Genomic DNA, 72,089 nt, shown 5'->3' on the forward strand with positions numbered 1-72,089 from the left:
CAAGATAAATTTATGGAGAAGAAATCTGGTCATGGTCAGGAAAAAAAGGTCTGAAATATAAACTCTGGCTTGAGAAGTTTGCATTCTGAAGATTGTGCCAATGTTCATATATAGTACTCTCCATGTCCGTGGACAGCTCCTGATGGAAACAGAACTACCTCAACTGGACCTAGGCTCTCTCTCTATATTACAGTGTCATTAACTCTTGATCCACAATAACAGAAGTGTTCCTACCTATCAGTCTACAGAATGCCTGGTGGAAGTTTTGTGAAAGTAGAAACCATAACAGAAGAAATAAAGTATGATTCCATGAGCAAATGTGAGTGCCTTACCAAGTTGCCATTGATTAGCTCAGTTACCCTAAATCTTACTGCATACACTTTTTGACTGAGCTGATTGCATAGCTAGGTTATTTAGCTTAAACCAAAATGATCAATCATATTTTGCTTTACAAAGGTGTCAGGGTAAGAATACACACCACAACATTTTGATCACTCAGCTGATGGGCCATAACTACTATAGCTGTCTGAAGCTGAGCTTGAATGACTAGGTACCTGCACTACAGCATGCAAGGTGTTCATTGGTTAGTTGGTGTGGTAGTCCTCTATCAAAACCTAATCTATTCAGTGTTTTCACTTTAAAACACAAGTAAGGCAGGACTCAGAGAAGTACTTAAGTGATCAACTACACTTGCCCTCTGGGGTTTGCTCTGTAACCCCGGAACATAATAATGCTTCTATCTGGGCAGTCACCTAAACACCAGGACCTGCCAGGGGGCTGTCAAATGAGGATCTCAAAAACTCTGGTGTTTTCCAGAGGCCAGACTTGATTTACTGTTTCTGTGGGCTTATTTTGGGATTCAAATACATTCTTCTTTAATGTGATATGTTTCTCACATATGTGTCTTCCTAATTTTGAAATAAGTTTTTCTGATAAATTAAGAAACTTTTCTAACTCTTCTATGTGTACTTTCTTCTGTTAATATTTACTCAGGCTGTAGTTAGAAAAGAATGAGATTTCAAATTTTCGCAGAGATTGTAGCTAAATCAAGCTAATGTTGTGTTCTTATTTAATACTTTGAATATTTATGCAAGTTTGGGACAGATTTTTCTTTTCTACTTTGTATCTAATAAGTGAAAAATTATATATCATCTTGATGTGTCAGATTCCTCAACCCACTTTCCTCCCCATGCCTGAAAATGTTTGGAAATTTGGAAACCTCTGAGTAAAAAAAACCTCATCAAAAAGTGTATTTTCCCATAGAACTTGAACAAAAAAAAAAGTGTTTCTGTTTCCAGGAAAAGTTCTGTGAGCTTAAAGTACCTGAGAAGCTCAATTTTTTCAATAAACATATATATACAACACTCATGTCAAGTAGGAAAATACTATAATCCACATTTCACAGATAATATATGAAGGTAAAAAGGAGGTGGAAAGTCAATGTTTCAAAGAAATGTTGACCTAATGAATTTTCCTGACTTTGGAAAAACTACACAAACCAAATCTTGGAGACATGCTCATTTTCTAATGAAAATGTTTACAAATTAAGGAAAGGGCTGCCTTTGGAAAGCTTCCTAGTATCCCACGTGATATACATTCTCAGAATGGATGTGAAGCCATATATTTTAGACTGGCAAAACTATGATTTTGCTGGCTGAGTTTGTGCCCTCTTCCCCAAATTAAAGACACTATCTGGGCACACGCAAAGTTTTCCTAGAAAACCATGTCTATGCTAGCAGTTTGTGTTGCCATAGTTCTGACAATCACACTTTGTCACAACACCTAAGTAACTATGGCAAGCCAGAATTTATGGTGCAGACCTGGCCTCTACGTCATTGTCTAGACCTGATAAACCACAGTATGGCCAGGGAAATGTCTGACTGAATTCCTGATCCAGAGTAATTTCTGCAGTGGGCTAAGAACATATCAAATTGTGAACACTGCTGTGTACCCCTGTTGGAATATTGGCTTTGTGGATGCATTAATTTAAACACACGGAGGATCCATTAGGCTGTATTCCAGGCAAACATGTTTTTTTTTTTTTTTTTCTGAGAAAAGAGCTTGACAAGTGTATGAAAGACCAAGAGCTACCTAGGCTTTCAGCATGGGTCAAGTAATGTTTGATTCTTAAGCATTCACCCATCCCCATATAACGGACGGATAAGTTTTAATGATGGATATATAATTTCATCATCTAGGTATACTGCATAAAGGTAGAAGTCCCATTTAAAGCTGTTTAGGGTTTTCTTTTATACCTGGATATCTACCTGGCATGGCTGTCCAGAGGATGAATTTGCAGGAAAATTTTGGCCAACACAGAAATGTCTGAATGTAGGGCAGAAACAGGGGATAAGCCTCAGTGATAAGATGTAGTTTTGAAATAATCTGAAGGTCTTCTGCTATTTCCATGACCAGGACTGTTGTATGGCACTATCTCATCACTGGAGGAAATATATCAGAAAAAAGCAAACTAGAATCATACAATAAAATTCTTAGAAAGTCTGGCTAGGCACTATCAGAATCAGTTGTCTCTTGAAATCATGTCAGACTTAACAAGAACTACTGGCATAATTTGTAATAATAGCCTTTACTTTTATAAGGTTTTATTGCTTTAGACTTGAACAATAACCTTTCTGTAGAGGTCATGAACTGTGTTGCATTTTTGAAGTATGCTATCTGTAAGATATTTTTCGCATATCTACTTCAAAAAAACCTTAATTCAGCTACAATCTTAGCAATGTCCATAAACCAGTGACATCTCACACATACTCAGGTATTTGCAACAAAACCTATTTCTTCCTGAAATATGCATATAATTTTTTGAAACATTTGTCTTATGTCTTTGCTTTTTGATGAGTGCCATGCAAAGGTGCAAAGGCACCCATAACAAACTGCTTTGCCTTTAGAAATTCAAATTCTGCTGTTGCTTTTCTCCATGTAATTTTTATCATGAAGAAAGAGCTTTAGCATGGGTCACCAAGATAAATTCTTTGGATCAATTCTCAGACACAGTTGTACTCACAGCTTATGCCTATACAACTAAAAAGTTTGGGTCAGGGACAGACTCCTAGCATTGAGACCCATAGCACTTCTACAGCTAACCTCTGTTACCTGTTGAAAACAAAACAATCCCCTACAATCTTCCCATTGCCTGGCCCCTGCTACCTCCACTGTCAGCAGCACACAATTTGGTTCACCTCAGAGTTGTGCTGTGGGTGATACTAACAATTTAATGGCATGTACAGATCAGTGGGTGAGCCCTAGTTTGGGTAGGTGAAGCCACAAAGCCTCATGTCCTTCAGCTGGTCATGTGCAGTAATGCAGAATTTTTCCCTGTTGAACTCATAAATAGAAGTGGGGACTGCTAGTTCGGTTCTCGGGTTGTTTGCTGGACTGATGGTACCCTGCAGGAGCACCTCACAGCAGGCAGTGCAGACAAGACCACTCTCGTGATGGTCCCTCAGCAGCAGCACTCACTACAGCATTGCCAAGTCTTTCACCTAACAAGAGCGTTTCAGGGGCAGGCTCTGTTTCTGCTGTGGAGGAACCACTCATTTTATATCGCTTTATAAAGAATGATTTGGTTTAGAAAAGAAAACAGATGTTACGATCCATTCCATCACTTCTCTCTAAGGCTCACCAGCCTAAAAAGCTAAAATGGACAAGGATTCTGTCTGGAAATCACAGTGCATGGCACAAAGCAGCACGTAGCACTTAGTCTTTTTTGTCTATGTTTAGTGTAACACTATTCCTTACTCTACTAAGGAAATAATGACAGCTATTTTAAATGTCAGTGTTATTGTTCACTGTCATTTGGTGTGGTTTTTTTTGCCATCATTGATTTAAATATTGGTGGTTTTGTTTCTTATCTTAGCTGACTTGAGGCATAGGAAAATAAGGCAGTTATGTAGGACAACCGACTGCAAAATACTGGGGCTCTACTCCTTGGTTTTCTTGGGAAAGCCAGGTTAGCAACACCTCCAGCAGTTGCACCACTTTATACAACAACCTCTGCCAACCAACCCAGGAATTTCAGAATTAATTCTCCTTCCCAATTCTTTCATACATTTTATCTTTCTTTCTCATAGCAGGATGGGGGTGGCTACATCACCTCTCACCCTTCAGGTAGCAAATTACATTTTGACTACATTTCTAGCTTTCTACCCTAAACCTAAACATAAATGGCATGTATTAGATCTCAGTTCAAATTCAGTTAACTGATTCTGCAAGCCAATGTTCTAAGTTTCCTTATCTATTTTGTTTTCCTGTGCTTTGTTCTGCGGATTGCTACAATAGCACATTGATAAACAGGTCAAAAAAATTTAATGCTCATGTACTGCATAGGAGTATTGAGACCTACCACTCCAGAGAGAAATATCTCAGATATGGATGGAAGTGATATGTGGCCAGCAGTATTTCACACTCTTTGCTCATCTAAACTGCCCAGAGAATCATGTTTTATAGGAGTAATAAAACAAATGGAATGGTGAAAGATGAGGCAAATGATCTGGTTAATGTATATTGTTTAGCTTTTTATAAATGCTGTAAATATCAGGAGACATTGCATCATCCATAAAAGAAGCATCTTATTTAAAATATTTATTTAGTGTACAACAGTGCTTGATTTTAGTGCAGGCAGAAAATAGTCTGTAGATTATTATTATGTTTTCATATTCTTTAAATGTCCATCATTAGCAAGAATCATATATGTAAGGCTTAGGTATAGGCCATGTTTTCCCATTATTTACACTGCAAACTCACTCTTAATACTGATGAAACAGAGATTGAAAGTGCGTAAAACTGGGGATAATGTGTTCCCTACAGCTTCTTTCTTCCTATAATTCTGTATCTGTGTATTGGTTGTTGGTTTCAGTAATCAGAAGCTTAGAGATACTGAGGACATGGTTTTAGTCCATTTTACCAGAAGTGTGGAAAACTGCTCCTGGATGGTCCTGAAAGCTCAGGCAGATGAGCTTTCAAACTCCCTAGGAGCACAGTGCCTAAAGGCAGTGGCTGAGTGAGTTATCACCTTGCCTATCACTCTTCCAATTCATCTTTGATCTGTCATCCCCATACTATGCACCATGCACATTTCTCAGTCACATAGGTGGATTCCTTTTAAGCGGAGGCTCCCTTGGCTCCAAATGCAGTTGTCATCCACCAGGATAAGAGAATTTCATTTTGCAAAAACTGGAGAAGCAACAGCCCGTTGGATCTGAATATTAATTACTTCTGGAGACTGTAACAGCATATACAATGATCATTAAAGAAATCTAGATACCAAATGGGTGCTTATGTTTTTACAATAGATGTTTCACAGGAATTAACAGTTCTATAACTCACATGGCATTGTTTAGCATTCACTAAGGATCTGATGTTTTGTTAATAGATAGAATTGGTCAGAAATTTTCTGCTGAAACAAACTTTGCTGAAAAATGCCAGTTGGTTGAGTGTGAAATATTTCATTCAAAACAGCTTGGGTTTGATAAAGTTTTGCCGAATCCAAGGCAAGATTCCAAGAGAAACTGCATTTCTGGCAGACCTACCTCAGTCCTGGGAACTCTGTAAGCTACAGTATGGCCAGCCTGAAGGCAGGAGTCCCAAATGGGTCTGCATCATGGCTAGGGATGCTGGAAAACTTCAGGGCCCCCCAGTAGAAATGAGCCTGGATATGCTCCAAACAGAGATGAGCCTGGATTTGTCCCAGCTGGGGAACTCCCTAAAGCTACCAGAATTAGTTACAGGATGTGGAGAGACTCTATAAGTTTGAAATTTAGAAAATTTCCACTATGGATTATAACAAAAATAAAGGTAAGATTCCTCTTTTCCAAACAATCTTATTGATAGGTGTGTTATAAATAACTAGAAAGAGCACAGAATTTAAGCTTACTGGTCAAATCTTCATCAGTGTTTAGTGAGTGGAGGACTGGGCTCTAAGCATTGTAAAACTAAATCAGCATAGTTCAAAACATGGCCCATGGGTCAGATCTGGCAGAGAAATTGCTTCCATCTGGCCCAGTCACTGGTCCCTGGAGTGAAGGGGGAGCGGGTGTTCAGGCAGCTGATTCAGCTCAATCAGCCAAACAACTTCTGACCCTGCACATAGCCCTCTGCAGCTGTGGACCCTCTGGGTCCTCATGAGGGGTGGGAGTGAGGCTGGAGGCAGTGGTATCGCTGATGCACAGGGTGATCTCCACGGTTGCCCCTCTTGGACCATTTTGCTCTCAGCTCATGGTAGGCCTTTTCATAGATGTTTTCAGCTCAGAGTGATATGTGCTGTGTCTCACCTTCCTACCTGACATGTCTCCTGTCCAACAGCTGAAAACAAGGTTCACTGTAAAACACTGGGGTTTGCCATATTTTGAACTAAAATTATGAGTGTCAGATTGTTTCCATGTGACATTGTAGGTTACTGAACTCACTGAACACCCAGTGTTGTTTTAAAATGTTCAGATATCTTTCCAACTAGATGACTTAAAAGTTTGTAACTAAAACCTTAGCTGGACAAGTTTCATATGGCTCTTGGATCATAAGTGCTATTACTGTCAGTGTTTGTCCCAGTTATAACAATTGCATTAAATATTCCATGCCATAACACATTGGTTGGATACTACATTGATTTTTGACAGCTACTCCCCTACCTTGGAGGCACCATTCCTTACTTCATTCCTGTATTGTCACTGTTTGTGGAGGATGGAGCAGGTCAGCATGTAGTTATCATTTAAAGAATTCAGTAATTTTTAGAGCAGCTCAGTGAGATTGGTGGGGATAGATGCAGTAGATAAAAATAATTCCTTGTGTAACCTGTCCCCTTCAGACCGAGGTGGTGGGTTAAGAAGCTGCCCAGTGGACCTTCAGGTCTTTATATTGGATGGAGAGCAGGAATAGGTCTGAAGAAATTGCACCACCCTGTAGGATAGAAGTAGCCCTTAACTGATTTATTTCCTAGATAAGAAGTTGAAGATGGTCCAGAATTTATTGAAGTCTTGGGAGAAGGTGAGAAGTGATAGATGATCTAATCAGAAACAAATCCAATGGTCTTTTGAGATGAACCATGTTGGAGTGCATACTGGAACTGAGGCACATGGAGAGGAGACATAGGACAATGCATAGAGCTTGAGGGAGGGAATATTGAGGAGAAATTGCTGAGGTAGAGAGTGGAAGAGCCGAAGACCTGGCCATGGAGTTGTGTGGATTCCTGATCATGGAGTACAAGAAAGAATACTACTCCTAAAATCAGAGCTACCAATAGTCAGCAGGACCTTGCATCTTTGTTACCATTTCTTTTCCATTGATCATAATGGCATCAAGAGTGGAAACATCCACTGAGAGTTCATTGAGTTGCAGGGAGAGTATGTTTCTCTTTTCTTTTTACAGGAACAGGATACCCTTTCAGCCATACCACTTGGTAACGACAAGGACAGAGCAGCTAAGCTTCAACAGACCCTTGAAGAAATTGTTCTTGTATTAAGTTTACAGAATAGGAAATGTCAGCCTTTTTCTTGCTGGCATGTCCATACTTTCTTGTCCACTCACACAGGGACTGTACATAATCTGTCTCCTACATATTCATTTTTATTTCCATGATCCCTTCACGTCTTCTTTCTGGGTTTGTTCTGCAACATTAAGATTTTTTTTTTTTTCCAGAACTGGTCAATGCCAAGCCCAGTGTTTCTTGGAAGGGTTCCTTAGGTGAGAGGGATCTCAAAGCAGCTATTTTCTTCAAGGAACTATTCCTTCAGGAGTAGTGTCCTGTGGTTATTAACTACCTCCCAGAAATGTGATTGCTCAGTCTTTTTTTTCTCTCCACTACTCAGAGGCTGTAAGGCAAAATTTCCAAGATATTGAGAAAAGGATATCCATTTGTACAGAGTTTGTACAATGAAATAGAAAGGATTTTGAAGTCAACACCAAGAATCATTTACATCTCTAAAAGCCCACTAATATATATGAATTTTTCAATGTGTTAATGGATTGGATATTGACCACCTATTTGCCTGTTTAAATAGGGAATATTTTAGGTAAAGGAAGTGCCCAATTCCAGCATGGAATGATTTCTGACAGATCATCATCTCATGAATCCTACTGGCCTGAAATGACATAAATCTACAAATGGCAGTACTGGAATGCATGGGGCCCAGGATCATAGAGTAATTCAGTTTGGAAGGAACCTCAGGAAGTTTGTAAGAAGACGGTTGCTTTCTCTTCAAAACATTGCAGATTTTGATTCTTCTTGGGCAAGTACCTGGACAGATTTGTCCATGTACAAAGTGTCAAGTGCAGCTGAACGTTGAGAATCAACAGACAAGCTGCAATATAATACATGGAAAAGTTTTTAACTCTGAAGGTAGTCAAATACTGGAACAGGAACTCAGAGGAACTGAGGAATCTTCATCCTTGGAGATACTCAAAACCTGACTGGGGAAAGCCCTGAGTTGTTGGAACTGCTTTGAGCATGTGATTAAACTAGAGACCTCCGGAGGTTCCTTCCACCCTGCTTAGTTCTGCAATTCTGAGACTGCTTGGAGACATCTCCTCCTCTCCATCAACATATACTTAAACAGTAACTAATTAAAAGATGAATAAACAAAAATAACATAAGTGAAGAACGATGTTGCCAAATTGCAACACATCAGTGAGCAACACCTCATCAGGAGTAGAAAATAAGTTTAAGTGCTTACCCTGACAAGGTGACAAGGAAAAAAGTAGTCAACATCTTTGGACTGTCATACTCTGTCATTCAAGAATATGACCAATAATCCCTGTTAGCACCTGTCTGTTTGAGGAAGTGTGTGCAACTGTTTCAATAACAATTCAGCAGACAAAATCATGAAGTAGCAAAAAATCACTTTTTCATGAAGTCAGTGGAACCACTAAATCACTTTGGAGACAAAACAGAAATGGAAAAAGAGAAAGTCATAGTTCAGCAGTTAAACTATTTTGTTTTATCATTTCACCACAAAGGGTAATGATGAAATATTTACCACAAGGATACTTCTTCCTGATAACAAAGATGAGATGTTTTCAGAAAACAAGGTGTCAAAGCAGAAGTTAGAACAAGCTGATAGTTTAAATCTCAGTAGGTCATCAAGAGTTCTTCGTGAATTTAAGACTGTAGTTGCAACTGAACTACTAGCATATGTGTAATTTCTCATTACTTTGGATGCTATACTGAAGGGAGCATTTCCCTCTTATACCACAAGGGAAAAAGTGTTTTACTTCTGCTAAAGAGGTGTAAAGGGTGAGCTGCAGATTTATGTAAAATTCAGGTTTTATTCATGGTCAGTAAAACAATCCAGAAAAAAACCTCATCACTATCAAAACATAAGATGTTTGTGATATGACCAGGTTTTAGTAAACAATTTTTGTGAACAATTGTGCTGAAAGAAATGAGAAATCTAGTAACAGTTCTATTAACAGAGCTGATCAGTACACAGACCATTTCTATTTTATCATGGATATTTTCATGATAAGACAATGTCAAAGTTCTACATCAAAACTCATGAAATAAAGACTTTAATATTTGGATTTTGTTTGGAAGGGCTTAGAGCTTGAAGTGCTAAGGCTTGGCCAACAGGCCCAAGCCAGAGTTGACCTATAGATGAATCCTGTATATTTTATAACTGGTAACCATTGTGCTAGTAGGTATTGTACTAAGTTATAACAACCCACTTATACTGATGTAAAAAGTGCTAAAGTGTTGAAATACTGAAGCCTGAACAACAGGCCCCAAGCTGAAGCTGCTAACTCAGTATGTAATCATTAACAAAGTATGTAAACTCACTAGTGAAAGATGCAGCTTAGAATATAATCACTAGTGAGGACGAAATGCTGAGAGAATGTATCCAGCTTCCCTTGTTTAGCCTTGTTCAAGGCTGAGAACCCACGTATTTGGCCTTGTTAGAAACTCCCTTGGTCTCCCCCCGCCGAGCCCTGGCCAGGCTTTGGGTGGAATCCAACAGGAGAATGAAACCAGAAATTTTGCACTCAAAACAAAGGTGCCAGCTATTCTGGTTTGCCAATCTCTAGTATATAAGGCTGGACATGCTCACAGCGACTTTGGATGCCTCACTTACGGATGGATGCATAGTGTAGGACTTCCCACTTGCCAGGACAGGCTCTCCAAATCCTCACTGTAACCGGGGCTCCCCAGCATCTGCAGATCTGGATGATGGTAACGTATGCAAGTGGTGATGTATCTTTCTTAATCACTATTCTCTCTCTCATGTAGTAATGATTTGATGCATTACTCTGTATTTTCCTGTTTGTTGCTTTAGGTGCACTATTCTGCCTTTTCTTACTGCATGTTTTCTGTATTACTCTGTTACATTATTTGGTTATCACTAGTAAAATACGCCTACTCTTTTCACTCTGGTGTCCGAGTTTAATTGGTATCCTTAATCAGCAAAACAGAGCTAAAAATCAACAGAAGGCAAATATTTCATTTTTTAGCAGCAAAGTCACCCTTTGAATAAGGAAGTATAATTACTATTTCATATATGAAATTCATGTGATATTAAACACAAATCTAGCATGCCAAACAAGTTCCTTTCTCTTCTACTGTTTGTTCATAAAATTTCCTTAAATGACCCCAAAAGGGACCTGAGAACAGCCCTTTAATTACTAGTGCATATAATTGTGACAGGTGCACCTGCCCAGTGAAAATAGGGCTTTTTGGCTGCTGAAGTGTAGCAGCTACTGATTACCTTTGCTCTTGGGGCTTCACTGTAGTTGGGGTCTTTGGCCAATGGGAGCCACTATTGACCACAGGTCAGATTTGGCCTGGGTATAAATGGAGTCCCATGGGAGCCATTTGGAGCTTGTCCCCTGGAGCAGCACACTTCAATCGAAGACTCTCCCCTTGGGTCAAGACGCTGCCCAAGGAAACTCCTTGAGGTGACTTGGGATGGGACACTGCCCTGAGAAGGTCCTCGAGGTTGAGAGCCCTCACTTGTCAGGTGAATGATAGAGCATTTTGGGTTGTCATTAAACCCCAGGGAGTTGTTCTGTTCTCCTTTCACAGACATTTGAAACTGTAATTTGCAGAGGGCTAGTTAATTGTGTTGACAATATATTTTTAATTTTTGGTGGTTGGTTTTTTATTTGAGAGCCTCCATAACAGTAATATATTTAGTATATTTAGAACATTTAGACAAAGAATTGCATGATCGAGAGAAGAGGGAGAAGCCCTAACGGTTGCATAAATCTTAGATAAAGCAGCACTCTTGAATGCAGTGTCTCTGCACTCACTCAGACCAGTTTAATAAAAGACTCTAATGCAAGGAGGTATCTTCAGGGTGAACATTTGTATGGCTAAATTGGGAGTGTTAAAAAGCAGTACAGCCATGCAGCACTGCATAACAGAAAAATATGTAACAATGTGCTGGGTGTCATCTGAAATTTAGATTAAAGCTTTATATTTTGAAATCCATGTTATCTATTGGAACTACTTTTCCAAACTAGTTAATTTTCCATTATTATAAGGTTTTAAATCAAAATTGGTTACCTTTCTAATATACATAGTATAGACCAAACAGAAGATATGGGCCCAAGGCAGAAATTATTTCATTAAATTTGGTGAGTTTGTCCAGCTAGCACCTAACAACCCTCTGCCCAGTTTCCAGTTCTAGTCACCTTCCAAAAACCTTGGCTTGTCAGTTCACAACTTCCATTCCATGATTCAGTCTAGCCAGCTTTCATGGTTGACATTTTTCTCTCCCAATACTCGCTTTAGTCCTCTTTGCAGGATCAACAAGAACCGCTGCCCAGGCCTAGCACAAAAGAGTGTTGAAACCATGAAAGAGCATAGCTAGACTATGGGCTCAAGCACTGGCATCCAGTTCTTCATATTCTTTAATGGTTCTCATGCTCACTGGCATAAGTTTAACTTACAGCAAATAATATTTTGTCAGAGAGCCACCATACATGATTTAGGGCACAACATGTTCCCAGGGTGAAAGGCATAGACAAGACCACCCTCTTTTGAAGAGGAAGAACATTAAATCATATGGATGCAAGATATATGAGGGCATTTATTCTCAGACAGAGAGTGTATTCTGGATTATTTTATTTATTATTACAGAAGTAGCTGAAGAGCATGGAAGAGAGGAAACTTCCTGCTCCCTGTTCATTTCTACAGCCCTGGATCTGATCTGTCCCGTCCTGTGGCAGTCCAGAAACATGGCATCAGGGAAAATGTGGGATGGTGTTTACTCTGTTCTGGAAGATGCTTAAAATCCTCCACAGAGAATGAGTGAAATGCAGCTTTGCAGAGGTGGTGCCAGATTGTGGCCCAATGAAACATGTTTTCTCAGATATGTCATGAAAGTTTACTCCTGCAAAAACACTGCTGTCTACAAGATGGGAATTTTGAGCCAATGCATCTTAGAGATGTTCACCAAAACCCAACTAGCTTTTCTTTAATCCCCCTCAAAAATTATTCCTGAAAGAGTACAGAAGATACCCAGTTTAGAAAAATTCACGGCCAAAGGTTAAACAACTTGATATGGGCTTTTGGTATGAGAAAGGTTAAAAAAAGTTGGTAAAAGACAGTGCTATTAACCAATCAAGTAATAAAACAGTCCACTGCGAAAGCTAAAAAAGAAGAGGATATGGGTCCTCCATGACTCCATTCTTTATAATATGAGCTGCATGATGTTTAGTGAATTTGTTTAAAACTATCTGGTTTTGAATTAGTTTACCAAGGTCATCTAAAACTGGCCTCAAAGTGAGGCACGATTATTGCAGACCTGACTAAGTTGTGTTACAGGTATTTGCAAAGTCTGGGCTAGTTATGATAGGCCCTCTCACTTCCAGGAGAAAGAGAAATTTGTTCCTTCAGAAGATGATCTCAGGTTTCCAGCTAGAAACTAACTTTAGGTGCTCTGAATTGCCTCAAGAGGAACACACCACTCCAGCATCTTTTAGACTCACCTGCTTAGGTTTGGGTAGGCCTTTATGAATATCCTGTCCCCAGATCCCTGTTCCACGTTCCTGTCCATCAGTTTGCTATTTCTAGACCTTCACCAGCATGTATATTACCTTATATCTGTAACTGGACACATGAAAGACACAGGTTTCCAGCCTTTAATTTGAATTCTCTTTGCAGATTTGCAGACCTTTCACAATGTCTGTTGCTTTGTTGCTTGTTTTGTATTAAAGGCCTGTTTTGGTTTGCCTTTTTTTTTTTTTTTTTTTTTAAATTAGAGGTATTTTTCTGAGCCTGATGGTGTGTGAAATGACACGCCATCCTGCACCATCGGCACATAAATAATTCACATCTCCACCGTACATACCACAGTAAATGTGCTTAGAAGAATCAGGGCTTTCAAAGCATTATTGACCTACATGATCTTTTTTGTTCTTAGTACATGAAGTTATTTTTCCTTTTATTTATAGGGCATATAGGACGCTCAGATATTACTGTAATGGCTGGGGCATCAACATAAGATAAAGGGCTATTTGTGTAGCATTAATATTGCTCCAAGCATTTCAAAGGATGATCTGAGTTTCATTGCATCTCTTATCAAGCACTGTAAGTTCCTGCCATGTCTTATGTTGCACAAAAAATGTCAGTGAGACACATATCACTATCTATAGTCTCACAACTGGTGTTTACAACTGAACTGTGAGCTCTAAAATGCAACCCCAATAATAATTTGAAAAAAACCCCATTTTAATAAATCCTATTCATATCAGTTGAGAACATTTATTTTATAGATAAAACAAGAAACTAAGAAAATTAAAATAAAATTATTTACTTTGTTTTCTATTAATCACCCTTACAACAATTCCTGTGCTTCCTTTATACCTGGAATACATTAACAAGTCTTGCATGCTCTCGAGTATGCCTATGACAATGTCTATGGCAAACATGTTCAAGCAGGATCTAGAAGACATTACTTACTGTAGCCAATGATAAAAAAGTGTGCACAATTATTTACCTGTAGTTGTTGAGAGTTTCACTGTAGAATTATCATAGTGATCTTATCTTTTCAAGTTTTTGGGTTTTTTAAATACACTAAGACCTCTGGGAAATGCACCAAAATCAAATCATTAATTAACTACCCCATACTACCCTGTTCATCCTTAGAGGGGCAAATATGGTTCCTTTTAAGTTTGGAGAATGGCACATGACTTGCTGGTTATCAGGGGAAATAGCTAGTGTTAGATACCTACTGCAGTTCTGCAAACTGTTTTGCTCTTTGCATGCACCACAAAGTATTGACAGCTCATCTCACAATTTTTCTTCTTTTAAACAGTGCGCTCAGTTTTGCCCAGTCCCTTCATTCATTATTCATGGGTAATGAAGTGTTTGCTCAAGCTGTGTCCTTCTCATCCTCCAGTCTCAGCACAAATCCTCACTGTGGGACTCTTGGGCTTATCTCTACATGCACTGAGCCCTCTTATAGACAGCTTTTCCATAGGATGGTTTCTGTCACTGCTTACCAAACCACTTTTATGTCCCTTGTCCATTTTGTTAAAGAGAGGGTGATTCACACAAAAAATAAATATGTAATTTCAAATATAGGCAGCATAACAGATTAATGTGATAATTCATCTTAATAACAGCCAGATGGATGCACTTTTAATCATGACTATTTGCCAGTGATGGTGAAGATTGTATTATGGTAAATGAAATATTGTAGCTTAGTAATTTGGTAGGCATGGAACTGAAATTTTACCCTGGACCTGACTGTGCCTGAGAAACTTCATGATGAGTCTTGGACATCTGTGGGACTCTGCACTGTGGCTCCCTGTGCCTGTACAATAGCCTATTGATGTCAATAGCCTCTCTTAATAGAAGCAACTGTACTGACATTGTTGTGCAGACTTGAAGGCATAACCAGCTTTTGCTTCAGTTTGGATTTAATCAGTCATAAAATTTATTAAAGCCTATTTTTGTTGACATAAAGAAAAGTTAAATTCTAGTGAAAAAGAGAAAAAGTAGCAGCTTCAGGTGTTCACAGGCCAAATTTTGCTATGATATGTCTTTATACCATGAGAAGTATGTATTTGATATTCATTGTAAGGCTGAAATTGAGAAGTCAGAGGGCTCACAAAAAGGAGCCAGCCCATAAGCTATCCTCTCCTGCAAATTAAAGAGGCTACATGATGTGTAAGTCAAGGTGAGAATTAGGATATGATTTCCAGTGACTCATAGACCTTTATTAGTTGTGTACCTGTGGAGTACATTGGGGTAAACTAAAGGCAAATAACAGGAACAAACAAAATCAGTTCTAAATTATTATAAATGCTGATGTGGTGAAATGTGGCTTTGAATACCTTTGAACTGTGCAGACAAATTTCTAGTTACTGTGAAATTGGTTTTGTGTGTCCTGTGAAGAACACACAAAAAGCAATACACCAAATCTAGTTTGTCTTAAAGTTTTTACTGCACTACCTTTACTAAAGCTTCACTACCCCTTTTTTTTTGGCTGTACCTCTTCAGGCTGTAAATTCATTAAAGGTTCTATGTTACAAGGTGCTGAAAATCTCCTGAGAAGTCTTTGCTTCCTTCAGCTCTATGTTTCAAAGGAAAGTGCAACTTTTCAGCATCAGTCTGTTCCCTTTTGTGTGAAATTAACTCTCTGCTCAGATTTGACAGGTAGCAAATACAGGCAGCAGTAACCATCATTCATGTATTTACAGCAGCAGTGACAAGTTTGCAACAACTACAGATCTTCTTAAGTGGGAAAACACACTACTTTATGGAAGTTTCAGAAGAAAACAGTGCATAGAATTGTGAGAAAGAATCCAATACTAAATTGTCTGATGTTTGTGGAATATAACATACAATTAACTGTTGTCACTGTGGTGTTGATGGTGCATTTGATGAGCAAAGCTTCTGAACTTGAACAATTTAATTTTACACTTAATTTCTTGAGCTAAAGAGATAGTTGTACAAATGAACAGTGCATTACATCTGAACATGCATTATTGCACTGTTTTCATGCTGTTTGTGCATTTTGTAGAGCAATTTTAAGTACTTATACATAAAGTGTTTTCCTGTGTAAATTAGATTTATCTGCTGCTTGCAAAAATTCAGTCCAGTGCTGACTACAATTACACATTTTCAGATATTTTTAAAGAATCTATACTGCTCTGTGAAACTTTAAATTCTGGTTTTGAATTGAGACATAGGTTCAGTAAATAAAGTCTTTGAAAAATGCTTATTTTCACATGAAAAACACATTAAGAGCTCTTACATCATAATAATTCAATAGCTGCTGTAGCAAAGAATTATGTCTCACAGTGAAAACTTGAGTCTCTACACTGAGCTAGGATACCTAATCCATCCCTTACCCTTGCAGGTGCATTTTTCAATCCACTGATTTCAAGTGGAGCTTCTTCAAGGTTACAGCAAAAGAATCTCAAGAATATCTCATCTTGTCAGAACAAAAGGTGGTTAACAAAATGAACATCAACAATTTGTTTCTGTCCTTCGCCAAGGAAAGGTCCTCAGACAAGCCATCTAAACATCTATTGTTTAAAATATGCTCTGCTTTTTTGGGAGTCTGTACATAAGAATGAAATCAGAGAAGGTTACTTTCTCAGTCTACAGTCCCAATCCCAGACACAATATAAAGTAATCCAGAGCTTTAGCTGTAGTGCTGGCTTATTTTTCAAAATTGTGTTTTATCAAAATATTATTATTAAAAGTGTGGAACAAAATATACATATGTATATATGTTTAAAGCTATTTATTTTTTTCAGCTTTTTTGTGTTGTCACTTTAGGAGGTAGAAAAATCCTTTCCCTTTTCTAATTCATTCATAAATAAGAAGCATTGTGCCCAGGAGGGATTCAATCAGTAGGAAAAAATGACACAAGCAGTCAGGACTCCAGCACAATCCAAGGAGCAGCCAGCCTTTGTAATCTGACCATGGAGCTCTGGCAGGTGTATCAGTCTAGAAAAAAATGTCATTCTACTCTGGAAATGGTCATCTCAGACCGCTACAAGTAACCTCTCCCAGATCTCTCCTGAAATGCCACCTTTACCATCCCATTAACTCCTAAGGCAGTTAAAACTTCCGACTCAAATTGAGCCAGTGCTAGAATGAACTAAGAGCAGTGACAAATTTATATCAGCTTTTTGTCCAGGTAACAACCACAACCCTTCTCCCCTGCCTCCTGGCTCAGGAGCTCAGAACCAGCTTTCCTCTATTGAAGCCCCTGTCTCCATTTCTTCAGCCTGTCATTCAGGTGATCTTTATCCACATTTGGAAAAGTCTGCAAAACCTTTTTCACTTTTTTTTATACCTACTGATAAATCACTCCAGCAGTGCACTATGTGCATGCTGTTACAAATTTCTCATTACTTATTGTTTTATAATTCAGCCAGTTTGATTTAACTAATCAAGGAAAAAAGCCAATGTGATTCCAGTAAGCAAAACCAAATATCAATAAACAGAGTTGGGACCAAAGGGAAAAGTAAAGACTGGTAACAGAAAAAAGAAATAATCAAATACCTCAAACTAATATGCTTGTTTATACATTTATATATAATTTATGGGTGATTAAAACATATATACTGAAATGATAATTCAGTCATGAACAACTTGTTAATTAGAAATCCATGTTCAATCTGAAATGAGTGGTAGTTCATTGATCTCTAACTCAGGCCAAGATTAAGCTCAATACTGAGCTTGGTCTCCACTGTTTTCCAGTCCATTGAGAAATCATTGTCATCACTGCCATGGGAATCAATGTTATGACACGTCTAGTTAAAACGCATAATACAGCATATGTCACCTGCCTCACACCAAGGCCACTGTCCCCAGTGGATCAAGGTAGAGAAAACACTCCTTTTCGGGGGTGAGTATTCAGTCCCACCCAAGCTATCTGCCAGAGAATGGAAATTTCACTCAAGCCTATTAACTATACAGGCAGTAACACAGATGTTTGCACATTGAGCAGGCTATTACTTGAGGGAGCGAGGGTGCTGGCACTCCAGTCTTTAAATTCTCCACATAGAAGGAAACACCACCTGGAGCAGGAAATGATCCAGGGACAAGCAACCAAAGAGAAAAGGGTGGGTGGAAAGGAAGCGGGAGGAGATCTATTGAAGGAAGAAATGTCTGTCATGTTCCTGCCAGCTGCTTTTTCTTTCTATTGAAATGCAGGTTTGTCTCTGTTCCTGCTCATGCTTGGGGGGGTGGGTATGTGTGCATGTAGGATCTTCAATCTGCTGCGTTTGCCCCACAGAAGGTGGGAGTCAGCCCATGAAGCTCAGCAGCTCCCAAAACCATATGGGAGGCTCGGGAGAGGACGTGAGAAAAGTATGTGGGGGCTCAACCTGAACAGGAGGTTGAGCAGTGGTATATCTATTGTAACACAGCAGCATGCATATCACAAGTCTTTATCCAATGTGCCAGAAGGCTTTTTCAGTCAGGATTACACCATCAAAGAATCTCAGTATCACTCAGTAGTGTTGATTTTGAAAAAAATTGTGAAAATAAAACATCTGCCAGAACAGCACATATATTATTACAAAAAGAAAGAAAAAAACAACAACTTGCATTGCATGAAAATCTGGCCATGAAGTCAAAGTCTAATCCAAATCACTCAGGAGACCATATTTGGAATAAGGCCATCTCAGAGTTACTAGACAAAATGGATGCCGTTAGTTTCTGCTGTAGCAATGTTTGTGGCTGCAACAGCCATGTTGCCTTTCAGGATTTTTTTCCTTCACCAAAGCCTTTATTTAATTATAAAGCCTAAATATCCATTGTGCCCAGTGACCAAAAGCCATCTATTGTTTTCTGCCTCTTATACAGCTTAATGAGAGTTTCTGGGGTGGATATAGCCATATGTTTAGTGTTTATATGTCAATAAAAGAGTCTGATTTCCATCATAATGCCAAATGTAAATGAAGGCCGTGGAGGACTGCACAAAAGTTAGAGAAATAGCCTCCAGCCCAGGTCACTCTGTTCCCCATTACAGGAGGGTAAGCCTCTGAGCCTGCAGAGAAACCCCCTGCCAGCTGTGGGGAGCCCTTGCAGGGGACTCCAAGCCAGAGCCATGCACTGAAGTAGGGCTGGTCTGAGAGCACAACCCAGCCCACAGCTCCAACAAAAGAACAACAAAGTAACTCTAATGCCATGTATTTCTCACACTGTTCTTGCATAGCTTATGTGGTGTGTAACAAGCACGATGGCATGGTTTAGTGCTAACATTAGTTTTACCACATGTACTGAGAGCAGGCTGCATTTGAAAAGGCAAATGCAAGCCCCCACTGTAGATCACTCAAAAGATGAGTGATAATTACTCTAGAGATATGCTTATTTTTAATTGATATCCCTGTATACTTTCTGCTATTTTAACCTCGTCAGCCAGTAACACACTTTGTCATGTCCCTGACATACTTTTACCTGTCTCTATCATTTCATTCTCAGATGTTAATCCACGTAGCATCTACTCTACTTCCTTTGACACTTGTTGTCTTACCAACGAGCAGGAAAACCAATTGGGATGAAGTTGAATGATTTCTTAGGGCTATCAAGTTAATAAGAAAGGCTCTTACTGAGACACAGTGTGTAAAGTAACTGTAAATATTATTTCTACTGGTCTGAGCCTGGGCTTGGTCACTGTATGTCCATGTCCATGTCCCCAGACATGACTTCTTTTTCTCCCAAAAGTGCTGTCCAGATATTCTTAGATTTTGGATGTTTAGAGATTCATGAACCTGGCAGCCCAAGGAAGCAACAGCTGTAACAACACATCCTCCTGTATGTAAGCAGAGCCAGTCTATTGGATGTGAGGAGTTAGTCAGACACATCTGTGAAGGATGTCACCTAATTCCTTTTCAAAAGTTAAAGCAACCTGTTTTGGAATTTTCTGGAGTTCTGCACATGTGAACATGATCTAACATCATCAAACTAGGTCTGAATTGACTAGTTGAGTGCATTTCAGATCAAGCTGACAAATACACACCAGGATATCACTGGATTTGATAACACATGCATAAATTGAAAGGTTGAACTTTGCCTACGTGCACACTTGAAAGAGCATCACCAAAAGGAATTTGTTCTCAGTGAAGAGACATCCAGTTGACTCACAAGTAGGAATCTGGGGACTTGTTTTGTATGATGAACAAGCACCAGGTATGTAGTCAGGTATTTCTGAGAACTGTGCTGTCTTTCAGGGGTGTTCTAACACCAGGACAGCTTGAGTGCCCTGCACTCTGCTGCACTGCCCAAGCCATCACCAGTGTGGTCTGGTGATAGCCTGTGCTAGGAAATAAAATATGCAGCAATACTGTCTGCTTCAAGACTTGCCAGAAGTATGTTGCTATACCATCTGGGCTGTTTTTATTTATCCAGCTGTGATTTCTTTGGGTTTTGCATTTTTAATTAACACAGTTTTGAAAGAGGGGCAACTTTTGTTTAACCTCTTCAGCACTGCGTCATGTAGGTGAGGCAAGATATAATTCAACCACAAAAGCTCTCAAATTCAAGGTATCATCTCTTGAACTGTGGGTACTTCCAGGGTTTTATCATGGGTTGTTATCCCACAGACTGCAATGAATTCCAAAACCAGATAAGGGCTTTTTTCCAGTGGAAGAAGGCGTATATAGGTGGTGAGAGAAAGGCTGTAGAAATCAAGAATGAGCCATCCTATTGTTAAGTTACTACCTCCAGGTTTTCTGTCTATATCTATCCTTTTTACTGCCCCTCTCTTCTCAGCTTTAGGATCACATTATAAAGAGTTTGACCTCACAGGTAAGCACACAATTGCACATGTGCCTACCAGATTTGCCTGAATGTTCACTGCTGCTTTAAAAACACTACAAACAGGGATTTGGCAATTACACCCATTTAGGCAGGCAACAGTGGGCTACTACAAGCAAGTGACATCCTGCTGTCATCAGTTACAACAATAAGGACAGTGATCTTGGCAATCCCTGTGCATGGCCTTAGCTTGATGAGAAGATGACTCCAAATGGGCTTAAAATTTAAGTGTCTATATGAATAAAACCTAGTGTCTTGATCATTTGCATTGCAGGATTTTGCAGAGATGATGGCCAAATTTTTCCTTTTTATAACTTAAAGGCAGAAAATATAACTTTTTGTAACTATTTTTCATGTTTTTCTGCAGTGCAGTTTTTGTGCTGTTCTCAAGCTTTTCTTTCAATAGACTGAAATGACCAGTGCAATTTGGTTTCCTGTAGTACCTCACACAATCCTGCCTGGTCTTCAACTACCTTGTCCAGAAGTTTTCTATACATCTTGTGTGATATCTGCTAGTCCCATGTGGATGTTTCAGCACCCTGGGCATATCAAATGGGACTGCATTGGTACATTTAGGAACAGAGTTGTTCCTAAATGAGGGAAACGCATAGCTTTGCTTCCCTTTTTAAGCCAGCACACCCTCAGACAAGTGGTGCATGCTAGGAACTAAAATGGCAGTCCATGACTCATTTTTCTACACACATCTATTAAAATATAATAATTAAAACAGAAAAGTATCAACCCGTTACCCATATAAACAGTAAAATTCAACAAGATGAATGTCATCCCAATAAGATTATCACCCCCCTCAATCAAGAAGTTAAAGCAAATAATATAGCAAGAAATACTAAGCTGTGTGACTGTGGTGGGTTGACCCTGGCTGGACACCAGGTGCCCACCAAAGCCACTCTCTCACTCCCCCTCCTCAGATGGACAAGGTAGAGAAAATATAATGAAAGTCTCATGAGTTGAGATAAGGACAAGGAGAGATCACTCGCCAATTACTGTCATGGGCAGAACAGGCTCAGCTTGGGAAAATTAATTTAATTTATGCCAATCAGATCAGAGTAGGGTAATGAGAAAATAAAAACCAAATCTTAAAACCCCTTCCCCCACCCCTCCCTTCTTCCTGGGCTCAACTTCATTCCTGATTTTCTCTACCTCCTCCCTGTGCAGCAGTGCAGGAGTGGAGGTTGCGGCCAGTTCATCACACGTTGTCTCTGCCATTACTTCCTTCTCAGGGGGAGGACTACTCACACTCTTCCCCTGATCCAGCGTGGGGTCCCTCCCACAGGAGACAGTCCTCCACAGACTTCTCCAATTTGAGTCCTTCCCACAGGCTGAAGCTCTTTGCAAACTGCTCCAGCGTGGGTCCCTCCCATGGGGTGCAGTCCTTCAGGAACAGACTGCCCCAGTTTGGGTCCCCCACGGGGTCACAAGTCCTGCCAGTAAACCTGCTCCAGCGTGGGCTCCTCTCTCCACAGGGCCACAGGTCCTGCCAGGAGCCTGATCTAGCTTGGGCTTCCCATGGGGTCACAGCCTCCTTTGGACATCCACCTGCTCCATTGTGGGGTCCTCCCTGGGCTGCAGGTGGAGATCTGCTCCACCGTTAACCTCCATGGGTGCAGGGCACAGCTGCCTCACCATGGGCTGCACCACGGGCTGCAGGGGAATCTCTGCTCCAGCACCTGGAGCACCTCTTCCCCGTCCTTCTTCATTGACCTTGGTGTCTGCACAGTTGTTTTTCTCATATCTTACTCCTCTCTCCACTGCTGCTTCCACAGCAGTTTTTTCTCCTTCTTAAATATTTTCTTACAGAGGTGCTACCACTGTCATTGATGGACTCGGCCTTGGCCCGCAGCAGGTCTGTCTTGGAGATGGCTGGCATTGGCTCTTTCAGACATGGGGGAAGCTTCTAGCAGCTTCTCCTAAAATCCACCCCTGTAGCCCCTCTGCTACCAAAACCTTGCCACACAAACCCAATGCAGTGGCAAACTGGAAAAATAAACATCTTAAGAATAAAACATACATTAATTGGCAATTACTCATTAAAATATAAAACCTTGCTTCTGTTGAACGTACTTTTGCAGCCCCATTCTGGTTGGGTGAACTGTCTACAGAGTCCACCAGTTCCCAGAATCCAACCCTGGTAGAAATTTTTGCCCATGAATGAATATATAATACAGGGAATTGCAAATCATAGTTATACACATGGTATTTGAAGTATTGGCACCCAAACGGTACTCAAAGCTGCATCATTTGGCCTTCAGCTTTCCAAATGGGCACTCCACCATTCTGCAACTGCTGAAAGCATGACTGGATGTTCTTTTCACAGCCCCGTGCTTTTTGCTGTAAGTCATGCCAGGAGAAAGTAGTTGCTCACACTGATGATCATTTCACTTCCATCCTGCCCAGCAATTCTCTTCACAGCACCCTGCTGTCATCAAGAATAATGTTCATGAGCCAGCCCAAGGGAAAACTTTAGCCCAGCAGAAGAAGAAAGTCATATCCATTGCAGTTAACACATCTGCAAACACATGTTTGGAGAAAGGCCTGGGGAATACGGATGCAATCTGCTCATTTAGGTACCTAATCTAAGCTTAAATTCCAGGCACTTGCTGAAATAGCTCTAAAATAGGAACTTGAGTTCCCTATGGAAGGAGATAAGGGTTTTTGAAGGTTTCCAGAAAGAAATCTTACCAGCATAAGTTTTAGGAGGGATCTCACTCTAAATATTCCTTCAAAATTCAGATTAAGACCAGTGCCCAGAATTCCCATAGCAAATGTTTAAGAAGTCAAAAATAGAGTGAAGAAAGGTAGAGAGCTATGAACATTAACGTTTCCAGGTGACTACTAGAACTATGTAAAATAATATTAAAAATCAGCCATAAATTTTAAAGAAGTGTGGCCTCAGATGTCCAACCCAGCCAATGACAGCAGAACACATTGAGGTCCTGGAGCAAGATGACTTTAATTCTGTCTTCACACATCCTTACTAGACATGGAGTTAAATGTCTGGATTCTCAAGAAAGGAAATCTGGTAGAGATCTTGCAATGACTTCTTCACTCTCTCTTTGGGAGCAATGACCTGAATCATCAGGAACTGCTTTTTAATATGCCTGAGGTTTTACAGCCTTGAAAATTCATAGTAGACACCAGTACTTGAAAGAACAGTCCTTTGGCAAGACAGGAAAGAATTTTAGTTAACAGCACTTCTTTCTTTTTGTTCATCTTAACATCATCTTTAATGTAGGTTTAAATCATTTTATTGTTAACTGTGAATAACATAGTTAGTCTGAGAAGCCACAACAAGTTTATTTGGATGTATAACTGTACAATTCAAAATTCAGAAATTAATTTTCTCAGTGTTTTAAATCTTCTGAAACGTTTTGTAGTAAATTTATTCTACCACATCTAATAAGGCTTTTTTTCTGTACTATCATTACATTTCTTCAAAGCATTTCCAATAAGAACACTCCAAATTATGTCCCCTCAGCTAGTTCATCTGTTCAGTCAATAAGCAACATTTTATTGCTTTTATGAATTAAGCCCACTTTACATCCAATCATTTTGCAAACATCTGTAGCCGAATCAGTCTAGGGAGCTTTTGAAAAATCAATCAGTAGGGAACAGCTTTCACTTTTTTTTTTTTTAAATTTAATAAAGTATTTACACATGTTTGCCCCACATGAAATAAGAAAAGCACTAAGCTTGGTTGTCATATTTGAACATTGCTGTGAAGATCACCTCACATATATATGTTTTTCTTATTAAAAAGGAGAGATGTGATGATGGCATTAGAATGATGAACTGCTGATAATTTGTGTCCCAGCTCTGAGCAACTAAACCAGAGGTATTATAGAAGCTCAGCCTAGTAACAGATCACAATGTAATTTCTAAAATGTGTAGTAAGGCCACAGTATTTCAATTACCTTTCTTCTACTACCTTTTGTTGATTAGGAAGCTAGAAGGAAAGAAAGGAAAAGGTTTTGAAATAATGTAAAGGATTTGATATTAGAGAATACTGAGACATTTTTATTTTTCATTTGAAAAATGCTAATTCATAAAATTCAAAATTTTCCATAAGATGTGAGAGCTAGTTTTGACAAGAATAAAATTACCATTTAAAATGAGAAAGAATTCTACCCCAAATTAACCCAAAGATTAGGATATTCATCTTGGATTCTTAAAAAAAAAAAGCACTTTCATTCAACCTAAGGACCTGACTCCATCTCTCACTTCCTAGATGCCAGCTAAAACACTGGAATATTCCCAGGTGAAATGGAGTCTTTTTCAACTTGAAAAGGCTCAGTTTCATTAGATTACAGAATGGAAAAATTATCTAGATTTTGGAAACTCTTTTGATACGGGAAAATACTTTTTCTTGCCCAGCTATCCTCAGAATCAAGAGACTTAGTTCTAACGTCTAGTTTGATGATTCCTGAGTGAAGTTGATTTCAGTGTGTCATTCTGTAAAATAGAGATAATTTCCCTCCCTCATTTTCTCTAACTGAGCTGGAAATAGTTTGGGCTGGTTTGCTATATTTTGTTATGATACAGTACAAATGAATAACAGTAAGTTGCGCCCATATGGTTTCCTCTGGTTGACATGGGAGTGAAGAGGAACATACTTCTGCCTGAATAACCTTGGAAGAAAAGCATATCAGTTATGAAGAACCAGAGCAAACTGTGAAAAACTGAAGAAAAGCTCTGGAGTGGTGACTTTTAAAAGTTTACCAGTTTTAGAAAAGTTAATTATATTCACCTAAGGTAATTATCTCAATGGCCAAGATGCTTCCGGATATCAGCTGTTGCTCAGTTAGTGAATCCAATAGTAAGGATTGTAATGAGGTTGAAGGTGTTGGGAATCAGGTTCTTAGATGTCTAAAGCAACTGACAGATTCTTGCCTTTTTACTATCCATATATGTCTTCCTTGAATATGTGAATGTGAGTCCTTTGATGTAACTGGTGTATGAATTGAGAAAACTTGCATAGAAAATACTTAGGTTTACATTTTTAAACTTAGCAAAGGGCAGGTCAAATGTTTCATATTGTTGTGAATGTTACTTCTGATATCATGTTAGGAGAATCCAGTTAGAAATTTGCCCTTCATACCTTGTAGGGATACACACAGGTGACATAAACCAGAATGTTCATTCTTCTGCTAGGTATTTTTGGCTGCCTTCACTCAGGAGAAGGTGGGAAAGCTGCCACTGCTTCCTAGCAGTGTAACTGCCACAGGACTGCTCTAGCCCAGTCCTTGAAACCACTTCCAGTCATTTGGGAAAAAAAGGCTTGTGGGAACAACAAAGATCCTTTCCTGAAATTCAAGCCCTTCTTCGCACCAGCCAGCCTATGCAGGGATGGTCTGAAGTCACACTGACCTAGAGAAACTGCCAGGAAATGTGTTCTGGCACAATTCCATCAGGATGGAGTGACCATGCAGGCTGCATCTACTAGTGGAGAAAATGTCCCTCTTCTCTGGAACAGAGCCATAGCATCCACCTCTCAAGTCTCCTCACCATCTCAAGACACTGCCACATGGGACCACTACCTGCGGGACTTGACCAGAGCTCCTTGCCTCCTGCACTTTATATGCACTGGCTCCTTGGTTTCACATCACAGGAAGGTCTAGTAAAATAAAACAGCTTGACTCCACTCAGTCTTCATTTTACCAGTGTCTTCCTTACTGTGCTTGGCTGCTTTTGCTAGGTGCTTTTGCTTTTGTTCTTTTAACTTATTCTTTTGCTCTATGATCCATGGGAATAAGCATGCTTTGCAATTAACATGGCTACCCAATCTGTTTGAATGTATTTTGTATGCTAACTATTTTAAAAAAGGTTCTTACAGGTGCTTAGTATACATTGCTGGCATTTTATTTGGGAAGGTCATTTAAATACTTTCTCAGAACTGCTGAATTGTTTATTGATGTCACAATTAATTGTGTTACTTCTGATGTTTGCTTTCCTGGGCACCGTTTCATGTTATTTAAACCCCCCCCCACAAAACCAAACAACAAAATCCTCAAATTAAAATATGGTAAAACAAATGTGTTGATTTGTTTCATGCTTGGTTTTTGTTTCCTTAGCTGCTTTCCCCCCCATTTAATTAAAAAAAAAAAAAAGGAAGAAAATTGAATAAAAGAATTAACTAATATATTTTTCTCTTAAAAGGAAGTTTTAGATTATTGTTTGGTGTTTATCTAGAGCTGGAGATTATGTGTTTGCAACTGGTATATTGACAGCTTCTATAAGCTTCACCTGGGATGTCTAGGACAAAGGATATGAGTTTTTTAAAACAAAATGCTTAGGGCCAAATTCAGTAAACCTACTGTATTTACAGAACTCCAGCAGAGACAAAATCAAATGTCCAAAGTGAGAAATATCCTCAGGTGTCCCATCTGAAGCAGTTTTGGAGTGTGAGATTCCTGCAAACAAAAGACAAATATCTTTGTAGCCTTGGGCCAGGAGTTTTGTCATGTTATTTTTGTTCTTTGCCCAGCAGTTGTGTAACCCTAGTGTAAAACTCATTTATATCCCTCAGAGCTTAAGTCTACTGTTAATATGTACGTGAAAGCCAACATCATGAACATTTAAAGGTGGTGCCTCCTGATGTAGCCTGATGCTTCTTTAAAGGCTGTCTTATAAACAAAGAGGCAATATATATCCACCTGGAATCAAGGTTACCTGAGTAACCACATACACTAGATTGCTGTCACCTGGCACTGCCTTCCAGGGGAGCTATTCCTACGGATGTGGTATATAGAGCTTTGCTATAGGGACTCTCTGCTGTCTAGTTAGGTCTGATCTCTGTGTCTAGTTTAAGTCAGATGAACTGTCTATCTGGGATGATTCCTGCACTTAGTTCAGTGTTAATAGTGGGACATTGCTACCATAACTTAATAACTGCTAGATCTGGCAGTTTACAGGGACACCACCACCCAAGATAAGAGCCCCTGCAAACTTCTAAATTTGTTTTATGCTGCCTTGCAGATCAGCCTGCAGAATTGTAGACAGGCTCATGCTCATAGCTTCCCTGAGCTGGCTTTTCTTGGCAGGTTTCGGTCTTTGCTGATCCAGGTTTAGGTAATACCTAATGAACAAGGTTCAGCCCTTTTTCAGCCACATCTTCTCTCCTAGTGATTAATTTTGTGCTCCCAGTTGTGTTTTAACAGCCTCTAAAACTTATACATCTAGCACAGTCAGCAAAAACAGCGTTGGGGTTCAGAATCTCACGGATAAACTGTCAAAAATGAAACCAACTGTTCATTAACATTTTTAACAACAAAGAAAAGATCTGGGGATCTATACAGTTGGTTTTCCCATTAAACTGATAACATAAGAAGAATAACTATCGTCTATGCATTTCTACCCTTAACTTTGGCCAGTAAGGTACGAAAATGTTTTTTTTTTTTATAACTAATAATCATTACGAGGTGCTAATTGCCAGATTTGAGAACACTTCCAACCTACATAATTTCATTGTTTACAATATTAACTACAAAAGCAAAGAGAATTGTTTGTGACACCCCCTGGACAAAGACCAGAATGTAGATTTGCATTAATGCTCCAGTAAACAAATGATCATCAAGGAAAGATTAAAACGCAGAGGTGGTTTCCATTCTTTCTCTGTATTCCCCTCTGCTTCCAGTTTTGCTTCTCCTGTCATTACAAGTATCTCAGCTGCATTTTCAAATGTTTGATTATCATGTAAGCATACTCTATAAAATGGTACATAACAGCATCATAACCCATATGTTCCCTACCATGACAGAACAAAAGCATTTCTTGTGTTTAGCTGTAGAAACTAAATAGGAACCGTTCATTCAAATCTTCAACTTCCCCAAAATGAAACACAGAAAGTAGGTGTGAGCTACAATGTTCTATGCAATCCAATGCAAATGTATGCAAATTTCTTCATATTAGAATCATTGTCTAGTTGTCATCCTCACATGGGGCACATCAAAGCCATATGACCTGATTTTGCACCTGCTGTTTAATTAAATTTACAAGGCAGACACTCTCTCTACTCCCGGTGATATACAAATCCATTTTTACTACCGCAGCTTCTAATTTACAAGGTAGTCGACTGCTGTGTTTCACCGTCAATAGCTGCCCAACTGCTCTTTGTTAAAGTGAAGATTAAAAACTGAAAACTGGCCACCATTTGGGTGTATGAATTAAAAGAAATATTAAATGTGATTTCCCTCTTCACCTTTTTTAAAAAATGGGGCAAAAGGGAAACTACAGTAGGAACACTTCATACTAATTATAACACTCTTGATTTTTTCATTCCCCTGCTGTGAAGAGGCCGAGACACAACACTTTTGTCAAGTTATCAATAGTTTTTTCTATTTTGCAGGAGCCATATGTTGAAATGTAGCAATGCACCAGTGCTAGTAGCAATGATATTAACAAAGCTGTCTCTTTTCCTGGATGATCATGCAAAGTTTTCAGTATTTATACTATTGAATTCACGTCTTGCTTGGAAATGATTTTGCTGATCGTAATTTGATTTTTTCCCCAAAAAAACAAAACCTGTTACTTTTTACTCCTCCTAGTGTGCAGCCAGTAAGTCTGCAATAAGTCAGTAAGTCAGAATGCTAAGTATTATGAAATTGTTCTCCATCCTTTAGACCAACTCATCAGGTGGTGCATTACTATAGCTAACTTCATTATTGCCTGACTATTATTAGTCATATTACATAGGTGCATGGAGTGCACAAATTATGAGTTACCAAAACCCACTAATTAATCTTTATTTCACATATAGAATCATAGAGTGGTTTGGGTTGGAAGAGGCCTTCAAAAATTACCTAGTCCATCTCCCCTGCCATGGGCAGGGACATCTTTTACTAGATCAGGTTGCTCGAAGCCTCATCCAACCTGACCTTGAACACTTCCAATGATGGGGCATTCACAGTGTCTTTAGGCAACCTGTTCCAGTGTCTGAACACCCTCATAGTAAAGAATTTATTCTTTATATCCAATCTAAATCTACTCACTTTTATTTTAAAACTTTTGCCCCTTTTCCTATCACTACAGCCCCTTTAAGTATTGAAAGGCCACACTAAGGTCTCCCTGTAGCCTTCTCTTCTTCTGGCTGAGCAAGCATACTTGAGTTTAATTGTTAAAAATGATTAAAATTGTATTTAACTGAGAGCAATTTCTAGTAACACATTGGAGAACAGGGGAAAAAAAAATATCACCCTGTGCTCATTTCCTTTTATAGACAGAGTAAAGAAAAACAGTAATAGTAATGCCATATTCACAAGTAATGAGACATTTTCTGTGAGCTATCTTTAACTAAAATAGTGAAATTAGCTCATTCTCACCTTGTTTATAGTTAATTTAATGCCATATTCTGTAGTTAGCTCTGAGGATAGATGCGAGGGAACAGGAGAACAGACTCTCACATGCAAACCAGTGTTGTTTATTATAAACAAGAGCAAAGAGACATTTTTGGGGCTGCCTATGGGTGGCAGCACACGTTCACTCAACGACAGCTACAGTGGGTAGAAAAGTTAGAACTAGTCCATAAAAATAAATTAAAGGCGCTTTTTTTCTTCCCTGTGATTTTTTTTTCATGAGCTACATGGGGAAGATTACTGAGATTCAAGAGTGCTTTCTGATGCTGCAAAAGCTAAGCATTGCCGAGCTGAGAGGACAAAAACTATGAAAATGGTGCCTAACACCCTGTCCATCTCAAAGCCTCCTGACACATTTATAATGTGGAGCAACTCAGCCCAAATTCTAAGACTGCTTCCCTCAGGCTCTCTTGCTGCGGCTGCTGTGCCTCACTGTGAATGAGAGCAGCTAGTCCCAGAGTTATCAGAAGCAATTCAGGTGACCTGAGGTCATCACTGAGCTGGTGCTCTGTCCCACGCTTGGTGGCAGGCATGGGGCAATCGGGAAATGCAGCATGGTAGTGCAGGCGGCTGAACCTCCAGAAGCTGTGAAGCAGATGGGATTTGCCTGTGGTGCCTCTGGAGGCTCCCTGAGAAGGACCAGTTCTCAGAAGATAACTGTCAGCCCCTCAGCCTGTACTTCTGAGGAGTGCCTCATGCTTTTACATCGGCTCTAGCCCCTATAAAATTTTCTTCCTGGATTATTCCATATATAAAATTTCTGAAGTTACTTGCCACAGTTTTCCTTAACCTCCACTGGTACATCAATGCTTTGGGTCCCTTTAGAAAAATGAATTCAGATCAAATGTCACTAACACTTCTTGTTTTTACCAGGATATTGGGGTACAAGATGTGCATTTCCAGCACAGCTTTTGACTCCTTATATTTTCCTTGTTCCCCTCTCAAGGGTATCTCTGCGACTGTGGGAGCTGCTCTTTGGCAGTCACTTCAGGTGTGGCACAGAGGGAGCTGCCACAAATTCAGCAGTGATTGAAAGCATTCAACAAGACAAGCTTTTCAAATGACCCCAAAAGGACAGGAAAAAAACCCCAAACAAAACCAAAACAGAAATTAAAAGACCACATTTGACTCATATTTAGGCAAGTTTGGACACAACTAAAAGACTCAGAGGGATCTAACAGCAGAATTTTGCCTGGCTTTCTCACACCATGTAAATGGACATAAGCAATGGTCCTTTGTCTACGTTGGGTATTTTATAATATATATTTTAGACAAAGACCAATATTTAAGACTTAACTTTTAAATAAAATACGGCCCGGTTGCAACATAGCCCACTTTAGGTTGCCATAATACCTTAATTTTCCTGTTGATTCATATTTTAATGAGGAAACTATTATTGCAGTATCTTCATTGTTTAATTAAAATTATAATTAGATATTAAAATGCTAAAGCACAAAAGTAAGTTCTTGCTGAAGGGTATACTCAGGAAAACAAAGGCTTATAAGGGTTGTTATGGCTTTGAGAAATTAGATGTGGTCACCAAATTGCATCTGATTTTTTCAATAATAATTACCTCACTAAGAACATACTGGGCTCCATAAAGAATTACTGGATTATATTTGGTAGCCTATATAATGAAAAAGGTCATTCTTGAAGATCAGTGTCGAACTTTAGGCCTTAAACTCTATAAATCAAGCAAATCAATGGTAAAAAGCAATTACACTTAGCATTTGCATAGTGTTAAAAAATACAGACCACAGAACTAATAAACCTTCATGTTTCCCATTCTAATTCATTTCCTGCTCCACTACACCATTAACAACATTCAATATTTCATCATTATGTATTATCTAATATTTTAGAGGCAAATAGAGGCTAAGATATGAAGATGTAGTAGCCTCTTTCAGGAAGAATACACAATAAATAAGAAACTGTAGATAGAAAAATGTATATGTAAGTCAAATTATTGATACAGATGAGCAGAAGTTCTCAGTTGTATTTGGGAATCAGCAAGCAGGTTAACAGAACGAGTAACCTGTGGAAGATCTGGTCCAGAGGAGGGAGGACTACATCCTAGCAAGGGAGCTGTGAAGAGAGAGGGTAAAGGAGGTAAGCAAGAGAGGAGGGATGCAGATTTGAGAGCAAGTTGTGTAGTGACCTACAGGTAGCCAAGTTCCATAACAAGTGTTGTGCTTGTAACGGAGTATTTACTGCTGGAGGTAAAAGCATGAACCAGGACTCTTATCACACTCCCCAAGCCTTTGCTGTGTCCTGTGATCAGCCAAACCAGGAGCTTGGTGGCAGGAGGCGGGGGAGAAGGAGCTGCCTACATGGGCCCTGCAGTTAAGATGTAGTCATGACCTGCACATATATGGTGCCATGTTTTGGTGGGATGCCTGTTCCATGTCAGCAACTACATCATGAACAGCTGGGTAGGAAGGCCCACCAGGCAGAGGACAGAGAGAACCTGTGAAGGGAGCAGCAAGCAGAGCAGAGAGTGGAGGTGAGAATTGGTTTGCTGCACTGGAGAGGAGATATATAGTTCTGAGGAGTCCCAGGACAGGATGCAGCTGCCCAAAAGGAAGAATTTATTTCACTTTAGGTCCTGTGGGATATCCAGTCCAGCCTCCAGGTTGTGCTCCAAAGGTTACCCAGAAATACTGTGTCATCTGTGCAGATGTCTCTGAAACCCTGGTAGGCTTCAGGTGACACTATGTGCCTATATTTATCTGACAGATGTACTCCTCTGGTGGTGTTGACTAAACGCTCAACTCAGCTGCCTGATCTCTCTGAGGTGTATGAGGGTATCTGCAGGGTTAGGCGACCCAGGGCCTCCATGAGACCTGTGTTCTTCTGGAGTAGCAGCTGGAGGATGGGCAGGATACTCTGGCACATCTTGGGCAAAAAATGGTATACCAGCTTGTATGCACCTGAACTGAGTCCTAAGCATATATAGGGAATAATGGGAGATACCAGTATGTAGACATCTACATTTCATAGAATCATAGAATCATTCAGGTTGGAAAAGACCCTTGGGATCATTGAGTCCAACCATCAGCCCTACTCTACAAAGTTCTCCCCTACACCATATTCCCCAACATCACAGCCAAACGACCCTTAAACACATCCAGAGATGGTGACTCCAACACCTCCCTGGGCAGCCTATTCCACTGTCTGACCACTCTTTCTGTGAAAAATTTTTTCCTTATGTCCAGTCTAAACCTCCCCTGTTGCAGTTTAAAGCCATTCCCCCTTGTTCTGCCACTAATCACCTGTGAGGAGAGACCAGCACCAACCTCTCTACAATGTCCTTTCAGGTAGCTGTAGAGAGTGATGAGGTCTCTCCTCAGCCTTCTCTTCCTCAAACTGAATAGTCCCAGCTCCTTCAATTGCTCCTTATAGGATTTGTTCTCCAGGCCCTTCACCAGCTTCGTTACTTCCTCTGCACTCGCTCCAGCACCTCGATATCCCTCTTGTATTGAGGTGCCTAAAACTGGACACAATACTCCAGGTGTGGCCTCACCAGTGCAGAGTACAGGGGGACTATCACCTCCCTACTTCTGCTGGTCACACTATTTCTGATACAAGCCAGGATGCTGTTGGCTTTCTTGGCCACCTGGGCACACTGCTGGCTCATGTTCAGCTGCTTGTCAATTAGAACCCCCAGATCCTTCTCTTCCACACAGCTCTCCAGCCACAGCTCCCCAAGCCTGTAGTGATGCATGGGGTTGTTGTGGCCCAAGTGCAGGACCTGGCACTTGTCCTTGTTGAAACTCATCCCATTAACGTTGGCCCATTGATCCAATCTATCCAGGTCTCTCTGTAGTGCCTCCCTATCTTCATGCAGATCGACACTCCCTCTTAACTTGGTGTCATCTGCGAATGTACTGATAATGCACTCTATGTCCTTGTCAAGATCATCAATAAAGATGTTGAACAGAAATGGTCCCAACACCAAGCCCTGAGGAACACCACTTGTGACTGGCCGCCAGCTGGATTTAGCTCCATTGACCACCACTCTCTGGGACCGTCCATCCAACCAGTGCTTGATCCAGCAGACCATGCGCTCATCCAGGTCATGGACAGCCAGTTTTTCTATGAGAATCCTATGGGGAACTGTGTCAATGCTTTTCGAAAATACAGGTAGACAATATCCATAGCTTTTCCCTCGTCCAATAGTTGGGTTATCTTGTCATAGAAGGAGATCAGGTTTGTCAGGCAGGACCTGCCTTTCATAAACCCATGCTGACTAGGCCTGATCCCCTGGTTGTCCATTATATGGCTTCTAATGGCACTCGAGATGACCTGCTCCATGACCTTCCCTGGCACTGAGGTCAGACTGACAGGTCTATAGTTTCCTGGATCCTCCTTTCTGCCTCTCTTGTAGATGGGTGTTACATTTGCCATCCTCCAGGCCAATGGGACCTCCCCAGTTACCCATGATTTCTGGTAAATCATGGAAAGCAGCTTGGCGAGCACATCTGCCAACTCTTTCAGCACCCTTGGGTGTAACCCATCCGGTCCCACAGACTTGTGTGCATCCAAGTGGTGTAGCAGGTCCCTGACCACTTCCTCTTTAATTGTGCTGACCTCAATCTGCTTCCCCTCCCCATCTCCCAGCTCATGAGGCTGGGTGTCCAGGGAACAGCCAGTTCCAGTGCTAAAGACTGAGGCAAAGTAGGCGTTGAGCACATCAGCCTTTTCCTCATCCTTTGTTACCATGTTTCCCTCTGCATCCAATAAAGGAGGGAGATTTTCCCTAATTCTCCTTCTGCTGTTAACGAATTTACAGAAACATTTTTTATTATCCTTAACAGCTGTAGCCAAGACGAGCTCTAGCTGCGCTGTGGCTCTCCTAATGTTCTCCCTGCATAACTTCACTACATCTTTATAGTCTTCATGAGAGACCTGCCCCCTCTTCCAGAGGTCATAGATTCTCCTTTTGTTCTTGAGATCCATCCAAAGGTCCCTGTTTAGCCAGGCTGGTCTCCTTCCCTGCCTGTTTGTTTTTCGGCACACGGGAACAGCCTGCTCCTGTGCCTTTAAGACTTCTCTCCTGAAGTATGTCCAGCCTTCCTGGACTCCCATATCCTTCAGGGCAGCCTCCCAAGGGATTTTGTTAATCAGTCTTTTGAACAGGTCAAAGTTAGCTCTCCGGAAGTCTAAGGTGGCAGTTTTACTAACCCCTTTCTTTGTTTCTCCAAGGATCAAAAACTCAATCATCTCATGATCACTGCACCCTAAACGGCCTCCAACCTTTACTTCCCCCACAGGCTCTTCTCTGTTCACAAGAAGCAGGTCCAGGAGGGCACCTTCCCTGGTCGGCTCACTCACCAGCTGTGTGAGGAAGTTATCCTCCACACATTCCAGGAACCTCCTGGATTGTTCCCTCTCTGCTGTGCTGTGATCCCAGCAGATACCCGGGAGGTTAAAGTCCCTCACAAGAACAACGGCAAGTGACCGTGAGATTTCTCCCAACTGTTTATAGAAGGCTTCATCCACCTCACTGCTTTTTGGGTACATTAGCCTTGAACTCAATCTCAGCAAAAGAACCTACTGAAATGGATGGGCTCCACTTGCCTAAATGTAGACATACAGTGTCATCTGAGAGGCCTTAACATGTCTCGACCTTCAGCTGCTGCTGAGAACAATGATGTCCTACTGGTCCAGTGCCATATAGCCAGGTCTCAGGACACCTGGAATGGCACTAGACTTCCATGCCCATCTGGATCAGTCTCACACAAACATGTGCATATGTTTTCAAGCAACCCAAGAAACAAACTAGGAAGAAATCAAACTTCTGGAGCAGGATGCAAAACCAGATATAGCATGAGCACAGAGGATGCAATTGTGACTGGAGACCTCCTGCTGATGAGTACATGGTCCTGTTCAGAAAACACAAAAACCAAAAGCAGAGGATTGAATTCAATCACCCACAAAAAATCCTTCTGCCCCATGGTTCTAGAATGGGAAATAGCTACACATTTGTTTATTACCAAAGGGAAGAAAGACTGGAAATTTTCTGTCACATGTAGATTCTGGTAAAGGAAGTCACAGGCTCTTTGCCACAGTCCCACCAGTAGGGGAACATGGCTTAGAGGTGAGATTTTGTGCCCATATTCAAGTCACTAGACAGCTCTGCATTGGTGCTTCTTGACAAGCCTCAATTTTGCCCATTATTAGAAATGGAAGATTTTTTTGAATTTACATTTTTAAAAGTTTACCATTTTATTCAAGGTGATTTCTGACTATTGTAATTGGCCTTCTTTTAAAAATTAAAACAATAGGTATTCTGTGCAAAGAATAAAAAATGATAAAGAAAGAAAACTTAGAATCAGAAACAGTATATGGGACCTCTGGCATTTTTCTTTTGTGTATGATATGCAAATTTAGAAATGACAGAGTCAGAAAGGCAGACTTTTTTAATATCCTTCCCAAAAGCTGGTTTCATTTGGTCTCTGGTACATTATCAGTGTTTTGACTGCTAATGTCTATGCTCATTGTGTAATAAAATGTCTTATCCATGCAGCTCCAGAAATGTAAAAGTCCAGTAAATTGAGTCCAGTATTTTTCCAGCTTTTCATCAGCAGGGGGGACACTGCACATGGCTGAATTTAAACTGGGCGACAGGACAAGAGATAAGCTTTACTACACAACAAACCTCAGCAACAGGATTGATATAAAAGACAAGCTTTAATTGCAAAAATATACCAACAGTGTCATATAAAAACATGACTACAGTTCATATGTGGGTGTACTGAATAGTGAATATGTGAATATGATTTCAGGGGAAAGACAAACAAACAAAGAAAAAGATTAGAACTTTTGTACTGATCCTTTCAAAACAATTGGCTGATTTTTCTCTCATTTTTCAGATGTGCTTACATGGAATTCTAAAAAATAGTGTCTGTTCCTTATAAATACTTCTTTTTGTCCTTTTGAAATATGCAAAACACTTCAGGTAGAACAAGCTCTTTCATTTGAAGGAAGAGAACATTGGAGGGAAGAGGCTTGTATTAGTAGAGAGAACAAATATTGATGTTATAACCTGGACCAACACATTTGCATTGTGGCTTAGTTTGATTACCCACATTGTCTTCTCATTAGCATCTGAATAGCTGAACTGCAATCTCTTCATCTATCGGTCATGAAAATCACTGTGACTAGGATGAGCCGCAATCAGCATGCAAGCAGCCACAGTGTGACTGGGGACAGGGGGTGAAAGGGGATATCCACATTGCTTCCTTGCAAGTACATTGGGTTAAAAGCATGCAGGTCGACAGCTAAGGCCACCGCTGATGGTGACTTTGTTCTGATTGCTGCATACTTGGTCAAGTTCGCCCTTGCAGGAAAGATTACTTGTACCTCAAAAGCAATTCAGCATATGAGAGAGGACAGGCTTCATGGTAAGCAGGTAAGCAAGGAGAAGAGTAAAACAGAGTGAGACTCACATCCAGGAGAGAGGCTGAAACAAGAACACGGAGCAAAGACAAAGTTGAACCACAGAAAACTTTGTCCAAAGGGACCATTGAGACACCACCCAGGAAGCTGCTGGACTGACTGTCTGAGAGTACTCTGCAAGTGAGGGAGTTCTTAACAGGCGTCATTCTAGCTCATAGAGAACCCTTTCAAAAAATCTGATTTATTTTCTAATAACAGCTGCAATTTTGAAAAGTGACTTGCTTTTGTTTGCTTTGGTGTGCTCCTTATAAAGCTAAGGAATGGGTAGTAACTGCTTAAAGCTCTGGTCAGTTGTGGTGCCTCACTACAGTCAGAAGGGTCCTGACTTTTCGCTGAATTTTTGGATGAAAGGGAAGAGTACTGGTCGGGGGGGGAGGCTGGGACCCAGAGTTTTTTCAGTTGTAATTAATTCTGAGTGAGGCTGCAAATTACCTTTTTTTTTTTTTTTTAACTTGGAACTATTTCAACATTTTGTACAGTTCTCTCCATTTAAAAATAGCAAGTTAGGGCAGAATGGCTCACCCCTGTTGAAACTCACTTATTTATTCAGCACTGGAAATTGGTGAACCCACGTGTGGAACACAATGGTTATTGAGGTGAGTTTCTTGAGGTACAAATCTTCAACAGATGGAAAAAGACTACCCTCTGACAAGCATGCATGGGAGCTGAAATGAAGCTAGAAAAACTCATAAGGCATCAGTCAAGACCAGAAACATTATTGAAGGATCAAGGTAACATTAAGAGGAGCAGAAACAGGCTCACCTTTACATCTTCCCTAAGCTTGCTAGTAAGAGAAAGGGTGCTTTTTTGAAAGTATCAGTATAGATAACCCTCCATTACCCACCACAAAATGTCCAGAGAGGAAAATAAATTATTTGAGGATGAGATTGTTGCCTAACCACTTATTTCCAGCAGACTGCATGCATGGTACTTTGTGAGGAAGGTAACACAACTTGGAAAATACCTAAGACATCAGGTCTGAATTCTCCATCTTTCTTACACAAACCAAATTACCTAATAAATATAGTTTATTTGCTCTTAAAATTTAATGGACTTTACATTTCACACTACCATTTTTTTGGCTTTTATTAATGAAATTAAAACAACTTGTGCTTTATTTTCCAGTAGAAGAATTTCAGAATTCTGTTGTAGCAAAAATCCAAAAGTTCCCTCTCTCTGTCAAAGCACCTGAATATATTCAAAGCTGGGGTTGAAAACAGACTTTTTATATAGTGTCAAGTATGTTGTGACTCCAACTAGGTTAGAAATTGTCTCATGGCAATTTGAAACATTTCTGCATAGGTCTATCTGGGAAAACATGTGTGAAAATGACAAAACAAAGACATTTTAATGTTTACCTCATGCTGAGGGTTTTCACAGTGGTTTACAAGCTGTCTATCCCAAATGTAAAATGAAGTTTCCAGTCTGTCTCAGTTCAATCTCTTAATTTTTCTCAGTTGAATATATGTGGTCTTTTATGCAAATAGATGTCTATCTTGACTATTTTGTACATTTGCCCTTGCAAATGGGCATATTTGAGTTTCAGTATGGTAATTTCTTTCTAAAGAAAATATGGTGTAGGCAGATAATGGAACTGAATAATGTGCTTTTTCCATTTCTAACTTCTAGGATTCCATACATGTGCAAATTAGAGACCACTTGAGGAGAAACATTTGCAATATTTTAATTAATTTGATGGGTTAAAACACAAAAATCGTAGGGCATGTCTAGAAAAGTTAAATGCTCTCTCCAGCAGTGTAAGTTTCTAACAGATTATTATTCCCAGTGGTCCTATAAATAAATAACAAAATAAATAAAATTCATATTGTTTCTTGGACTCAAAACGTACTTGATATTATACAATGCACGTAAATAAAGACAGTCCTTGCCACACAGAATACTTATCCTCCAATTATGTGTTCTGAATCCAGTCTCTGTGGTGCTGTGCTTGCCTGAAGGAACTAAGAGCCCTTTTGATATAGCCACTAACTTCTTTCTTTTCCCCCCTTTCCCCTGTCTGTCTGGTCTTTTCCACTGTTAAATCCTGCCCTGGTGAAGGTTTCAGCTGCTTCTGCTACAACTGCGTCAGTGTTTTCCTCTGTACTGGTCCCTCCGTAAGAGCTATCTTTCTAGAGCTGCTCTACAAAGCTACCAACCTCTCTTTAGTTAAATTATGAACCTCTGCTGGATAGTCTACAATTAATTTATGAGGCTTTACTAAACAAAAGATTTGTTAAATAATATAAATGTTAAATAAATAAGTAAAATTAAAAAATGTAATTTTGGTATCATGAAAGTAAAGGAAGTCCTCCTGGATGAGCACGTGGTTTTTGGAGTCACCATTAAAGCCAAGGACTTGTATGATATGAAACACAAATGCCACAGAAATGAGATGTAAGTTATTAGCGGAATTTGTTTCAAATACTGTTACTTGCTCTAGCAAAGACAAACAAAACAGGTGGAATGGGGGTCTCTTCCTTGAGCCAGGAAGGTATAAAAGGCTTAAAATCCTCACACACACAGCAGGTGAGATGAAAGGGATAAACTAAAGTTTTATGCCAGAGTGTCTCTATTCCATCTGAAATTAAGTTTCAAGCTGCTCTGAAGTAACAAAAATGAAACAAGTCTTTTTCTATACATATTTCCAAATATTTAATCTAAATCCTCATATATAACTGTCATTTTCTGTTTTCACAGTCCTGCATTTTCTTCTCCTGAATCCACTGTACAGCCCCATGGTTGATTCACTTATTCAGCTGCAGTCGAGTAGTACGTCATGACATTGTACAGTCACTCTACTAAAAGAAAAAGAGTCTCTTTAGCAAGGAAACCTAGTAAGATTTATCCCAAAGACACAAAGAGTTTCTTAACTTCCAAGCAGGTAACAGAGTGTTCCAGGACCCTAAGAGCCCAGGGGCACCCTCTTCTGCCCTTCACCAGGCAGTCTCTAATAACTGTTATTCTGCACAGAGTAAATTGAGTAGGCTTTCTTAAACAACTTAAAAATAAGGGAAAGTAAAAGCATAGCTCAAATTAGCAAACCTGGAATTAAATCACAATTAACTAAGATTAACTTCAAGGGGTTACAAGTTCAGATGTTATTTTATTGCAGATCATACACAGCATATTTACAGCTTCACCTCAATATGAAGTAAATCTGTTGTATTATAGTGTTTCCATGTGGTAAAGACAATAAACATGATTACTAGGTAATTCTGAGACTAAAATCCTCATTTTAGGCTGCTGCAGGTAAGTTCCTTCTCTTTCTTGTATATCAGCTAGCAGGAAAGTAAGGTGAATAAACATATAAGTACAGGAGTTTCACATTGCAATTTCACATACAGCACACAAACATAAAATCCTGTGTGAAATAAGAAAGTTCAGATTCTCAAAATTCAAGTTTCCTGCATAATGTAATTTAGACATCTTGTTGAATCATTACGACGGTCTTCAGTGAAAAAACACTTGTTTAACTTGATGAATCCTACACATTTTCTTTTCTCCCTAACAGACAGTCATTGCACATCACTTCGTTCCACTAGCACAGTTGGAAACTTAAAAAGGGAAAAATTCACCTACAGGTGAATTACAGAAAAGTGAAAATGTAATTTTACCCATATTAGAAGTGGATAAATTCAGTTTATTTGTGGGTACCTCCCAGGCAGGCCTGTGTTTCCCCACTTCTCTTTCTGTCCTGTCTGCCTCTGGTTTCTTTTGGTCCATCTAGGGATTAATTGCTGCTGTTGCAGCAAAACAGCATCACCTGGAACTGGGAACTATCTAACCATCAGCTTGTGTTTTGCTGTGCGTACATCAATTTACTGAGTGTTGTGGTTTAACCCCAGCTGGCAACTAAGCCCCACACAGATGCTCGCTCACTCCCCCCATGGGGTATGGTGGAGAGAATTGGAAGTGTAAAAATGAGAAAACTTGGTTGAAAGATAAAGACAGTTTAATAGGTAAAGCAAAAGCCACATACACAAAGCAAAACAAGCAATGCATTCACTACTTCCCATGTGCAGGCAGGTGTTCAGCCATCTCCAGGAAAGCAGGGCTCCATCATGTGTAATGGTGACTTGGGAAGACAAATGCTGTAATTCCGAACATCCCCCTGCTTCCTTCTGCTTCCTCCAGCTTTATATGCAGAGTATGACGTCATATGGTCTGGGATATCCCTTTAGTCAGTTGGGGTCAGCTGTCCCAGCTGTGTCCCCTCCCAACTTCTTGTGCACACCCAGCTCACTCACTGGTGGGGTGGTGTGAGAAACAGAAAAGGCCTTGATGCTGTGTAAACACTGATCAGCAATAATGAAAACATCTCTGTATTATCAGCACTGTTTTCAGCACAAAATCAAAACCTATCCCTATACTAGCTCCTGTGAAGAGAATTAACTCCATCTCAGCCAAAACCACCACAGCAAGCAAGATAGCAAGAACAACAAAATTTTCTCATGGAAGTTGACTATGTCTTTTTAGGTATATGAGTCTTTGTGGAGAACAAGTGTTACTTCATACTGCTTTTTTGGTGTTTCTACGGGATCTTTACTCAACATAATTAAGATATGTAATAACCCACAGGGGAATAGAATCAAATATAATACTGTATGCATAAACCACAAAAAGTACTGATTAGAGAGAGTAAAAAAAAGTTTGATCAGATTGAAAAATGTACTATGAAACTGCAGAGATCTGAATTTTTTAAAGGCTTATTACCATATTGCTGTGCTCAGGGAAATGACTACACATCAGTATACATTTTAATTAAAGCATAAAGTTTTAAAACTAGATTCTATTGAGTTCTTACTCAGCATACCCAGAGGGCTCCCCTCCTTGTTTGATAGAACATGTGATTTTACTGACCTGGAAACGTGTATTTTTCTAGCGATTGCAAACAGCTTTCCAATAAAAGTAACCTCAAATATGAAATGCCTGTCCAGATTTATACAACGTATATAGATGTCTTGTACATTTACTTTACAGTCCCTATAATGCTACTTGATTATCGATAGGCAAATTTAAAATTCAGCTGTGAAACTATGAAGCTGCTAGATAAAAAAGAAAGAAGTGATGATCAAAAGAGCTCAAATGGAGGACATAGTAGTAATCTTTTTCTTTGATTATTGCAAAACACGTGTTCATCTGGAAACCTGCGTATGTGCACACATGTACAATGAGCATGTTCGTTTCCCTCTTTTCATGCATATATATACATAAACAAGACTGGAAGAGTACTTTCAGCACTTTTATGAATGGGAATGCAAAAAGGTGTGGGCTCATCCTACTTTAAGTGTCTAGTTTATATGCTGAGCTGGAAGTTCAGTCTCTCTACTCTTCCTATGCAGTCAGCAGAGAAAATGAAGTTTATCCCAAGGGAAATCCAGAGTATCCTTTTAAACAGGTTGCTCTGTATCAGCCTCAGAATGAAACCTAGTTGTCTCTTTTGTCTAGATAAGAGATAAGCCTTTTAACTTAAGTCATTTTAGGTAGGCACTTAAGAAAGGTAGTGTGAAATCTTTGTATATAGCAATTAAGGGCAGTAGCTCTCTAGTAAAACTTGAATCTTTTAGATTAGTTTTCTGAAATTCTTGTTGAGGCTGTTTGTACCTTAATTCTACAAGTATCAAAGACTTCTGAGTTTTCCTTGTGTATAATCAGCACTGGTCTTATCAATACTTTTAACTCTTCAAAGACTTCAGGTAATGAATACATTCAAATTAAGCTCAATGCCTTAATCATTGGAGGATTAAGACCTACAGTAAAAGGTGTGTTCTGACATGAACATGGACATTAGAGGGTGTTCATGCCAATGAACATGGAGGCAGAATTCATTAATTTGTTTTCCTATTTGAAACAAAATAACAAAACCTCTCAATAGCATCACTGATGTTTTCCAAAAAGTTCTGAACATAAAACTTCATGCAATCCTCTCAGAGTCATTAATTCTCCCTTCTGCTGAACATCAAAATTTCAGTAATTCCTTCAAGATCAAGAAGATGCTTTACACAATAATTTGTCCAATGGAAATAACAAACTGAGGTATGGAGATATGCATTTGATCATCCATGAACAAATGATGATCTGCCATGTTCCCATATACCTCGCTTCACACACCTCACAAATTGTTTCACACAAGCTTTCCTTCCAAGGGAAGAAAAAAGAGAAATATTACCCAGATGAAGTGGTTTGCCATGACCATTTTACTCAAGTACATGAAATGTGGTTTGACAAGGTTTGGAAGAATCCTGTTCTATGTCCTTTGTTTGGGGGGGGGGGGGGGGGTGTGGCGCTTTTTTTGCTCTTTGAGCTATTAAAAAAAAACAAACACAAAACACAAGTGAAAATCTGGATTGCCTGTTTGCCTGGAACCACCCATTGCTATCTCAGTGGACTCAGGCAGGGTAGGCACAGATGTCTCCATTGCCCTTAGCCAGTTCAGAACTCCCTGCCTCAGACAGGCAGCATAGTCCTCTGAGGACTTTCTCTAACTGTATTCATGACTGGGAGGAGTGGGACTGGACACAGTGCTTTTACTCCTGAAGTTTTTAAAGCTAATTTCTTCATGATTTGTCTTAGTCCTGGCAGGAATTAGGGGAAGAAATATCTAAATTTGTCTTGAAGTCAGTCAAAGTAAAAATACATAATGTTAAAAACCTCTGGTGTGTTAGGATACAAAGTTTGAAGACTAAAATTTTTTTCTAAAGCTTAAAAATTATTATTTTACTATGTGATTTTATCTCAAATACTGTACTCAGTTGTCCTCCTTGGTGTCTGAGGCATGTTTGTACTGTATTCCTCAATGTCCATGTCTAAGATCATGACTTGGCCATGGCCCAAGACATGACTGGAGTGTTCATCCGTCTCTCCATTCCCCAGTGGTGAGTTTTCCATGGAACAAAATGGACCATGGGAGCTGATAAGAAACTATGCCATGATAGAACAGGTCCCCAGTCCCAGGCACCAAGACAATGTGACACTCTTGGCACTGCTTCTCTCCTGCTCACATAGGAAAACAACTCAGCTTTTTTGTTCTCCCACATTACCATATGTGCTTAAATTAATTTAACACTGCCATACTGGTCTATAAAACTCCTTGATGTCCCCAGTTGTCTCTCCTTTTTTTTTTTTCAGATGACTGCCTTGACCATTTTATGATAATTCTGTACATTCACACTCCCTTCTCTTCAGTAAAGCTTGAATCCTTTTGTAATATAATGCCTCAGACCTGCCCTACACATGCAAATACATGGTCTTATGAAGCCAGAGGTAGTCATATGACCCTCACTGTCCCTTTCCAACTGTTAAGCTGGGCTATTCTGGCAGTAGCTTCGTTTCAAAAGAGTGACTGCTGAAATCTTCTGCAGTAGTCAACTAAATGAGTGGTGACAGTAGATAGTCATGAGTAACCTGGAGACTGAAGTCTTTTTCTTTGGATAGTTTTAGAGAAGGAATACATCAGTTCCTACAGCATTTTTCCCAAAGGTGGGGAAAAAGGATAAGATCTCCTAGATCAAATTGTTTTGTTTGAACAGTTTACTCAACCATGCACAGTTATGTTTGGCAACATTTTGGAGAAACTTATCCTCTCTTCTTATTTTAATTGTACTTAAATCTTCATTTTCTGATCTATCATATACCAAAAGGATGAAGAAAGGAGACTGAGATGACATGCTTTCCAAAAATGTTTTCCAAATTAGCATACGGAACAGCAATCTTGAAAATTATTTTATTCCAAAGCAATGTAGTTGCTGGCCTAGAAGGAGAGAAAAAGTCCAAAACCAAGTAAAGGTAGTGTGCCTTCCATCTAGCACCTTACAGACCTTGAGAAAGGACTGTGTGAATGCTAATATAGGTGCCTCAATGTAATGATCTTAAGTTTATTTTTACTGAGAATTTTCTAATGGTGTTGACAGGCATTCTGGTGCAGGTTTGACAGAGAACATGGAGGGCACCCTGGCATCCTCATGAGTGGGCTGACGATAAGGTATAACTTTAGGAAGAAACTGCAAATTTGTCAGCTTCTTCCTCTACTGCAGCCTGCACATGCTCCTGGGACTCCATCCTCTATCTTCTTCAGAATGTGGGGTGCTTACTCTCCTGTCTGCACTGTTTTCTGCCTTTCTGCTTCCACAAGGAGGGTTTTCCCGTCCTTCAGGCCTTCTGGAAAAAAAGGAGGGGGACAGAGAAAGGAGAAGAGAGAGTTTTTTTCCTTTGATACTTACTACCTGCAGCAGAAATAAGAGAAGAGAGACTAAAACACACACTCTGATTCAGGTCCCAATCCTCACTTGGTGGATGCTGACCTAACTATACTGAAATCAACCACATGCCAAATTGTGTGGGCTTACATCCCCATAACCAGTAACTGAATCCTGAAGCCTGGAAAGGGCTGATCTGCAGCTAAGCTGGAGGTTGTCAAAGATTTAAATGATTTATTCATTATTTATTGCTTAGATAATAGCATAACATTTCCACAGCACCATACATATTCAAAGCAGGGTCCAAACAGGAACTGTTTAATTAATTCTTACAATACCCCCTATGAAGTAGTTAAGTAAGTCAATGGGAGTTCACAGGCTCTCAGGATTGATTAGAGCAGGCAAGTAAGGAAGTGTTTTGCTCGGGCTGATGATGTGAATGGATAGATGAATGAAGTGGGAGGGAAGGATTTGGCTTTTACAGCTCTCAAGTTTACAAGACAAAGTCTTTAAGGAACTGAAACAACTATCATCTGTGTTCAAATTAAAGCTGTCCTTTAAGAGTGACTCACATTATATTCAGATTTTTTGATTCCTGGTGAAAGTATAATATTTATTTTTCCTCAGAGTTAGTGCTATTATGTTTTAATGACATTCACATGGCCTATTCCCAAAAAGAGTATTTTGTTTATCACATGAGCAGCAGGCTATGAGTGATGCTGTTAACTATTCTTTCCTTTCTCCTTGGTAGCTTTCAGGCAAAATGGTAGCAAAGTTACTATCGCTCAACAGTGGTGATGGGGTTTTGAATGAGCTATGACATTTTAATTGGTGTCCGTCATTAAAATGAAATAAAAAGGAAAAGTAAAAATAGGAATACAAAAGCAAGGAAGAGAAATTATAGTGGTAATGATATTAAATAAGCTTGAAATGAATGAAGTACAAACAATGATCCAAAGTAAAAGAATAATTTTCCTTCTCACCCTAGATTTTCTTCAGAACATATTAAGGATCCATACAAAAGAGACAAATAATGGGGCTCCTGAAATTATCAAAATATTGGTAAAAGTAAAGTTAGGTTAAATCATAATTTAACCTAATTTTGGCTGCAGTTACCTCCCACTCAGCAGCCAAGAATTATGTGACACTGGCTCCTTCTCTTCAGCTGGACTGAGTGTCATAGTCAGAACTGTAAGAGTTGACTATTATTCATGGATGTAGGGGAAAAAGTGAATGGGTAAGATGTTTTTAAGAAGAAACCTTCCAGGAAATATTGTATTAGACTTTCTTAGAGAGCTCTTCAGCATCTGAAACCCGTGATATGAAAAAAGACAGAAGGGAACCTGCAAGATCAGATTATTTAAAGAATGATCTTTCATGCTTCCAAACCTCACTCCACAGATCAGTGATCTGTCTAAGGAACTGCAAGACCTGGCTCCTGCTTTCCTTCCCTCGTTTCTATTTCAAGGAGAAATGTTTTAGTGTAGAGGTTACTTAGTAACTCAAAGAACCTCTACAAATAAAAATGATGGAAGGTTGTTTTTTTCTATTTGAAGAAATTGCCTGAAGCAAAGCATTTTTTCTTGTTTGAAACTCATATGCACATTAAACTGCTGACACTCCGCTCCATTATTTTTATAATTCAATCCCTGCTATTTTCTATTTCTGTTCCTTTTTTTCTTACCTGAATCATGCCGTTTACAAAAGTCCATTAGCAGACATTTTTTGATAATCTTTAGTTTCTGCTACCTTGGCAAAAAAATCTCTCAAGTTATTTTCACCTCCTGCAGCTTAAAACTGGTGGTTAACATTTTCTGGAGATCTATAGCACAGAAAATAAATACCCTCAAAATAAATATATATTGATGTATTATGCAAATATTTAAATAAGATGTTGGTACATGTGTGCCTAAGTTTCGTAGGATGAGAGCTGAAGTATAACAGAGCCTTCTTTGTGTCTGATTCTCTGTTATGTTGGTTATTGAGATGTCATAAGGCAAAACACAATTGAAATGATATTACATTAGAGGGTAACAAGTGAGACTTGCTTTGCACCCATGAAAACCACTGCAAAAGGTGCAGGCTAACAGGTTAAATTCCTTTTCCTTCCCTGAGAGCTGAACTCTGGGCCCATGGAAGATTGGGTCATGTTCTCTACTTTCTCACACAAAAGGACATGGGAAAATTTTTAGTCTTTAGAAATGGTTTCACTTAGAGGAAAGAGGTGTCAAATAAGGATCTGCTTCCCATTCTAACAGTGTCGTAGGACAGGAAATAAGTACATTGTGGACAAACTTAGCTCCTCTCCAGTACATATTCAGTTCTGAGAAGATGTGTTACATACAATGTCTCCTAATTGCATTTTTGAATGAGAAAAATCTGATAGAAAAGGTATTAATGTCTTGATCTGATCTAGGCACCTGAGATATCTTGGAGGACAATCCATTCCTTCTCAAGTAAATTAGGTTAATTTTACCTAAAACCTCACCATTTTCTCTTCACTGATTATGGCAGAAGCCTAGGCTATTTAGCTCAGATGTAGACATCTACACTGTGGATATATAGGACTTCATTCCTATAGTGGATATAGGATATGTAGTAGATCCTATATAGTGGATATGTAAAACTTCATTCAATAACCTTCACTGAATCAAATCATAAATTAATTCAATCTAAGTAAGTGTCTAGTGCTGCCTGAGATGCCCCAGGGTACCCAACCTGTCTGGCACATGACTGTCACCGGACTTATGAGAGAGAGACAGAGATCAGGTGGGATAGCCTAGGGCATATCAGTGGTTTATCCCTGGAAACTTACATGGGAGAAACTAAACTGAGACCCAAGTTCACATGATTTCATAGTTGGATGTTCTCCTCTATGTTCTTCAGTAATGTTCTGCATTAACTGTATAGACATCACAAACTCAACAGTCACAACCTAATGCACACCCTCTCTTCAGTGTGAGATTCCCTTGCTTACACCTAAATACTGACTGTTATTTTAGGCACCACAGGACATCTGTTCAACCTCTATCAGAAGGGATCAAATGTCTAAGTCCTGCATTGGATATCCCAGGTCCATGTAGGCATTTTGGATGCCCTTGAATCTTTGAAATTACACTGGATTCCTATATGAGACAACCAAATGCTCCCTAGTTACTGCAGAGCTCCGAACTCCATTAGCTGTACAAAGTGAAAAAAACCAAACATACTGGAATTCATGATCAGGTAACACCTGCAATATGGACATATTGAAGACTTTTATTTGCAAAATTCTTTTGGCTGAAGTGAAAAAACTCACCAAAATTTCTCTGACAGAATGCTCGGATTGTTAAGTACATTCTCATCTGGATAAACGGGAAAAAAAGAACACAACAGCTGGAAGAACCTAGCTTATGACTGCCAAAGAGAAAAATTAGACTTCAAAGGCACAGAGAAACAGCAGCTCTGTCTAACACTGGTCTGATGTAAGGGGTTTTCTTCTTAATTGTTTTCTTTTTATTTTTTATTTTTTCTAATTCTCTATTGCTTTTACAGAAATATCTTTTTCCATATTTTACTTTTACGCTACTACAATCAATCATTACCATGACTAGTTTAAGGAACAGAAATTAAGAGGGATACAGACCACTCAGGTGCAGCCACTATTTGCAAAAGATCAGGAGCAACACATATGGTTGTAACGTAAGTATATGAGCAGTTTCCTATTACAATTTAATGGACCTGAGAAGTGCACTGTATTGTACAGGGTGATGACAATTTATTTGCATACAATACCTAGACATGCAGGGGCTCAGGCTGTATTGCAAATATGTATATCCTTTTTTATCAAAGAAAAAAAAATAAGGCCAGGTGATATATTTGAAGCTTCCAAGTATTTTAATACCATCAGAATTCTTGAGCAAATGTCATTGAAGTTAAAGTGATTTGAAGATTGCCTTTGGTTGTTTTCTACTCATTAGTTCAATGAAAGGTTTGTTGCCTGAACTAAAAAGAACTTGGTGCCACTGACAAACTTTAAGGGCCTAACTGTAGATCTGGGCAGAGCATGTTCCTTAAATGTTTCATTTATCTTTCATTCAAACCGAAGCAAAGAAAACTTTCCTTGCAGCAACACAAGTATGCATGACACTTTCACGTCCTTTGAGATTCATGTCCAGTGAATGGTACATAATCTAAATGAAAAATAACACTTTTCTCTGCCTGACTGGGAGCAGAGTTTCTCATCACAAATTACTCCAAATCAGGTAAAGCAGGAACTTGAACTTCAGCCTCCCATGTTCCAGGCAGTACCCCAATCTAAAGTACATGACAATGTCACTGACAAAAGCTTCCTTATCTCCCAGTCTACTTCTCATTAAAACCATCATACCTTTGCCAGCCTCTTCTAGGCTTTAACAGAGGGACATGCTTTCATGATATTTCATTAGTTGTAGTGCTAATAAATTAAATATGAAAATATAAATGTTTCTCTTACTGTACACTGCATTGTGCTTTTTTCAATAGTGGTTCAAAAGCTGCCATGTTTATCTTTAGGCAGCAGCCACTGCACAATAGAGGGGGCACTAATACCAGTGTATACCTGCACAGAGCTTTGCCAAGCTGGTTTTCAGCTTCAGAAAAATGCTCTTCAGGAATTCATAAATTCAGTGACTCCTTGTGCCCAATCACATGATAATTGCAACAGAAAACCAACAGTAAATTATTCCTGGAAGATGCATGGAAACTCGCCTTCCCTGTTATTGTGATCTCGTGTTTTTCTGGAGTATGTCTCATGCTCCTATGGGATTTAGTAATAATAGCAGTGTTTCAGCCTCTAGCATTAAAATGTCAACAGTGCTAGAGAAAGAGAGAAAAAGGAAGGTATGCCACAGCTTTGCCTAACTTTGAGTATAGATCATTTGTCTGAGACACACTGGAACAATAATATATCTGACCAAAACCAAATTTCAATATATTGCTCTGGACCACTCTAGCACACTGTGATTTATAACATTAATGCATCTAAATCTTTTTTCTCAGTGTGAATAATGCAAATCTTAGAGCACAGAGTATTTGCAAGTGAAACTGTTCATAAGCAAAAGGAACGGATCTAATTTTAGTGATCCAAGATAAGATAAAAATAAATATGATCTCACTGAAGCGTAAAGCCAAAGAGCAGCAATTTCTGTCTATGGTGAAAGTTTGTAGTCTGTTCACCAAACAATACATGACCCAGTCACCATTAGAGGGAAACAAATCACCATTCTGTACAGGTAGCATAAATAGTCAGATGAGTATTGTTCTTTTTAACACTGTAACACCCTTTTAGAAACTGAGATTATGAAATTTTTTGCTCATAATGAATATTCTGAGGCTGAACAGTTTTTCCAAGTACACCCTCAGAATAATTTCAAGAAAACAGTAGAAAAATATAGTCTTATCCTAAAGTCCCCCCTGCTAGATCAGTATGATACACTTTTCAAACACATTGAAGTATGACAAACTTATATTTTGCAGAACACTGTCATTTCAAATTAGTATTGACTTACTTTGGGATACATCAAGTGAAAAGGTAACTTTAGAGAGTAAAGAATTTCATCAGTCAAAGGCTAAGTATAGATTTTAGAAAGAAATACATCTCTTCAGTCTCTTCTTTTTCTGATAAGACTGTCTTTTGTAAACCTTATAACCAGTAAGTCTGGGTAGTTTAGAAAACTTACTGATTTATAATAGATGATAAATTACTCAATTTTCTTTAAAATGTTTGACACATCTTGAAGTAAACAACCTCTCTGGTAAACCCAAAAGAGAAATGCAGAAGGTGCTTATATTTCCAGCCTCAGAGAAGATAGAGGCAATGACTTTATATGGGCAATGTCTTGTTAAGATCTCCTGACAGAATCACACTAATATATTAGCATTTGATCTACAACTTTATTTAGTATTTACATTGCATTATTTGATTAATAATCTAGCAGAAATAAATTGGCTTCCACAAATACGTTATTAGCCTTTTACTGAGATCAAGATCTTCTGAGAGGTAAAATGTTTTTCTCTGAAAGAAAAAAAAGATTAAATAACTTTATTGTTTACCTCCCTGGAGGTAAATAATGATTGTCACAGCTTTCAGTATAGAGTGAGTGATGACTGGCAATTAGAGAAGAAACCGGAACAATTTTTGTCTGAGTAAGGGCGAGTAAGGACTATAAAGCTATTTAAACATTAAAGGTAATTATCATGGTACTTCCTTTACTGAGTGAAAACCATCACTGTATTTAATATGCAGGAAAGGAATGCATCCCAAATGTTATTTATAATAAATTGTCAATTATTGATTGCCTTCAGAAAACAACAAAAAAAAAACCAACAAAAAATCAAAACCAGAAGGAATGAGCTTGCTGAGCTCACTTACAGTAAGTTGTGTTTTCTTTTCTCTGACCAGAAATGGTGTCCATTAACACAACAGCATAAGTGTGCTTTAAGTACTGGCTTGTAGCCAAAACGTGGCATCATTCTTGTAGTACACTGTGTCCTTTTCTTAAAAAGCACTTTTAAAAGTGCTATCACTTCTAAAATAATAAAAACTGAAATTAGAGAAAGGCTACATTCATCACTGTGTGATTTTATGTGATATGCTCTGTAGTATTTTTGATTTCTCTCACAGTGAAAAATATTCAGTAAGAGAGAAATTAGTAGAAAAATATATCTGACTAACAGGAGAGAAAATCATGGACAAAACATGGAATCACTGCTTGGGTGCCTAAAAATTAGAGGGATGTTTTGTATTTTCTTCATCAGATTATAATTTCACTAATTGAATGTGAATTTTTATAATCTGGATTTATTTTATTGACACTAAGTTTTACCTCTAGCTGTCTTAAAATAAGATCACATATCATAGGAATGGGTGTAGGGGGTGAGAGCAAGAGTTGGCCTGAATCTGAATTCTGCTTAGAGGACTGCAACAGGGACACCTCACAGATTGCAGGAACAGGACAAGGTTTGATTCTTCACTCAGGTATTCTTTCTGACTCCATCTATTTTCAGCTCAGGGGATTTCCTGAACCAAACATCGTTTCTATTTTTTTTGTAACTTTCATGGATTTTCTTCCATCTTTTCTTCTGAGTGCTATCCCATCTTCCCTTGACCCCAGGTAAAACTTTAGCATTCATAAGGTCTTTTGTCAGTGATTTCCCAAGGTCTGCTACCCTCTGCATGAAGGAAAAACAATTTAAGGACTTCTATTTAAGCTCACTTGATCCTTCTTCCACAATAAAAATACACAAAGTAAGTATTGTTTCCTGAGGTAGATTTGCCACAGGAGTAAGTGTGGCACCAAATGATTTCTTTTGTAATGGTCATTGGTCAAACTAGCATGTAATTCCTAGAAGTCTCATATTTGTATACTCTGTAAATTCTCTTTTAATCCCATTAAATGTATATATGTACATCTATATGTGCACTTGTAGATATATACCCCCATTAAAACTAAAAGCAGTTGCAGAGAACCAGCAGTTACAGTATGTGTATGGTTTGCAGTGTATTTATACTACATCCATCATTACAACATTGTAACTGGTAGCACAAAATTAAATTTGGCAGTTTAACATATCAGTGAAAATATGTGCAGTTCAAAAATGTTCTTTATTGTCCCCATCACTAAAAATTCTGAGATGCCATTTGAAAAGAAGTGTGCATAGCAGTACAATTTTTATTATAAATCTTCTTTTTCTTCCAAATTTCATTATTCTATGTTTCTCCTGCTCAAGCTGAGGAAGGATAAAATGAAATGAGAAAAGTAGCTCAGTGTATGTTGAAGTGCTCCTGACACTTTTGTTTACTGTTGTAAAAGCATGAAATTGTGAATGTGATATTAAAAAAAAAAAAAATAATCTATTTCACTTTTCACAATGGTGAGTTTTCCACCCATTTCTGTTCCTGTTTACCTAGTGTCAGCCCAAAGGAATTCAGTGAGCTGCAGTGGATTACTACAGATTTATGCCTGTATAAATGATATCTGTATCTGCTTCCTGGCTTCTTTGACCTTAGGGATCATGGGGGCTTATCCATGTTGTTATGTGCTGGCTAATGTGCATCTGTGTCAAGTGTTAGCCACAGATGACAAATGAACTGTTCAGCAGTTTTGTCAGTGGTCACATTATTTGTTCATGCCTGTTCCTGCTTCCAGCTTCATTTTACCTGCTGAGGTGAGTTGACATGGATTTTGCATATCTTGAGCTGAGCAACCCTTTTCTTCCCTTGTGCAAACTCTCTGAAATCAGACTAAGATTGATAGAAGATATTTTGTACCTCTTCAGCACTGATGCATAACTCTCTTCTTCTGTGCATTGTACTGGGGTCAAAACACAAGAGTTTTCATGCTTTCTGTATTCAGACAACCCTCTCATTGGCTTTTATGCCATTTTCCTTTGTGTCTAGAGGGCAATGTTCAGAAATTGGTCTTGCACATGCAGCTTATGAGACAACTTCTGTAAGGCACTTTTTTTCAGTGGTGAAATTACCAGCCCAGGATACTGTTTAGAGGTTGTTCTAACAGCATTAGAGAATGGAATCAATATCAGAGATGACCAGTATTTATGTGGCCCATTTTGTGAAAAAACAAAAAAATCTGTGAAGCTATTCCTTGCAGTTCTGGATTTCTCAGTATATTGCTCCAGCCTGAAGAAATATAATCAATGTTTAAATTGAAAAGATCCCCCCAAAGATCTCTGTTCCAAGTCTATTTGAAAAAAAAAAAAATGCCTGCATTTCTGAGTTTTGTTTCAAATCCAAAACTGACACAGTTATTCCCAAGGCTCACAGGTGTGTACAGATAAACCTGGAATTAATTCAAAGAGCCCTAACTCAATAAAAACTAGTATTGTTTGGGGTAAATTGTGCAAAAATACATTCCTTTAATTTGTTAAAGAAGCAAAAGATATGGCATAAAACATTATTTAGCATGAATTTAACAAATATTTGAAGGTATAGGGGAATCCAATTGCTGTATCTGAATTTCTATATACAAGATAAATGTTTTCATTTTCTGGTGATATGATCCAAAGTCCATTGAAGTCAACAGAATTTGCATCAGACCCTATTAAAAAAAACCCCAACCAACCAACCAAACGAAAACCAGAAGAAAATCAAGAAATGTTTTGCATACCAAAGTATCATTCTTAACTAACAAAACATAACATGACTTGTTCAATCTTGCATTTTTTCCCCTTCAAATTTCTCTATCCAACTCCATATGCAGATGTGCAATTATCACTTGGGTACCTACAATTATACGTTTTGTGGTATCGGTCATGTCCAAACGTGCAGGTCTTCGGGTTGCAATTTAGTCATGCAAACTTTGACTCAGCAAAGTCCTAAAGCCCTTACACCTTTGCTTATTTGCTTGAAATTGGACTTAAGCACTTTTCTAATTCAGGAGCTCCTTTTGGCATATTTGCCCTATTGTACCTGCTGACATATATTTAAATAGCTGTAGGACAAGCACAATGTGAGATAGATGCTGTGCTGATGTAGGGCAGGTCAGTTTACATTGACCAACCTTTTTTCAGAGTTTAAATGTTTTGTTGCTGTCATAGCAATCTTTACTGATCATTTTGGGCAAATAAGAAGATCTAAATGATACCATTTGTAAGTAAAGTTTTACAAAGAAATACCCATTGGAAGCAGGCATGTTAGAGTCACAGAAGGATAAATGTCTTCCTCTTCTAGAACAGGCAGTAATGATCATCAACTAGGAAAAAAAAATTAAAAAAAAATTGAATTAGTTACAAGTCATCAAGCCATAAAATGAAAGATCTAACAATTTTATTGTCAAGTCCTTGACTATGAATTTAAGATAAAGCAAGACTGTAGGGAGGAATAGATCACAAGATAAAGTCAGAGCACAGGATTTAGAATTTCAAAGGTTTTAAAAATGAATGTTCTCTGTCAAAATCCCTGGCCAAAATGAATAGGAGCAGTTAGAATTTTCAGTAGTGAAAATGAGACTTCACGATGCTTTTAGTAACACAAACAGTGAGTAAATTCCCCAGATTCACTCACCTATACAGGAAAATATAATTAGTGCAGGGAAACATATTAACTACATTTTAGGAGCTCTTCTTCAGTAGCTTGTCTGAATTCATGTTCAGCTGTGTACAAATGTAAGAAGCATCACACAAAAATGGCAAGGGTATTCAATTCCCATCCGCTGGCTAAAATGCAATCAAATTGGAGTCACTAGGTGCTCATTTTGCTAAAAAATAATAAAAATCCCATTGTACTCACCATCTCTTTTGGACCTATTTTCAAAGATTAAAGATTATTTTTATTACTTTTCCAGGAATTGGTGGTTGCCTAGAGAGCAGTGATCATAATCTCATTGCATCAATCTCAGAAGACGATAGTCCCACCTAGCAATATATACTTGATTTTCCAAAAGAACTAGTGACTAGTAGTCTTGGGAAATTAATTTGTCTAAAACTGCCTACTGCCCATAATATGCCTGAAATGAAAGTCTGTAAATAATTCTTTCCAAGATATAAATAAAGATACTTCAATTAACCAGCAAAAGGAGATTTAAGCAATTAAATTATTCAGACATTTTACAAAGGTAACCATGGGTGTCTGCATTGCCCCTATAATTGTCCTTTTAAAATAGGTAATGAATGTCTACCTAGGCAAACACTCAGCATCTGGAACAGGTGATAATTATGTCTGCATGTTTTGATCTTTGCTTAGAAACTTTCCTCAGAGTATCACACAGTAAAGACAATTAAAAAGTTCAAAATTAAGGTGAAAAACAAAGTACAAGTGTCCTTTCTCAAAATTTATGTCATACTATAATGTTTCCACATAAACATAAACTCCTTTACATTATGTGAATCTGCATGCCTGTAATGTTTGAAGTAAAAGTTTTTAATCACAATTAAAAAAAAAAATCAGCTAAGTATATGGGGGCATAGTAAACCACTGAATTCCTTCTTACTAACACAAGTTCAGAATTTTAATCATATTGTGTCAGTCTAATATTTTCTACAGCTGTTAATTCCCATTGCTCAAAGATCATCTTTCATTTGAAATTATTCTTTTATAGTCATTCAGTTGCTCTTTTCTTTTATTGAAAACATGATGTCACATGTAATACACATATTTTTACAGACTGATAAATTAGTTGTTCTTAACTATTTACACACCAATACTTTGCTGAAAGTGCACCAACAAAAGGCAAGAACAGGCTTAGGGGTTTGTGTTTCCTCTTCTAAAGTGTAGAGCAGCAACCAAGATACAGGCAACCTCCTCTAGGAAGTCCTGAAATGACAGTCTATATCTAATAATCAGCATGGTCAAAATCTTAAAGTAGGAGTTGTTTTCCTTCATTTCTCTGAATAGAGAAAATTCAATGAAATTAAGTGCAAATTTTATGATTTAGCTTTTACATAATGAGTTACAGGTTTCCTTTTGATCTGAAAATAGGAACTCCTGGATTTAGCAATTACTGATCAGTAATGCAGACCCACTACATACTTCTCAGACTGTAGACGAAAGGTCAAATCACAGTCCATTACATACCATCTGTTTCTTGGTAGAGCTCTTCCATTGCTGTTGCAGGAGAGCCTCTGTTTAAAAATGAATGGGCTTTTAGATCCCTATCAGACGTATTTAAGTCTGCAGATTCTGAATGTAACAATATCTGTACACATTTCAACAGATTTCTGAAGACTTATTCCAGATTTATATAAACATAAATAAAAAGAATTCCCTATTGACTCCTGCTTTATTTTACCCATTCAAATATTACAAACTTGACAAAACAGATCTATATCCACTTCTTTTGGGGAAAAAAAGATCTAACATCTGAACACCCTTATTTCTTTATATCATATACCAGCTTCTCAGCTGAGGTAGATTGATAGAACTCAACTGAAATCAGAGGAGCTTGGGCAATTAACATAGCTGAGTATCTGGTTCCTGGTCTCCACTTTCAAAGTTTTTTAGTTTGTTTCCCCTTTCTGATAATGAGCTGACATCCTTTTTCTGTGTCTTGACAGGTCACAAGCACTCATGCAAATAACTTGTGTGTAAACACACCTGACTGTATGTCAGTGCAGAACACTCAGGGCCATTTGCAACAAGGAAAGAAAGAGAGAGAGAAAGGGGAGGGAAATAATACTAAAATGCTGGTTGATCTTATTTAGTGATTGATAGCTCTGCTTTTATAGGTACGGTGGGAACTGTCAGAGTAGCCTGAGCAGAACGCAGCTGCTGGCTCTGCACTCCTTGAGCAGCCTCTCCTGCTGCCCTTCAGGCAAGCCAGGTGGCTGTGGATCTTTGCTGGTATCTTTGCTGGAACTCACCGACTCCGGCTTCAGGTGTGGGCCACTCTTGCAAACCTTCTCAAGGGGCATATATGATTAGCTCCGAGAAACTCTCCAAAACAACATCTGAAAAATTATGCCTGCCATAAACGTTTGGTGTTTAAAAAGAGAAAGGTGGGGAAAACGGCACAGAACAACAGCAAACCCAAAACAAAACAAGCTGTTAGGGAAGAAGTGTTTAGGAAAGCTTGGCTGTAATTGTGCAGGTGCAGAGGTTGGGTAGATGCCAGGTCATGCTGATGCCATAGGTTTTACATTAACATTTGTCAGGATTGAGAAGTTTCTGAGGTTAAAAAAAAAAAAAAAAGCAATGATTTTCATATCAGTCAGCTGGCAATGAGTTTCAAAGTTGAGAGTAAAATTCTTTGTGTAGAATACTCTCACTGAAACCCCACCTCATCAGAAAGGAAATTTGCAGGTTGTAGCCCTTCCTTTTTCAGTAGTGTGCTGTCAGACAGATTAGCAGTATGACTGCTGAACAGAAGAAAGCAGATATTATATTCTGCTAGTATCAGAAGAGGATTTTCAAAATTCTTTTAGGAAATAAAAGAGACATAAACCAACTTACCCTGAAGACAAGGGAGAAAGTCTTTCTAACTTTGGTGGAGTAGGTCTTAGGCCCTGAGGAATTAAGACTGAAGTCCCCACAACATGAACACCTTTGTCTTCATCTCTATTCAATATTAAACAGGCATCCAGAATCTTTTGTTTTGTTCACTTGGTGCAGCCAAACAGAGGTACTGTTTGGGCTCTTGGGAGAAAGTATATCTGTAGGAAACAAACCCAGCTGGAAAGGGTTGTACCAACAGGATGGTTAAACCACATTTATCTGAAAAACAACACAAAGGGGGACTGCCACATTGTCACATACATGGGTAATCGATTTGTAGATTTATTGTGGATCATAAAATGGAATAGACTTCAGAGAAGTTCACAGAAGCTTTTTAAGACAGAGCATATGCAGAATGAGTAGCATATTTGCAGGTATTTACGTAACTTGATTTTAAGCCTGTTTTCCTCACTAGCTGGGCAGTCTAAAGCTTTCAAAACATCTAAAAGTCAAAGCCATTTTTTTTCATTCCTTGATGAAAAATGAGCATTTTCTCTGGTAGCAAGTAGTCTTTATTTTATTATTTACTAACAGAAAAGCTATTTTATATTTAATTGTGGTTGTTACTACTTATTTTGACAATTAGTGGTTAAAAATAAATCCATAGTTCAGAAAGTAGAGTATCTGCAGCATTCAAATTTAAAACAGCGTCATAAGTTACATGTGATGATGAAACCTGCCAGACTCCCCACAGTTCCAGCTTTCATTTATGGCATCTGCAAACCAAGGTGCCTATAACTGTACAGAAAAAGATTCTTTGCAGGTCTTATCAACTACAGTAAATAGCTGATTCATCAAATATGGCTTTCAGGATGGTGAAAAAAACCTAATTTTGAAAATGTTTTGAAATTTACTGTAATACTGTGCAGCAGTTTCGTTACAGTTTACATCATTATTTACTGATACAACCTGTCTTCTGGCCTCCTACCAGGACATAATTTCTGTTGTGCTGTCCTCATTGTGAAGAGCATGGGTTTGTTTGATGCTATGTTGCATACTCACCCCTGGATCTAAAGAAAGGTAGCAGAAAAGGATTTCTCCTTCTAGCTAAACTGCTTAGTGTGGAGACGAGCAACCTTGTTATCTTCCATACCCCTGCTATTTGAAGTGATGCCCACATTGAATCCTTTACCTCATATGCTTAACAGAGCAACTGAAGTGCTGCCTAGGCATGTATCCCACAAGAAACAGAGACAGAGCATCTAGAAAGCAGCAGACCAGGAGAAGGAGATTGCTTCTCTGGGGTACAAGCAAACAGAGAGAGCACGTGTAGCATTCATCTCATTTGATACATGAGAATGTCACAGAGGAGTCAAAGGTGAGTCCCAAATTAAAGAGCAATTGAGATAGGAGACCAAATTTAAGATACCTAAAAATATGCAAAGACTCTAAAAAGTAAGTATCCATATGGAGGCGCACTAGAAATCTGAGCTCCCATTATAGTCAAAGGCAAACTAGGCAATGTGGGCAATGCAGCCTAGAGAGTCACCTGGCTCACCCTACAACAGACACCAGTGACATGATTCAGTTGCTCACAAATAGGCCTCCACTACAGTTTGAAAAGTGAAAGTGTTAGTTTATCTCTACCTGGGGACTGGCAAGTAGGAGACATAAGATCCCAGGGAGACATACTCTTCTGAGTGTGACTGGAGGAGAGGAAGGGTACTCAACAGTAGGCACGCCTGTTTAGCCATCTGAATCCTGTGGCTGGTCAGCCAAATTGCTCCTCCACCTCCACTGACTATTTTAGGAGCTCAGATTCCTAGCACGTCTACAGACACTCACATAAAGGCATTTATACTAATTGCAAGCTGAATCCCAGCACAAGCCTGTAGCTGACAGATCACAAGGCAAAGACAGAGCAAAGTCTCAGATTTCTGGAACCTTTGGAAAAGTTCTCCCTAAGGTTGCCACTCGGGGAGACCTTGAGAGTTGCAGTGGAAACGTTTTATGTCCCCCATCGCCGCTCAGCAGAGCTTTCCCCTAGGTGTTGTTCCAACAAGTCTGTAGTGGACAGAAAGAGGAGCGATAGTGTGCATGTAGCAAGGTGCTAACATATCACTTAATATGCAATGAAACAGTCTTGGGAAAGACAAGCAGATAGTGATTTAGACTTCAGCTGAGCAAATCTGCTTTGGTAAAAGTGGAAAGACACATCTTCTCAGTGATTGAAATTCTGAAATCCTTTATATCAGCATTCAGGTATATAAACGATCTTGTAGCTTTGCCTGGGCACTGGGCAGGCTGGGGTTCCCCAGGGCTGGGACAACGAGGGCTCCTCATGGAAGGGTCAGCAGGGCAGGGTCTGGCAGCCAGGGCCCCTCTCACTGCCCCAGCCAGAAGAAGGGCAGCTGGGGGTCACCAGAAGCAGCCCCAGCCCCAGCCACCTCCCTGGGGTGGGATGTAGGCCCAGAGGTGGGCCCAGCTAGGCAAGGTCCGTGGATGGACAGGGCAGGGCTGGGCTTTGAGGACTGGAGACTGGCCATGCTGCAGCATCACTGGGACAGGGACTGATGTCCCCAGGGGGCTGAAATAGGGTTCTGATAGGTTGGGGGGAGTCCCAGGGGGGTAGTCAGGACCCTGACAGCCTGGTGGCACCCTCAGAGCCCTGACAAATTCCCCATAATCTTAAATATCCAAATGACATTGGAATCATGCTCCTGATTCAGTCTTGTCTGCATTAAAATACAGAAATCAATTAATACTTTTTTAACACAGGTTTTATGACCAGTATGACTTAGTCCACAAAATCCACCTAACTGTGACTGTAAGTCTATATAAAAAGTAGTGGGTTTTCCTTCAATTTCTTGTGGAAGGCTGAGGAAAACAAGACGTGGATTCCTTCTTCAGGTAAAGTCCTTGTTGTCCAGCCATATGATGGCTGCACCCATCTGGGAGAGAGAGAAATCACAATAATTGAAAATTCTACCATTAGGATGATGGATAAATGGAGCAGAGTGGCCTAGGGATGTTTACTTTCTACTAATTACTTCCCAAGTTTTTGTTTTCAGAAAATGAAGGAAGGTAAGATCAAACAAACAAAGGGCATGAATTTGCGCACAGAGTGCCATTAATGGACTGCAGAACCCATGTCAAGAGCATGCTGAAACAGCCAAAATTCAACAACATTCAAAGGAAGACTGTGCCTTTCTTTATATGGATAATATTTAGCATATTATATGCTCTACTTAAAATTACATGTTGGCTTACGCTAACACAAAGAGTGTTGGAACCAGATGAAGACAGGCACAAAAACGAAGGCTGAGATCACATCATCACTGAGCAGGTTATCTCAGAGCTTCTCATAAGGAGTTTCTTGCTTCAGAACACTTGGTAATTCAAGGGGGAACAAGGTGGCAACTACCTTGTGGGAGATGGTTTGGTCATAGAAGATGAAAAAATTAAGTTTGTAGTCAGTTTTTAACAAGGCCTAACTACTACAGAGGTCAGTGAAGAGCTCTTCCTTAACTAAAACCTAGTTGTTATTCAAGTTTTCATTCAGTGTGTATTTGATTTTTATTATAAACATAGTTTTGCATGAGTATGTATGAGGACTTGGGGGTATTAGTGGATGAAAAATTGAATATGAGCCAGCAATGTGCTCCATCCTATGATTCTATGTAAGTTCTTTTTGTTCTCTGCACTCCTCATTACATTTCTTTCCTGTATTCTGACCGTTGCAAAGACAATATGTCAGTCTGATATAATGCAATGCACAGAATAAAGTCTCACAAATTTAGTAAAGGACAGCCTGTATCTTTATCTTTGTACTTCAGTTACTTCTTTGATAATGTTGTCCAGTTTGCACAATTAACTTTCAGTATGTCCAGCAAGGCTCACTATCTTTCTTGGAATGTGAAAAGTAAAGTGTAACTGGTAGTCTAGGGACCTCCAACACATTACAGGACTTCCTTTCATCAGACTTATCAATTTACCTTTAGCCATAAGTCATGATTACAAGACACAAAAGCTAATTGTGTGGTGCTGACGGTTCCAACTTTTTAATGAGGTCCTGGAATGTCTGTATCTGATATATAATTTGTTTACTTCTACTTTAATCTCGCATGCAGTTACGCAGGTATTTATATCACAGAACATCTACCTTACCAATCTTTAAAAAAACATTGAAAAGTCTTAGAAAATAAAACAAATTATAAGATGTTTACTGAGTATCGTATAAATCTCTTTCTGACCAAGAAGCTCAGCAAAAAATGTGTTTGAGAGTAGTCTGTATCTTAATTTTAGTTTTTCCACATTAAAAAGAAAAATACGCATATATCTTTTTAAGGCTTTCAAGCAATCAAGAAAATGATTGGCTTTGTGTGCAAATAATAGTTTGCAAACATACTCTACTTAAAGCCACTGTTTAAAAGGTACGTTCAAACAATACTCATTTATCTTAAATGACCCCATGGTTCAGCAGGCTAGTCTCTGTCTTCCAGCCATAGTCAACATCAGAAGAAGCTACAGAATATCCTGTGACAAAGACTCGTGGGACCACCATCTTCCATGGAGTGTCTCCTCCTCTTATCTAGTAGCTAATGTTCATCTTATACCATGAACCATATTCCTGGCCCTGATTGGTGAGAATTAAACAGGCAAATGCTGAAAGGATGTTTTAACAAATGTTCCCTGGTTTGAATGCACAAAACAGACACAAAAAAAATGTCTTACTTTTTCCAGAACTTTCAATGTAACGACTTTCATCAATACTAAATTGCATGTTGGAGAGGATATTTGATATGTTTTAGACATTTTTAAACTCTTTGAGATATTAAAATACTGACAACACAGTTATAACAACATTTATTAATACTGTTCCTGGGAAAACATCTATTTCCATATCCAGTACCTCACATTCTGTGGCAGAAAAGAAATCATGGTAAACACAGGCTGCTCTTGTTACTTGGAAAATCACATACCTCTTCCTGATCTCTTACAAGCTGTTAGCTACAGCTGGCCATGATAACAAGCCCTTAAAAATCACAATGCCCTTTAACATCTAAATTGCCATTGCAACATTCCTACTAAATGCTCAGCATGACTGGTGATGTTTCAGAAGCATGCACACAGCTGGTGCCAAATAAAACAAAAAAGTAGTAATTTGTAAAGTTCACATCCTAGTCCAAATAGTTGGATAAAATGTTCTACAAGGATTTAATCCTGTGAAACAAATGGTTGCAATTAGTTTTTTGGGGGATTATTTTTAAATGTTTCCATTTTATTTAGTGCTGTTTTAAACATCTCTTTGTTTTTGTATTTAGCTGGACATGTTTCAAAAGCCATTTGTTATGACCCCCTGTTCTGTGGCAATTCTTTTGTCTAATGCATTAGTGGAATAGCACTGTCTAAAAGTGATGTAAACCAGATCAGTTCAGCCAGCAAGCAAGGCTGCCGAGAGTCACTCTAGTGACCCGAAGAAAATTTGCAAAAGAGCAGTACATTCAGTATCTATCTAGAACCAAATGAATGGGGAAACCACACTATTGTGTTCACAACTTTACCCTTTCTGTTCCCCTTTCCAAACCCCCCCTCAGTATGACTCCATCTATAGACCATTTGAAAACATGATTTTTTGGGGGCAGCAGGGTTAAATTGAATAATATGTAGAAGATCAGGTTTTATCAATTCAAACTGTAAAAATTCTGTTCAATTTAACCTCAGAGTATTTTGATGATGGGATGGTTCACTGCCCAAAGGGCCTGAATTGACTCTTGCACTAAAGGACAATCCCAATGATCTCAGCTGGACTTTATGAGGGTGCAGACTACCCAAGGCATGATCATGACCTTTATACAACTGTATAAATCACAATATTTATGATGAATGATGTCTCTACTGAAGATATGGCATTCTCATCATTTTTGGGTAAGGTTCAGGAACTCACAAGCACACATTCTCATATTTCTCTGGCTGTTCCCATAGAAAACGAAAAAGCAATTAGAGCTTTCATATTTCCAAAGCAAAAGAAAGAAACAAAATAAAAACAAACAAACAAGAAGGAAGAAAAATCTTCCAGACTTTTCCAATGCATTATTCAGAAATGAAAAGGAGCAAAACGTTGTTAAAATAATTATTATCAGGTTACCTTCAGCAAGTGGTTAGGTCATTGACATAGCAGGTTTCATAAAAAGATTTTACTTCAATATATATTATGCAGAAACTGCAGACTGTAACAGACGAAAAAGGAGAATACGTTTTCTTAAACACTGTGGCAATCTGTGGAGGGGTCAAATTTGAATGAAATCATTCAAAATTGGATACTAATTACACTACCTTTTAGTGATTTAAAAAGATGCCCTGTAAGAAAATAATCACACTCTGATCTTCAAAGTAAGTAGAGCTAATTAGAAATGTATAGGTATTTAAATAAAACAACCTAACCAAATCTTTTGCTTTTTAATCCATGACAGTTTTACAGGTTCCAAAGAAGAAGAATAAAAAAAGCCTTATTAAAAAAAAGCTTTTTCTAATATTGAATGATTCTGATGAAACAGAAAGGTCCATGAAATATGATTGAAGAATAGAGGGCTGTTTTCCTTCTAGAAATGTTCTTATAAAGGTTGGGTTTTAAAATGACTCGAGTTCTGATAGTCACACAGTTTTTATTAATAGAAATCAGATCCTGTGTTTTCAATGTGGTTTATCATCCTTGAGTTGGAAATCAGATTTAATGAACTGAAGTCAGCCTACATAACGAGTATCACTCCACCAATGGAGTTACCCTCCAAGTAATTATTGTTGCCAAAGGAAAACACATTAGTATATCTCATATTTGTGACTTTGTATTCAGAGGACCTCATGTTTTAAGGCACACAAAAGAACAGGAATAATTTGTAAGGCTTTCCAGAGAGTACCTGGTTATTCTTAGCATATTTGTATAGAGCTTTCTCTATGCCTTGAAGCAGAACAATAAAAAACAAAAAGGGATAATTAAATTCTTTAATTGTTGATAAATGTGTCTCTACATACATATGTATGATCTATGTGTTTAGTTTCCTATAATAAGTATTATTTTAAAGAGAAGGAAAATATCAGGCCACATAAATGTCACTGTAGAATGGAGATATATGAGGTTTAGATGAGACCCAGAGAATCAAATATATTTGTTTCTGGTTGTGCTTGAATTAGTCTGGGATATAATCACCTCAGTGCATAACATGTCCTTGTGTTTCTTTGCACTTGAAGTGCAGCAGATGTGACTGAGCATTCCACAATTCAGGATAAAGCTGACAATTCTTTACCTGTGAATTCCTGCGGAAAAGACAAATAAGAATAACAGATTCTCATCTAAATGTCAGTTTTGAATACAATTTCCATTTTGTACTTAAAAGAAACAACTTTTGTTTGGGGAAGAAAATTCTTATCCAATGTATCCACCTCTTCAAACTCCTTCCCCAACAAAATAAAGAGATCATGAAAGCCCACAGTCTTCAAGAGCAGTCAAAGACCGTGATAGCAACTTTGTTCCAGTTACCCTGTGGTCCTGGAAAAACTTGGCATATCATATCATAGAATGGTTTGGGTCGGAAGGGACCTTAAAGATCATTCCAAATCCCCTGCTACAAGCAGGTTCACCTTCCACCAGATCAGTTTGCTCAAATCCCCATCCAACCTGGCCTTGAACACTTCCAAGTTCTCTGGGCAACCTGTTCCAGTGCCTCACCACCCTCACAGTAAAGAATTTCTTCCTTATAGCTAATCTAAATCTACCCTCTTTCAGTTTAAAGCCCCTTTCCCTATTACTACATGTCCCTGTAAAAAGTCCCTCTTCAGCTTTCTTGTAGGCCCCCTTTAAGTACTGAAAGGCCGCTATAAGGTGTCCCCAGAGCCTTCTCTTCTCCAGGTTGAACAATCCCAACTCTCTCAGCCTGTCTTCATAGGAGAGGTGCTCCAGTCCCCTGATCATCTTTGTGGCCTCCTCTGGACCCACTCGATCAGGTCTGTGTCCTTCTTCTGTTGGGGCCCCAGAGCTAAACACGGTATTCCAGGTGGGGACACACAAGATCAAAGTAGAGGGGGAGAATCACCTGTTGGTCACACTTCTTTTGATGCAGCCCACCATATGGTTGGCTTTCTGAGCTGTGAGCATGCATTGTTGGCTTGTGTCCAGCTTTTCATCCACCAATACCCCCAAGTCCTTCTCCGCAGGGCTGCTCTCAATCCACTCATCACCCAGCCTGTATTTGTGCTTGGGATTGCCCTGACACATGTGCAGGACTGTCCTGGTTTAACCAGGATAGGGTTAAGTTTCCCCAGCAGTGGGGGGGGAGCTCTAGCCGGGTTATTCAGATACCATGCGGACATCACATCCTGGCAGGTCACCTGGCGGTGCACTCGTGGTCTTGTACATCGTGCTTCAAACTGCTGTATTTGGTAGCTATTTTGCTCTGTTCATTGCTATCACTATTACTGTTATTGTTATTGTTGTTTTTTGTTGTGTTGCTATTGCATTGTTGTATTAAACCTCTCCTTATTTCAGTCTTGGGGCTTTGTATTTCACTCCCTTTGTGGGGGAGGGGCAGCGGCTGCATGGTCTCAGACCCCTAAACCACTACAAGGACTTTTCACTTGGCCTTGTTGAACTTCATGAGGTCTGCATGGTCCCAACTCTCCAGTCTGCCAAGGTCCTTCTGGATGATATCCCTTCCCTCCAGCTTGGTGACTGCACCACACAGCTTGGTGTCATCGGCAGACTTGCTGAGGGTGCACTCAATCCCACTGTCCATGTCACTGACAAAGATGTTAAACAGCTCTGGTCTCAATACCAACCCCTGAGGAAAGCCTCTCGTCACTGCTCTCCACTTGGACATTGAGCCATTGACCTCAACTCTTTGAATGTGACCATGCAGCCAATTCCTTATCCACTGAGTAGTCCATCTGTCAAATCCATGTCTCTCCAATTTAGAGACAAGGATGTCATGTGGGACAGTGTCAAATGCTTTGCCCAAGTCCAGATAGATGATGTCCATTGCTCTTCCCCTATCCACCAACACTTCAACCACGTTGTAGAAGGCCACCCAATTTGTCAGGCACGATTTGCACTTAATGAAGTGATTTTGACTGTCACCAATTACCTCCATATTTCCCATGTGCTATATTTCCACAAGATAACCCAACCAATCAGATGACAACGGTACAGTGTACAATTGCTTAAGACATATTTTCACTGTTCTCTACCAAAATTATAAGATTACTGGAAGGTATTTCAACAAACCCGGCCAGACCACCTACATGACTTTTGTACCAAAAGTCTAAAGCTCCTTTTCCCAATTCTTTAACACATATACAGCCATATAAGGAGATAAACCTCAAAATTATGTGTTTAATGCTTAAACTGTGGTACGTCTTTAGTGATAGCTCAGGGCAGGAGAAGGGTGGAGGCTAGAGAAAAATCTAGTTTTAATTTTTGGCTCTGTTTCCACACACACATTTCTTCCCTTGAACCCATCATTTGTAAAATGAGAGTATCAGAAATCTTCTCATAAAGTACTTTGAGTCTGTAAATGAAAAGGTCTGTAACAACTAGGAGCTGCTTATTAGGCTTCCACACACAACTGTGACTGTGGGCAGTCTCTGGCCTATATTTTCAATTCTCTGGAGTCCTTCCCCTTTAGGTTGTTAACTAGTCTCATTTGTGACAATTCTGGCATTCCCAAATTACTGGAGTGTGGAAGAAGTCTCATTTCTAGCAAGTTAGACTGGTGTTCTTGAAGCATCCTCTTGATTTCAGGAAGAAAAGGATCTGGGGGTTCTAACTGACAAGCAGCTGAACATGAGCCAGCAGTGTGCCCAGGTGGCCAAGAAAGCCAACAGCATCCTGGCTTGTGTCAGAAATAGTGTGACCAGCAGAAGTAGGGAGGTGAAAGTCCCCCTGTACTCTGCACTAGTGAGGCCACACCTTGAGTATTGTGTCCAGTTTTGGGCACCTCAATACAAGAAAGATATCGAGGTGTTGGAGTGAGTGCAGAGAGAGCAACGAAGCTGGGGAAGGGCCTGGAGAACAAACTGTGTGAGGAGCAATTGAAGGAGCTGGGACTATTCAGTTTGAGGAAGAGAAGGCTGAGGAGAGACCTCATCACTCTCTACAGCTACCTGAAAGGACATTGTAGAGAGGTTGGTGCTGGTCTCTCCTCACAGGTGATTAGTGACAGAACAAGGGGGAGTGGCTTTAAACTGCAACAGGGGAGGTTTAGACTGGACATAAGGAAAAAATTTTTCACAGAAAGAATAGTCAGACAGTGGAATAGGCTGCCCAGGGAGGTGGTGGAGTCACCATCCCTGGATGTGTTTAAGGGTCGTTTGGCTGTGATGTTGGGGAATATGGTGTAGGGGAGAACTTTGTAGAGTAGGGCTGATGGTTGGACTCAATGATCCCAAGGGTCTTTTCCAACCTGAATGATTCTGTGATTCCGTGTTAGCCATTAACTACCTGTAGAGCACTCCATCCTGTAAAGAAAAGGATGGCCTGTGCTTCCCTATTGCTGTAGATAAGTGGGCCATTTCATGAATGATTTTGTCATGTTTGAATATGAAAGAAAAAAAGAGCTCACAGACAGTATATTTTCTCTAAGATTCAAAAACAACTGGAAAAGAAAGCGAAGAGATTGATAGTTTCATTTAAGTGAAAGTCAGTTTGTTAATATTCCATTTAAACTCCAACAGTCATGGTTGTATCTTACATTAAGAAGGTTTTAACATACTGAGATCTTTAATGGTGTTTCTATCAGCATTTTGTCTCTCCTGCTCCCCTTCTCTTCATCCTTCTCCATTAAATCTGTATAATTTTTCACCGTCTTTCATAAAAATTAATTTTATTTTTTATTTAATAGGAAAGGTGGCAGATAGTGTTAGGCTCACCTCAAGTACGCTGTTATAGTTCACATTTTTTTCTCTAAACTTGCAATCTTTCTAAGGTCAATGAAGTGGGAACCATCATGTCTATTGGTGTGATTAGTTTCAACAAGTTTAGTAGAAGAAGACTCCAATACTGATGAACACTCACTGAGAAAATAATGCTTGGTTACAAAAGCCATGGCTCTCTGGAAAGATCTGTTTATTTGGATACACGACCATGACTGATAACTATACTGTTTGTGGCTAAATCCATGTGATTATTTTGTTAAGCTACATTGAAGTGTGATTGTTTATAAAATTCCCCAGGAAATATATATGAATATATGTTTAGTGGCATCATTTACCTAGCTGCTTTGTCTCCTGGAAAACAGTTCATGTCCTCTGTCACCTAATACTTTGGACTGCACTTCCAATGGCATTTTGAAGCAAGAAGCCTGGGACATAATCAGTGCTTCTCTGTCTCAAATGCCATGTAGCAAGGAAACACTGAATGTGACCCCTTGGACACTGCTGGCCAAAAGATTCTTATCTCCTAACCCTGGTTCACAAGTACCACAACAGTTGTTTGCTCCTGACTTTTTATCACTGAACTTTTTAAAGTTCATTCTGTTGTGCCACAGAGGCACTGCAGAGGCATTCTAAAACAAAAAGATCTATTTGCCTTTTGCATTTTTTCTTTGTACAATGTGATGATACTCTAGAGCTCTTACACTCCTATAAGATATTTTCTAACCTCATTATCTTCTAGCTTAGATCAGTGTTCTGGCCAACTGTCAGATGGCTGTGAATGTTGCCGCTAATGAACTGTAAACTGTCCAGGGAATAAAATGTCGGCTTCACATTCAGTATACAGATTTGGAAATTTTATATATGGGATAAGAAATGGTGTTATACTTCTTTTTTTATCTTTACAGGTGTTAACACTTAAACACATTATCCATAACACACCTGAGACAGTTGCATCCTTCCAAAGATATGTTTCAGTCAAAGGAGGAAGAAAAGATTCACGACACATGAGCACTCTCTCTGAATTCAGCTCAGTTAAAGCTATGACTTCATTTATAATGCATTATAGTGCACCCAGCTGATAAAGTTCTCCTTGAAATTTTGACTTGCACCATGAACTATAAAATTCCTAAGAAAAACACAGCCTGGGCATAGTTCTGCTTGCCTGAGAAACCCCATTAGTATTAATACTCTTATAGTGGCATAGCTGAAATGAGAATTTGCTCCAATTAAGTTGTGTCAAAGTGGTTTATAAAGGCTGTGTTTTCTTTGTTACTTTATTGTTATGTAAAACTAAAGTGATGCCAAAAAATTGAATGATGTTTTATAGCACTTCTGAAGTTAAATTTTCTCTAGCTTGTTACTGTGAAAAGAACCTCACCAGATATACCTCTTCAAAGCTCTACTATACAAAATATTAATCTACCTGGACTCATGTTCGTGTGTTGTCAACCTGCATGTTGAGAGACACCTTCATGGGAATAAGAGTCAGGGGACTAATCGTTGGATTGACAATATGCAACCAGCCATAGAATACCTAAATCTCAAAGAGCACAGAATTTCATTGACCCCATTGCAACATACACAGATGCACACAACATTCATGTTACTTTCCAACTAGGTTAGTTAGACAGATAACAAAGAGAATGTTTTGAGTAGACATGATATGTCTCTTTTATGTTGAATAAACATGTAATAGAGTGCTGTCAAATGGGAAGGCATATACTCTTCTCATGTCCACTGAGGACAGAAAAATAAGTAATGGGTTTAAATTTCAGCAAAAGAGTTTTAAGTTATCCATTAGGAAGAAGATTTTACTGTACAGATAGTTAAACATTGGAACAGTTTATCTACGAAGACTGTGGAATCCCTCTTTCTAGAGGCTCTAAGACGGAGCTAGCTAAACATCTGCCAAATATGGTTAATATACATTCATCCTGTCTTTGGCCAGGGGAGTGGGTTACATGGCCTCATGGGATTTAATGGTAAATAACAGATTTTTGCTAGTGGAATAGTTTTTGCTAACAATAAACCAGTGTATGTTTATCCTAAAAATCCACTATCTATATTTTAAATCAGCAGATGATCTTGATAAAGTGGAAGATCTTGGTAGCAAGTGTAGTTTACATCACATATCCACATCTAGCTAGACATCCATGTTCTCTCCCAGAAAGAAATGGCTCATTCACTTCTGCAATAAGTGATATGTTGCACTTATGTTTTGTATTGATTTATAAATTTGAGGAATAATAATCTGAATACAAAAATATGCATAAGGTATTTTACTCCAACTTTCATCCTACTCTGGATTATGGCCTACCAATATGCTAACATGACATAAAATATACCAGACCATTTAAATTCAAAGATAATTTCTAGGCCACATATGGAGCGTAGAAATGACAGATCTTGTTCAAGTCCACTAACTTTCAATAAATTAATGAGTGCTATACCTCTAAATTTGTTAATTTTATCTATTTTAAATATCTGATTTTGAGTTGCAT

Source organism: Strix aluco, chromosome 3 (assembly GCF_031877795.1).
Source record: "Strix aluco isolate bStrAlu1 chromosome 3, bStrAlu1.hap1, whole genome shotgun sequence".
In the NCBI taxonomy this organism is placed as follows: Eukaryota; Metazoa; Chordata; class Aves; order Strigiformes; family Strigidae; genus Strix; species Strix aluco.